General features: G+C 47.1%; 4 protein-coding genes across 4 annotated transcripts in view; 2 read left to right on the top strand and 2 right to left on the bottom strand.

The window, feature by feature from the left end:
- LOC135822731 (ras-related protein ORAB-1-like) overlaps positions 1 to 5,307 on the bottom strand; it is a 6,766-nt gene extending 1,459 nt beyond the window's left edge. Inside the window, exons 1-4 of the mRNA XM_065335557.1 lie at positions 4,994 to 5,307; positions 1,520 to 1,844; positions 952 to 1,091; positions 255 to 374 (exon numbers count right to left, since the gene is read on the bottom strand). Of these exons, the coding sequence (XP_065191629.1) occupies positions 255 to 374; positions 952 to 1,091; positions 1,520 to 1,673 (414 nt within the window). The 5' untranslated portion in view covers positions 1,674 to 1,844; positions 4,994 to 5,307. The remainder of the gene's footprint in view (positions 1 to 254; positions 375 to 951; positions 1,092 to 1,519; positions 1,845 to 4,993) is intronic.
- A 15,084-nt stretch (positions 5,308 to 20,391) lies between these two features.
- On the bottom strand, positions 20,392 to 27,398 carry LOC135822732 (eukaryotic translation initiation factor 1b-like). The gene is made up of 3 exons (XM_065335558.1): positions 27,203 to 27,398; positions 23,280 to 23,449; positions 20,392 to 21,241 (listed from the first exon to the last, which is right to left on the bottom strand). The coding sequence occupies exons 1-3, from the start codon at positions 27,234 to 27,236 to the stop codon at positions 21,095 to 21,097; spliced, it is 351 nt and encodes a 116-aa protein (XP_065191630.1). The 5' UTR covers positions 27,237 to 27,398; the 3' UTR covers positions 20,392 to 21,094.
- Positions 27,399 to 29,234: 1,836 nt separating this feature from the next.
- On the top strand, positions 29,235 to 36,616 carry LOC135822726 (chromobox protein homolog 2-like). The gene is made up of 4 exons (XM_065335553.1): positions 29,235 to 29,596; positions 32,261 to 32,382; positions 33,601 to 33,745; positions 35,094 to 36,616. Exons 1-4 carry the CDS (start codon positions 29,507 to 29,509, stop codon positions 36,006 to 36,008), a joined length of 1,272 nt encoding a protein of 423 aa, XP_065191625.1. The 5' UTR covers positions 29,235 to 29,506; the 3' UTR covers positions 36,009 to 36,616.
- Positions 36,617 to 46,849: 10,233 nt separating this feature from the next.
- LOC135822727 (uncharacterized) lies at positions 46,850 to 60,573 on the top strand. The gene is made up of 10 exons (XM_065335554.1): positions 46,850 to 47,372; positions 52,442 to 52,546; positions 53,627 to 54,072; positions 54,629 to 54,682; positions 55,078 to 55,200; positions 56,693 to 56,832; positions 57,277 to 57,346; positions 57,975 to 58,079; positions 58,635 to 58,721; positions 59,570 to 60,573. The coding sequence occupies exons 2-10, from the start codon at positions 52,474 to 52,476 to the stop codon at positions 59,579 to 59,581; spliced, it is 1,110 nt and encodes a 369-aa protein (XP_065191626.1). The 5' UTR covers positions 46,850 to 47,372; positions 52,442 to 52,473; the 3' UTR covers positions 59,582 to 60,573.
- Positions 60,574 to 60,948: the final 375 nt, after the last annotated feature.

Consider the following 60,948-nt stretch of genomic DNA (forward strand, 5'->3'; position numbering starts at 1 on the left):
CAGACCAGTTCAGATAAACAAGCACACATGATTGCGTATTGCAAATTTGGAGCTACATAGGACCAGAGTAAAAGATTCGGGAAGATTTCACAGTCTGGACTTTGAAACTTGCCCTTATTAAACCAATGGGTATATTTGTCCTAAATAAAAATTCCAGCAAATTCAAACATGAGGAATCCATTGCTCCCTAAATTTGCTGGAGTGCAACCCTCTTGATCCTTTGTGTGAGAAACTGACTCAGGCCGGCTATTTACCTCGTCGGTCCAGAATAGCAGATCCTGGAAAGTCTCGTAGTTTGTGACGTCGAACACCAGAAAGACGGCGTGTGCCACGCGATAGAAACTTGTAGTGACACGGCCAAATCTCTCCTCACCCTGAAACAAAAAATGAAAGCAGTACAAGAAACACAAAAAGATGAGCACCTAAGCCAGTATCGCAACCAAGAGAACACAAACTGTGCGGTGACTATTCCTCCTATTGGTGCTAGATAACTACAATAACTCTCCTTCTTAGCCAGGTGTTCATGTGATGATGACGGCAAGATACACATTGCTGGGGTGGTCTGGTGCAAACTGCAAAGTCTGTGTTCAGAGGTACATGAATGTCTGTGAACCTACAGCTGCAGACTACTCAAATCTCCACACAGCTACTTCAGAAGTAGCTGTTTCAACCAGTTCTGCAAAATCTGCAAATAGAGATTATCCACATAGCTAGAGTGTAGGAGTGTTTGTAGTAACACTTGGCTTCTCCATATCAGTAGAAAGGATGCTAGCTTGATCCCCTCCTTCAACCAACCACCACACACATACAATGAACGTGCACACACACACACACACACACACACACACACACACACACACACACACACACACACACACACACACACACACACATATACACACAGATACCCGCGAGCGTAACACTAGATGTATTTAGTTCGAATAATCCTACCTGTGTATCGCAAAGGTGCAGTTTGACTAGCTGATCGCCGACTTTCAGCATCCTATGTCGGTACTCCATTCCAATGGTAGAATTAACCTGCTGGAATATCCAGTCTGGATTGGACAGGCGACATGCCAAACTTGTCTTGCCTGCAACAACAACAACAACAACAATAACAACAAAGAGCGAGAACAGTGAAATATAAAGGTTAGCATTAGCACCACGTCTGGGTAAATAGGCTTTTGAGTACTGAGTGTGTTATGTGGAATTGAACACCGGCCATAGGTCACCATTCATTCTCAATGTGAAATGATGCTAGTAGTGTGTCAACATCATCAGTCCAGGTAAGTATGGAATGCAGTTGCTCTGCGGGGAGATCTGTTTCGCCAGCTCATGGAATTCTAAATTGGTGTGGATGACATACTTTGGTTTGGAGTGAGCGGCAGCACAGAGGGAATCAGATTGCCGCTGTATTGTAATGTCTTCCCCTTGGTTCTGTCTTCCCATTACGTTCTCTGCTGGACCAGGCACTTCAGTATTTTAAAAAAAGAGAAAAAAAGAAAAAGATCAGACTTACCCACACCACAGTTGCCAGTCAGTGCAATCTTGTACGGCCGGTGGGCCTGCAGCGCTGGCCTGCACTGCAGCTCCTCCACACCGCTGCTATGCTGCACACCACTACATGTGCTAGCCCTGTCCACCATTGCTGTGTTGATATCGACGGAACTCATTCTCACTGGGTAATGTCTTCCTTCCTGAAAGTCAGAACTCTTGGTGAACTCTTTGATAGCGCTTGCGTGTTAATCCAATAGACTCTGAAGTGATCAAGACTTTCTCAGTTCAATTTATACACTGTCTTCTTCTGCACGTATCTCAGCAGTCGGTCGTTATCTTGCCGAGCCCTGGAGGGTCAAAATGATATCGACAGATAATACAATTACAGAGGTTTATTATCGCAGTCTTCATGTCAGCCTCGGTGTCACAGATCTGCTTATGTAATCAAAGTACAGAGTAACGTTCCACTTTGCACAGCGGCCTGCACACCGCGTGACATACACTGGTGCACGGCTATGCAGCTGGTGAAGTGTTTTTCATGCTCGAGCGGGTCATCTGGCAGCAGAATGCGAGCACTATCACGGAAAAGAATAGATAAACACGATTACCAGCCGCATCGCGGCTACATCTTTCTTAGCAGGCCCAGAAAAGCACCTCTCCCTCCGGCAAGCAACCCTCTTCTCATCCATTCCAGTGTGCTCATTCTCAGTCCAGCCACAGAACGCACTGGCTGTCATTACAAGCAGGGAGAGGAGTTCAGCGTCTGTCATCTGTCAAGCTATCTTGATGACAGATAAATTGCATGCAACTGGACAGCTTCTAGGAGGTGTCACACAAGCTGTCAACACCAATGTCTGCTGTCGCCCGTTTTGCTGCCGCTCGCAAATCTAACACGATATCACTGGCGGTGAACTTCCAGTCCGGAGAGCCGGTCACAGCTTAGCCGTATGGTAGGTGACCTGTGAAGGTTAGAGGGTGAATGATGCATTGGTACACGGCGGAGAAGCTGAACATGTAAACATCCGTGTTGGACAGAGCCCATCCGCGCAGTTCACGAGGGGACCAACGCCATTTGATGGACCGGCTACTCTAGTCACCTCGGCATGGTTGAACAAAGTCGTTCAATTCATCCGTGTCGTCCGGGGACAACTAACATCTTGCACTCGGTTGCCGCAAGGAGTGGGTGAACTAGCACCTCTCTCACGGTCTGTGCGTGGTACGTCCTCAACACAGCTTTCTCCTCTGTGTCCGTAGAGCTACTCGTATCCCTGCTGCCTGCATTAACAATTTTTGGTGACATGGCTTTATGCGCAGAAAACCAGGCGAGCACCTAGAACCCTGTATGCTGAAACACACACACGACCAGGCACTGCTGCACATACACACACACGACCAGGCACTGCTGCACATACACACACACGACCAGGCGCTGCTGCACATACACACACGCGACCAGGCACTGCTGCACATACACACACGACCAGGCACTGCTGCACATACACACACGCGACCAGGCGCTGCTGCACGACACACTGTTACAATGTCCCCTCAAGATGTTACACGGACACTCTCTTAGTTATCATGTTTTGCTGTGAGTGGCATCAGATCCACTAAGCTAGTGGGCAGTCCGGCACACAATACACGGCACACAATCATGTTGTGATGTCACTCACAAAACCCCTATACACCCGGTTAAGATCAGGCTTTCTTTGCTGGCCCGCAATACGCATGCATGCACACGCACAAGCACACACACACACACACACAGACACACAGACACACACACACACACACACACATGCCCACCCTGGCTCGCCGATGGCGACAAATGCACCGTGTTTTGGCTTAGCGTGTCTGCCCATACAAGAGCTACGTGGTATTGAGGTATAGAGATCGATACAAATACACATTACTGTGTGGACAGTATTCAGACAGGCAGTAGCCAGCCGGGTGACGATGGTTGTTAGTTTTTAGCCAGATGGTGACGGTATTATTGTAAATCCTCATTGATCGCAGGCCATAGAGTCTCAAGTCTCATTTCGGATCGATTCAAGCCACGCAGAGTGGTGGGCGCGCAAATCCTGCAGTTCGTTACGACAGCTGCCAACTGGCTTCAAAGCTGTCCGATCAAAGACCCCCCCCCCCCCCCACACACACACACATGCACATGCACATACACGCACATGCACACAGTGTTGCGGGTGGGGAAATTCAAAATCAACGCCAACATGATAGCCTTGCGATGTTGTCTCTCTGTTAACAGTCCTATGTGCTTCTAAGCAGAGCACTCATGACCAAGTAACTGCTATTGTGCCACATGTCCAAGTCCCATGATATCCCATGGTGCAAAACATTCTCCACCACCGCACTGCAAGGCCTGACACTGAATGCAGATAGATGTCCAGCTCTCTCTCTCTGAGCGATGAGTGAATAATTTCGTTTGACAGCCAATCGCTCATTGTATTGTCGCCTTGGCCTACGCACAACTCCAATGCTCCCTCTCTCAATTCTCATTTCATGGCATAGCACAGTGCTGCGGGCAGGCTTCACACAGTGTCAAATTACAAGAAACAACCACACAAAAACTAAACAAACAACCACTGGAATGTGCCAATAGAAAGAGAACAATCGACCAGCTGAAGCTGAAGCTGATTCGTCAAGCCCCATCACCCAGAAAGAGTCAAAAATTGCTCTACTAGTTCATCCCTCCCTCCGCATGGTTCGGTTGATTTACGTTTAACTGTAAACAGAAACAATATCCTCTAAGAAGACCCTGATGATGGGCAATGCCCGAAACATGGCCCTGACTGAGAATGGCAAAACAAGTCCAATGAATGGGTGATGAGAGGATGTGAGGTCGGAGAGAGAATTTGCTGAGGAGTGATGCGCAAATGGCTGAAAGTCATTCGTGGCCAGCAGCAGCAGCAGCAGCATCGCAACTGTCCTTGCACATACACTGTGATACCCTCGCTCGGTGCTTCGTTGGAGTTACTCGTGTATAGATTGAGATTATGATGCCGTCTGAGTCTCATCAATTTGGCGAGGCGGATGTTTAGGTTGTTTAGGGACCCGCAGTGACCAACACTCACCAACATTATACTTATGTTGTACTATTTGTTGTAACAGATGATCGGTAGGGTCACCGACTGTGCATGCATTTTTGTCTGATGCATTCATGATCAGTGCATGATGCTGTGTTCAATGGAGCTTAGCTGCATATTACTTATTAGCGGCAATCATATTCGTAACTGACGTGCCGCCCACAGTGAGAGCAAGCGGAGTGCCTGATTCAGTGTCCATGGTATCCCATCGGGTTGTGCCACAAAATTGCAAAAGATGATTTGTATGACAATCAGGAGAAACTCAAAGTCAAAACTTAGGCTTCTAAGCGCACCACGTACTGCTGCTACTCAATGTGAGGACCTACACAATGTCATATACACAGATAGCGCCATTGAATCAATGAATGGCACGCTATAATTTACGGTGCCCTTACCTAAGGTCCTTGCGAGTCGGTTTTCTGCGAGCTCTCCCGGATCCCGCAAAGCTCCAACACCCCCACACGTACACGCGTTTGCACTGTAGTCACACAGATTCTGAGTAGTATTGTGGAGTCTCGCAAGTACCGATAGTTCAACGACGTTGTGTTCGTCACCACTGGTCACTGACTATCTGCTGCTCAAACTCGTTGTTCGCTCTACATACTACGCCGACTAAAAGTGAGTTCTGATCTTCCTTCGCGGAAGTATCGCTGCTTTATAGTACGGAAAGTACAAAACCAGCGGGGGCCAAAGCCTTGGATCTAGGCCAATAATGGCAATATTTCAAGAACGCTGTCCATCCTGCTCACGGTCAGGAGGTTGTCATGTGAAAGTGCATCGCCTCGTCCTCTTCGGTCGCATTATTCATCGCAGCGCATGGAGATGTATGCGGGATGTTTCCCCACTTGACCTGCCTGCACGTTCCGGCCAGTTTTACTAACCGGAAATTCCCAGCGTGGACCGCACCTGCCATGCATGTGCTATGCATAAGCATGTCTACGTGTTGTCGTTCTACTACTACTACTAGTAGATCTACTAGTACTACCAATAGACTACAGACTGTACAGTACAGGCATGTAGATTCTACTAGTTCTCTAGAAACTGTTGTCTAGATCAACCAAACAATCAGGACTGTATCATGACTGTTTGACTGTACCGATGGCGATGGGGAAAGGCACAAGTTTTTGCAAGGCTTTGGTGTGTATTTTTGGACTTCGGTGCCATGCATGGTGCCCGGTGTACGGCCTTGTCAAGAAGGTCGGGCAAGTCGATGACGTTCTCGCCAACTGTGGCATGTACCCGTCTTTCAACCAGCAAACGACGTGTCATGACTACTTTTTGCAGCCGGAATTCTTGACATCTTGTCGTTGCGTCACTGCCGTCAGTGTTGCATGGGCTTCAATCCCAGTGGATCTCGCTTTTCTCAGTTACTGTGCGCATGCTGCCTAGCTGGCTGAGTATCAATCATTGAACACCGCGTTGTTCATGAAAGGGAGTAGCTGTCGAGATGTTTTTTTTCTCGCTCGCCAAACATGATGGCGACGTCAACAGTAGCAACTTAGAAGAGTCCACAATTCACCAATTATAGCTCCAAGAGAGCCCTACTGTCACCTCCCAAGGGGAGGGTTGTGAACTCTTGGTGAACCCTAGCCCTGCGGTCAGGAATTTGCAGCACTCAGTATGTTGTCCACTGCGTTAGCTAAGGCAGCTGTACATTGTCACTACGTGCGTGTGTGTGTGTGTGCGTATGTGGATTGGTGTTTGTCTACACATTCCGTTGCTGTGACTCTGCAATGGATGAAAGTGAAGCATGGACTTTTCCTACAATACATGTACATGTATAATTAATACTAATTGCCATCATTCCGCATCAGTGATGTGGGTCTCTGAATAAACCATGACTTCTACTACAAAATATTTCTTATCACAAGACGTCATGCGAACATGAAAGTAAAGTAGTGACTTCAGTCACTTCAATTTATACTAGCATTTTTTTACGAGAAACCACGAGCCTCGAGGAGGGACCGGCGGATTCTGCTCGAAAAGGTGGCAGATTCTGCTCGAAAAGCAGTGAAATTGGCAGAACCATACAAACCTTATGGCGGGCAATTCCTCGAATTCTGCTCCATTTTTTATCCACATACCAAACATGGACGCTTTCCATAGAAGGCAACTCAGGTCACTTCTCGGCATCACATGGCCACAAAAGATTAGTAATTTGGCGTTGTATGCCCGATGTGGAGTGGAGCCGGTGTCGGACTTGATCCGAAATTCACGCTGGAGTCTATTCGGGCATGTGCTTCGCCTGGGTAAGGACACGCCAGCACGATTGAGCATGGAGCAATACTTTCAGGCACCCGAGGGGAGGTACCGCGGGAGGCCGAGAGTGACACTACCAATAAAGCTCCACACCGATCTGTCCCAGTCGAACAATGGGCACCTGCGGAGTGTTGAGGACTTGCGCCGTCTGGAGCGGATTGCTGTGGACCGTCCAGCATGGAACGCGCTGGTGAAGAGTGTTTGTGCACACCCTCGTCACGAGTAGAAACAGCCATGGCACCCTTATAAACTCATAACAACCATCCTATAATAATATTACTATTTGAATCTTTTAATAATTATCTGGCAACTCAACCTCATACGTATAATTATCTGGCCACCCATTGACCATGATGCTACATGAGGAGACAATAGTGATGACATTTTTCCAATGAGACCAATTTTATGACGCTCCATGTTACTGAAGGACTAACTTCGATCATTGGTTTTGTAGAGCCCCATTCTCTAGGAGCTGTCTACATCTGCTTTGTTTCAATGTCCAGCATAAGCGAACGTGTGGATCAAGCATAACTGCTTGGTTGACGCTGCCGCGGGAATGCGTATAATAATAATAATAATACCAAACATGCATGAAACTTACCAGAAAAAGTACCGAATTCTGCCAATTTTTCTGCGGGCAGAATCCGGCGGACCCTAGCCTCGAGAGTATACTAGTCTACCACCAAAACTAGTAAAATGACGTCATGCATGCATGTTATCCTGGTGCCCATCATTTGCTTGCACACGTCTACCCTACATTGCAAACCCCGCGCGCTGAGACCTTAAAGTCATGATCCAGCAGATCAGCAAGCCGACGCGTGCACGCCTTCATTCCCTTGCGAATAACGCATGTACATGTACATGTACAATGTACGTGTATGGCAGAGGTCTATGCACGTGGTGAGATGGGAGGCTGTTAGTACTGCCAGTACTGTACTGTTCTACAGTACTAATACTAGTGCATCATCAACCGCAGGCTCATCAGCCACCTCGTCCTCACTCTCACCGTCATCATTCTCACCATCCTCATCCACCATCTCCAAATCTCCAAATCCTGTCTCCTCCGTTTGTGACTTCTTCGTTCTCCTCGATCCACTGCCGCAGTCAACCTTCCATAATTTGCCGTCACAATTTTTGGGCGTGTGGATATCAGTTCAGTGAGCACCATCCATTCGCGAAATCCTCACCCGCGGATGCTGCGGATGCGGGTGAGGATTTCGCGAATGCAAACACCCGTGTCCGAATCATTAGACAGGTGAATTTGTTAGTTGTCCGTTATTCCTGTCTTTGTTGTCGATTCCGTTGCTGTTTTGCTTTCCGTCAATCATGTCTAGCAGTCCGGTTACCGGTCCTCGCTCGCGGACGCCATCCAGCTGATCCATCTCACCGCATACATCCTTGACAGTGTCAAGGCCCGTCCAGTCAATACGTTGCTCCAAAACATCGGAACGCTGTATACCGGACCCCGCGGGTGGTGGCGTGGAGACTAGTGCACTTCTCCGACCACCAACTATTGTGTACTGTGTGTTTAGGGACTCAACAAGTCCGTCCATACACTGACGGTGTGGGGCGCAGCTGCGGCCGCAAGGTCCCTGCTGGATTATTAGAGACCTTTGGCAATCTACCTCTCTTTTTCTTTGCTGGCGAGAAGTTTGGTGGCCGGAGAAGTGCACTGGTCTCCACGCCACCACCAGCGCGGTCGTCTTGTATACAGCGCTCCGATGTTTTGGAGCAATGTGTTGACTGGACGGGCCTTGGCACTGTCAAGGATGTGTGCTGTGAGGTGGATCAGCAGGATGCCGTCAGTGAGCGAGTTACCGGACTGCTTGACATGATTGACGGAAAGCATAACAGCAACGGAATCGACAACAAAGACAGGAATAACGGACAACTGACAAATTCACCTCTGTCTAATGGTTCAGACACGGGTGTTAGGCTGCGAGTGGGTGAGGATTTCGCGAATGGTTCCATTTCGGATGGTGCTCAACTGATATCGACACGCCCAAGACGTGCGACGGCAAATTATGGAAGGTTGACGGCGGCAGTGGATCGAGGAGAACTAAGAAGTCACAAACGGAGGAGACAGGATTTGGAGATTTGGAGATCGTTGATGAAGATGGTGAGTATGATGACGGTGAGAGTGAGGACGAGGTGGCTGATGAGTGATGAGCCTGCGGTTGACGATGAAGTATTTGTGAGTACCCATAAATCAGCTGTCTTCAGTCATTTGGTGTCCAACCCCCATTGTTTGCAGTTGAATGATGATTCGTGCTTCAGTGTGGTGTGTTATGCAAGTACATGATTGTAGTTTTCGTCTACTTTCCGTATTAGAGGCCATGTTTATTCGTACTCGCAACCCAGATTAATGCAGACAGAAGGGATTTGTTACAGCACTCACCCTCTTTACTTGACATACCAACACCCACACACTCACTCACATACAATTACGTGCATGTACTTGTAACTTTCTCATTTGCACCCGCTCTCCACTCCACACATGCTCTAACACTGCTCGCTTTGTAATCACGCCTTCTATACAAAAGTATTAATTCTACTTCAAACAAAAAGTAGGATACATGTACTCGTGTTTCTCGTATTAGTTTTAGATCCAATAATTATTCACTTGATTGTACCCTAATAGTAATACCCTAATAATACAATGTCATGTACATACATGTAGTCATGTACCTGTACTAGTAGTTGCTTTGTAGAGTAATAGGATACCAATAGGATACAACAAGAGAGGTCGGGGCATGTACCGATACTGCTATTGCATTGCATTGGTAATTTCAACTACAGTAAAACCTGGTGTAAGCGACCTCTCGTTTTAGCGACCACCTGCTCTTAACGACCATTTTTCCATGTACAGACCGTGTACCATGTACCATGCTGTATAGTATACGCCCGTCGCAAGAGAAGCACGCAAATCTGCAAATGCACTGGATGTGCACCCACAGATTTTCTCTTTATAGCAACGATAGCGAACAAGATCTGAATGAGACAGATCAAGACTTGCGCCAGATAACTGCACAGACAATTCTACACAGACACTGTGGGACCTGGTTCTAAAGACCACCTGGCTTTAACGACCGATTTTCCTTGCACAGTGGGGTGGTCGCTTAAACCTGGTATTACTGTACATGTACATGTACATGTAGTTTGTACCAGTATCCCGCAGTGTCTACATCAAGGCGTACAATGCACATGTAGCTCATGGGCACTAATATAACCTCACCTACATGTACATAATACATGTACGTTCTGGCTGTTGGGGGACCTGGTATCCCAGACTGGGGACCAGAAGATGACCAGCAAATTATCACTGGGTTACGCGTGGACTGCACTGGTCATGTACAACAGCATGCAGCAGACCTGCTTTATTAGCCCACACTTACTACTACTAGTGAAACTCGTCGACTAAAGTCCTAAAGTCTTTCACGGTTATCATCACTTGACCTGGATTCACACTCTTCCAGCACTGAAGTCCGAATCAGCAGCCAGGGAGAGAGACACGGGTCGGGGTCAAGTTAGTTTTCTGCTGGGTGCATCCGGACGCAGACCGTCACTGACCGTGGCCTACTTTTGTACTGTAGCAAGGCTGTGTTATGTCGGAGCGTGGACACAGACGCAGTGCAGGACTGCAGTATGCACACTGCACAGTGCCCTGTCATCATTCTGATGCGAGAGACGTAAATAGAACTAATGTCTTTGAGTTTGAGTTAGCAGGAATCCCAAAAGGAACGCGGAAGCAAGTACATAATTGCACACCATTCAACCCAGGTCACAAGTCAGGACCTTGTGATACCAGGAGTGTTATAGTAGCCGGAATATACCGGTATATGAGCAGTGTACTTTCAACATCAACCACGGAACAACTACAGTGTAAATATGATTGTGCACTCTCCAAAGGGTATATCCAACTCGAAAGATGCAGACGCGAGGAGACAACAGTTTTATAACCGCAATCAATAGGATCTAGGACAAGCTGAATGGACATAGAAACTTTAGTTATGCAGTGTCAAAAGTCAGCTGAAGCAGCGCTAACATGTGCAGCTAAGCTGCTACACATTGTACATGTACATGTGTAGCGTCTCTGACGTTCTCGCATCATGACATCATCATTTGTTTGCATGTACACGTCATATTTTCCTCATCATCACAAACACTGATTCACCATACTCTCGCACACATTGTAATACCTACTACACGTACTTCTCTACCATAATAATTACGTAATGTTTGGCTAGCATAGTTCCAATACACATTACGACATCTTTTGATGTTACGCACTCCTCGCCTACAACGCTATTGTAGAAAAGTAGTCTTTACTCATCTCTTGTAAGTTCTGTTTGCATCCAAACACTTCTTCCAAACAGCACACGTCAGATATCTAACAAAACAACAAACTTCATTGCACAGTCTTCTATCACAATCTCTTTCCTATATAAACCTCCTTTCTCTTCACTTTCTTCATGACATTTAGTGTTCGCCAGTCTTGTAAAGATCTTGGAAACTAACACTCGTTGCACTGTATCTAGACTACTAAATTGGTGACCCCCGACGTGAGTAAAGTGCAATATGTCCAGCGACGATGGTTCTTCCGCTTCCGCCTCTGGAGCTTCAGCTGCCGCTAGCTCCTCCGCCCCGGCCCAAAACCAACCACTCGCCCGCAACGACCAACACGACGCACCGGACCGTCCGGTGTCTGCCATCACCTTCCGACTGCCGCAGTACTGGCCCGGCGATCCGCAGCGATCTTTACGGGACTGGCGAACACTAAATGTCATCCACAGCCGTTCACAGACCCACAGCCCGCGTCAACAGCGCCATTTGTCGTACATTGCTGAGTTCACGACAGATATTCGTCATGTCAAGGGTTCTCAGAATGCTGCCGCTGATGCACTGTCACGATGCCACCTACCCGATGAGCCCGTCTCTGCCATCACTGCCATTGACACAGCTTCCTTTGCCGCCGCTCAACAAGATGATCCAGACTTGCCCAGTCCTGGTAAGGATCCATCCACTTCGCTATGCTGGCAATCTATAGCTCTGCCCATGACTGATCACTCGCTCATCTGTGACACCTCTACTGCGTCTGCCCGCCCGTATGTACCTGCCAAGCTGCGCCGTGCTGTTTTCAATTCGCTTCACGGCCTCTCCCACCCTGGTACCCGCGCTACCAGGCACCTGATTACAGCTCGCTACGTCTGGCCCGCGATGAACAAGGATATTAGTGAGTGGTGTCGTTCCTGCCACGCTTGTCAGCAGTCTAAAGTTCAGCGCCACACCACATCTCCCGTGAGTGCATTCAAGCAACCTGATGCCCGTTTCTCCCATGTCCATGTCGACATCGTAGGCCCGCTTCCATCTTCTAGTGAGTCTCGCTACCTCTTGACGATGGTAGATCGCTTTACTCGCTGGCCCGAAGCAGTACCTATTCCCGACATTACAGCCGAAACCGTCGCTCGCCAGTTTGTTGCCACCTGGGTCGCCCGATTTGGTGTTCCCACTGTGCTCACAACCGACCGAGGTGCCCAATTTGAGTCATCCCTGTGGTCATCGCTCATGTCACTACTTGGCACATCTCGCATTCGCACAACGGCTTACCACCCGGCTGCCAACGGCATGGTAGAGCGCTTTCACAGACAACTGAAAGCTGCACTCCGAGCTTCCGACAATCCACAGCGCTGGACGGAACATCTGCCACTAGTCCTGCTCGGCATTCGCTCCTCCCTGAAGGCTGACCTCAACTGCTCAGTTGCAGAAATGGTCTACGGTTGCCACCTCCGCCTGCCAAGTGATTTCCTCACTGACGAGCCTGAGCCATTTCCGGATCCGACGTCCTATGTCAGCCGCCTCAAACAAGCCATGTCCGAGCTCCGCCCTACACAACCCCGCAAGCCACCCACCCAGCATCCGTTCATTCCAGCTGACCTCTCGACATGCTCTCATGTCTTCATTCGCACAGATGCAACACGAACGCCCCTCCAACGTCCTTACACTGGTCCACACCGAGTCCTGGAACGTCATGATAAGTACTTCCGCCTCGACCTCAACGGCCGCTCCGACACAGTATCCATCGATCGACTCAAACCAGCATTCCATGACAACCAGTCTGTCGACCATTGCCATCCGACCAAGCCGACGCCATCGCTCGCATTCGACGTGCCTCCGCCACGCCAAACACGAGCTGGTCGTCAAGTCAGATTTCCCGCCTATTTCTGACACTCTCTCGCTTATCCCATTTGCTTGCTCTCACTTTATCGCGCTAGTTATCGCTCATTACTCATTCACTAGGAGGGGAGCTCTGTAGCGTCTCTGACGTTCTCGCATCATGACATCATCATTTGTTTGCATGTACACGTCATATTTTCCTCATCATCACAAACACTGATTCACCATACTCTCGCACACATTGTAATACCTACTACACGTACTTCTCTACCATAATAATTACGTAATGTTTGGCTAGCATAGTTCCAATACACATTACGACATCTTTTGATGTTACGCACTCCTCGCCTACAACGCTATTGTAGAAAAGTAGTCTTTACTCATCTCTTGTAAGTTCTGTTTGCATCCAAACACTTCTTCCAAACAGCACACGTCAGATATCTAACAAAACAACAAACTTCATTGCACAGTCTTCTATCACAATCTCTTTCCTATATAAACCTCCTTTCTCTTCACTTTCTTCATGACATTTAGTGTTCGCCAGTCTTGTAAAGATCTTGGAAACTAACACTCGTTGCACTGTATCTAGACTACTAAACATGTACATGTACATGTAGCTCGATGCGTTGTTGTTCTTTTGTCTTGTGCTTCAAACTTGGTCCTCAACTAGGCTGAAATGAAGCTTTGTCGTTCTGTGTGGCGAGAAGAATGGGTATCTGGACTGCTGGTGTACTTTGTACTTCCAGAAAGAGCCTAGGAACTGAAGAACCTAAGAGTATCGTTGCCCCCCCCCCCCCCCCCCCCCCGACACATGCCATGGTATCTCGATCCTTGGCATGAATGCATGGATGGACTGGGACTCTGGGAGGAGAGTAGATACACATGTACACGGGTCTAGTTCACCAGCTGAATTTCGCTCATCCATCAAATTATACCTAGGGTTCCCTGTAAAAAGGCGCTGACGCCTGTTGGGAATTCCCTAGTAAAAGAAGAATAAATAATAAATAATAATAATAATAATAATAATAATAATGACTGTGTGTGTGAGAGAGAGAGGGAGATTTAGAGAATGAATGTGTGCGTGTGTGTGTGTAAGAGAGAGAGAGATTTAGAGAATGTGTGGTGGACGCGCGTGTGAGTGTATGTGTATGTGAGAAAAGGGAGAGAGTGTGGGTGTATGTTTGTGTAATGGTGCGGGCATGTGTGGATTTGGCATTTATCCCCAGCTCTATTCTATATCATTCACGCCGGAACTACTGCTGCATAGCCCCAAGTCTGAAGACTTGGCAGCTTCACGCCTGCACCTGACTCTTGCGCTATGATACGCGTCGCCTATGATACCCCTCAGAATTTTCCACCTGCTCCCCCTTATGTTCTGGCTGCCCGTTTTGGATCCATCAGTTGCCTGATGATCGTAGTAATACGTGAACCTCAGAGTTGTAACAAAGCTTCCAATCTCTCTCTTGTGTAATAATACTAGCATGTACAATCATGTATGTCTAACTGTATGCAATCGCTAAGGCGACACTATAGCAAACAACCCTGCAGGCTGCACTGCCGTATGCAGGCTGGCGCCAACACGCCAAGCTACACAGGAAACGTGAAGTGCTAAAGACATCATGAACCAAAATCACAATATGAGTCCACCATTACCACACTTGAAGCAAGTGACGACAGCTAGAGAGAGCGTCCACTTGTCTTGGGCGCAGAGCCGTATACACAGCCTCATACTCATACAGAGCCGGAAGGGCCAAGGTTAGAAAGAGGTTGTAGACGGTTTCTTTACTCATCTCTGTACGTGGACGCACCAAGCGAGCACACCGCGCAGGAAACGCCCTCGCTCTGCCCGTCTGGGTCCTGAGACTGTAAAGAGTTCATGTACCTGGCAATGCATTTGTACTAATACAAGTAGGCCACGAACTTTGTGAGCAGCAACATACAGTGGTACTGATAGTGATAGACTGCACAATACACAATAGTCAATACGGACAGACATGACTCTCCGTACCCGTGTTATATGAGTACCGGTCCACTACTCGACCAGAGGTTCGCGCTTATGCCATCAAAGCATCATGGGCTGATTAAAACTGGCCACTTGCACGGTTCTGCCTGTTGTCTGATGACCACTAAGCGAGGAGCTTAGCTAAATACTTACCGGGTTAGATTCTGTCCACATGATACTAGTTGATGGTGTAGTCATTGTATGAACGGCCATGCAGTCTTGCACCCAGCAGTTCCAGCACCTTAGCTTAGGCTTTGCAGTATCCCAGCAATGGTGCATGCCTATCTAGTGCATGTACCTCCGTGAATTAATATCAAATTTTAGTGATACGAATGATTGGAATTGGCGATAATGCATGACACTTGACAGACATGGATGATTATCATCAAGAGCTGGGAAGTGCATGACGTACAAATGCATGTACTCAGTAGTACATTTGGGTAATTCGTTGTGCACTCGGAGAGTCTCTTGATGTCACCTAGCAAGGCCGGAGGAGACAGGATGAGATTAGGTTAGGTAGTGAAGGGTGCCGGTGAACTAACTAGTTACTTAGGGTTAGGCTCATACGGAACCCAGTAGCCGTACAGACTCAACCCCCCCCCCCCCGTTGAACTTTGGTTGGAAAATCTCATGTAAACGCAATCTGAACTGAGTAGTCCAGTAGAAACGTGCTACCCGCTGCCACTGCAAGCCGCCGCAGCTTTGGTATGGGACTTGCCACGGAGCAGCGGAGCAGCAGTGGAACCGGGCCTAGGCTATGGCACCTGCGTGTATTATGCACTCGCACGGCCGCAGTGATAGACAGATCTGGACGTCAACCGTTACGAGCCTGACGCACCCATTACTATTAGGCAATAGCAAACGGGGAATGAAGGTCATGTGATGCTCCACAGCAAAGTGATCCAACAGTAGGGATGTCAGCGCGGACACTGCGCAGGGCTTTGCGCATTCAATGATGTAATCGATTTTTCAACGCGGCGATGGCAGACTGAAAAAAAATGGCGATCGCCAAAAACCGGCTCAGTGAGTCGGTATTTGACGACTCCCCGATGCAGCTCGACCTAGATTTTGAAGTTTGGAACATTTTTAGAGAGAAAGAGAGGGACAGAGAGAGAGAGAGAAAGAGAGGGCTAGAAAGAAAGATTACTCAAGCTAATGCTTCAGTAGAGTCACTAGAAGTTCTGGGCACACTGATAGGCTAATATATATTATCATCTGACGATTTCCACAGCTTGTGCCGCTTGTTGCAGAGCATAAGTGAAAATGCGCCGCCAGAAGATCGGCGATCGTGAAGTCGGCTTTGGGTAGATTTGGCTTTCGCCATCCCGAGGAGTCGCTCCTGTTGCCTGTGAGAACCAAACCACGTCTCCACACGACTACTCGAACAAAACCCTGTCCACACCTGACAATCGATGTCTCTGGAACAACGGCCCATATGCACGGCGATATGTCAGAAATGCAGAAATTCACAAGAACGAACACCGTCACGTGGAGCATGAACGCTTCGGTCAAATTTCCTGCAAGCTCTCAACATCCAACATCAAGTATTTCTGCCGGGTTTACCATTGAATCCAGAGCTTTTCCCCGGTTAAATCCAGAGATTTTCAACTCGGAGATCGTGGCAACGATCGGCATGGTCGCCATTTTCCGCTCTGAAAGAACCCTGTCGTTTGGAACGAAAACGGCTTCGCGCCTTCCAACGAAAGCTAAAAATCGATTCCAGAACACATGGGCGGCCAACATACCAAACAAGATCCCATTCTGGTAAGCAGGTAGCCTGTAACCACCATCTCCTTGCAAGGAAATTTCAGCCATTTCTCCTTCGTTCAAGATCTCAATTTTCTGCAAAAAATAGCCAGTGTTTGGCAAAAATTCTGCATGCCACTTCTGATGCGCGTTTGGCTGCATGCGCGAACTGCATGCGCAGTGCACGCGCTGAGATCCCTACCAACAGGCAACATCATGCAAGTCACATGTACAACACGTGCGTAATTCTACATAATTCTATATTAAATTATGTAGTTGTTGTACTGCTTGTCAGCCTATCTTAGTATCTAGTCTCACTGCATCACGATCACTTGAGAAGTGTCGGAGCTAGCCTTCGACCTCATCAGGCTCATGCCTATCGGACCCAGAAGCGCCGCTATCTTCTTGGTGGTAGGTACGTGTAGGTAGGCTCGAAGGCCAACATAAAGATGATAATAATATTGTGCAGCTTTCACACTTACAAACACATGTAATTGTAGAAAAGAAAAAGGACCAAGGAATTACAAGTTACGCTATATTAAATGTTCACTAACACCACCACTAGTTACTAAACAATCAGCTCATGTGGTAACATTGCACGACATTGACCGACGGTACCAAGAGTACATAATTATGTACTCTTGACGCTACTTGTAGTGTAGTAGTGGAGACTTGTAGTTCCTTGGTCCATTTTTTCTTTTCTATAATTATAAACGTATCCTTGGCTCTCCATCCGAGTCCACACATGTACATGTTGAGCATGCTCTCTCTTGCCCCACCGGTGGTTTCCCGACGCTCCGCCACAATGAGGTACGGGACATCATCGCTGGCCAACTGAAGAAGGTGGCACACAGCGTAGAGAGAGTAGAGCCTCATCTCCAACCCCTCACCAGCGAGCTTTTCCGCTACCGGACGGCGTCCACCGAGGATCAGGCCCGTCTGGATGTGGCGGCGAGTGGCGTGTGGGGAGTAGGCCCAGACAGATCCTGCCGGCAATTCTTTCGGCAAAATATCGAAGAATTGAAAGAGCGGAAATTGCCGGCAAAATCGGAGCAAAATATCGAGATGTTGGGTAACATCGATGCCTGATACTTGGATTTCCTTGGTTCAGCAGGATACATTGCCCAGGACGAGATCATGTCACCGAAATATCACTGGAATTCACTGTGGATCCACATGATTTTGGAAGAACTCAGGGACACGTGCGTGGAAATCCGTGTTGAGAAACCGACCCTGCGATTTTATGAAACGTTGTACGGGATTGTAAGGGAATTGGATAAAATACACGTTTTTCCGGAGCAAAATGGAGCAAAATATCGAGATTCTTGTGCCAGGCTCGGCAAAATATCGAAGATTTCGCAGCAACATTTTGCGGCAAAATATCGAGGCGAGCGGAGCAGAATCTGTCTGGGCCTAGTGGGGAGGACGGTTTGAACGCGTTCATCTTGATATACGGGTGTTTAATACGCCACATTACGGTATATTTTAATAATAAAACCGGGAGACCATGGCCAAGATCTGGCATTTGGACATCACGCATTCTTGCAATGACTCACGTCACGAGGTCACAATGTGACATGATGTCACCACACATGTGTGATCGATCATGCTTTCGTGCTTTGAAGTTTGAGTTTGAGGGTCATTGTGGCTAATGATAGTACATGTAATGTCGTAATGAAGATGATGCAGGCGCTAGGCAGAGAGATACATGACATGTACTTGACTGTAGTTCACGCTTGGCCATGCCATGGCATTGCCCCACCCCACCCCCCGCCGCCGCCGGCCCGCGACGATTGGTGCAAAACTACAGGTGGCATGACATAATCCCAATGAAGAAAAGTACAGTACTACATGTACATGATTGTACTAACGTAACTCGTTGGTTACCTGCCGAGGCGCATAGCTCGTGCACATCTTCGTGCATCCCTTCCCTCCTCATTGGAACTTTCCGCACCTGAGCTGAGCCTTCCAAGTGGAAGGTTGTTGGTTTGCACTTCGTAGATGTGTTGGAACTACAATTGTAAGTGTTAGGTCGTCAAATGTCTCAATATCCTTGTCAGTGTTGTGCCTTGTTGTCCGACGCACTATCTGACTGAGTATTGCTCTCTTAGTATTGACTCCCATTGATTTCGCTTTATAGTGTGCCTATTAAAGCAGTCAAATATTCCTGCATATTTCACTCCTTAGTTAGGGCTATATTGACTGCTTATTATTGATTTTGACTGCTTTAATGGGTTGCGCAGTTGAACGGTGCCTAGTGCAGCATGGTCACTGTATGATACATACATGTACATGTATTAATACAGTATTATCTCGTTACCTTGGTGGGCTGTTTGTCATATTAACTAGTAACTTATAGGTCCTTTTCACATCACCACCTCTACAGGTACATGTACAAACGAAGCTCACTCATCATATTCACACACACGCACTTGATGCTAGCCAAAAGCTACACAAGCCGTTATCTCTTTGTCTGTCAAATCCTTTTTCATTATAATTATTATATATGATTTTAATTTAACCAATTTTTGGGAAAGGGTAGATCACACCTTAATTAAATACAAAGTAAATTTCTTTCTTCAAAAGTCTGCATTCTGTGTTTATCAGAAATGATGTCTGCGCAAGCTTCACCAGCACAAGGGCTTTACTTTTTCCGTAACAGACCCTCTTGTGCAAAGGTGTCCAGAATTTTCAATATCCTATTACACTGTACCAGTCTACATGTATAATTGTAGGATTTGGCCTCTTCAAAAATTGGCTTTGTACTTCCCAGTTTCCCCTGCCAATAAAACCCCTACATGTAGTTGGCAATATCCAAGCCTGTAATTATAATTATGGCCCATATGGAGCTAACAAAAACATTCTATGCATCTATGGCTATAGAAGAAGCACCTCCTAGGCTAGTACCCCAGGAGTATTCCACTATTTGTACATACTTGAACACAACTGATTTAGTAAATGCCCCATACGTGCGCATGTAGTGTCTTTAGCTCATATTGATCTGCCAGCACTTTATCGCAACGCAACTTCAATGCTAGGAACAGCCGAGGATGGTCTGATATTCATCTATTCCACTCCTAGTCTATTTCTACCACTTGTAATTCATCAGCAATAATTGCACACAGAGACCTTTCCTGGGGGTCTTAGCCATTGGGTAACCTCTATTCATTCATTTTTAAAGAAAGAGATGCATCGTAGGAAAGATCGAAATGCATCTTCAATATTAAAGTGGTACAAAACCAGGTTTGCACCAATCACTGAGGAGAAAGGGTCAAAGAGAAGAGAGGTAAGCACAACCACAATCACCAAGAATGGAACCCGCGATGGACCTCATGATTGGAAGCCAGCTGCACCAAACGGAATATACCGGTTTGGTGCGTCCATGGAGCTATGAAGCCGAGACCTCTGGTCGGCTGAGCTTAATGTGCCCCACCACCACACTCCATTGTCCACCCAGTGTCTGGAGATATGTGGATTTTGTAGAAAAAAAGAAAAAAAACGGTACCGTGCCGGTATACATGTACATGCACGCACACAGTACAATTGAAACGGACTACGGACAAATGCAACTCATGCAATCACCCAGCACAACTCCACATAGTTTGTCCATAATAAAGTGCATACCCGTGGCACGCTTTGTCGTAGCAGTATTCCTAAGCTGCAATCATGAAGACAACCAGCAAACAGTGCAACTAGTACGGTAGTAAAGCGTGCTGCCAACAGTCGAGTATTGAACAGCAAGGACAGGCACCACAGCAGCGTGCGTTGTTCACCCAATACAAAGCGGATGGACCAAACCAAGCAACAGCGTCACAACCATAAAAGTACCGAAGAAAGTTAAAGCAGTGGCAGCACGGATGAAGTGAAATATAAAAGCCCATTCCACCCTTCAAAGTACTACTGAAGTAGTCACAGCAACACAAAGCATGACCTGACAGCTGAACAATGCATTGGACTGCAGACATGACCCGCCTGCAAAGCATAGTAAAGGCATCCAGAAGCCTATTAACAGAAATAGAGGAGATTCGATGAAGCCCACGAATGTCAGAAACGCAATCTCTGGTTCTTTACCTGCTGCTAATGCTACCATGCCAGCTATGTACAGCACTGCGACGATGATGAGAACGGCGAAGAGATAGGCTGCAATATCCATGCACTCCTTCCAAACACACACGCACACAAGCACACACACACACACTCACTCACAGCTCCGACATGACAGCAGGAAGCACTGCACTTTTCAACTATGTTGTTTTCATCAGGTACTTATGGTTGTAAAAAAAAGAGCAAGGTATGCACAAAATATGGAGTAGATTTAGAAACCGTGGATTTTCAATTGTTCTTCTTTGACGAGTCCGACTGTTGTTAAAAACTGGCATACGTTGTTTCTCTGGTCTCCCTGCAGCTGGATAACCTCTCCGTACTCTGAGTGGTCTACAACGGTTCCGTTACATGCAAATTGCTGTATTTTCAGACAAGGAAAAAGGAAGAGATGAAGGACAAAGGAAGAGAGAGAGAGAGACAGAGAGAGAGAGAGAGAGAGAGAGAGAGAGAGAGAGAGAGAGAGAGAGAGAGAGAGAGAGAGAGAGAGAGAGAGAGAGATGGAGATGGGGAGAAAACAACAGAGGACCGTCACAAACAGTGAGATAAAGATAAATAACCATCAGCAAGACTGACGGTTGACAGACGGTTCATAAATGAGGAAAGCGAAAAGTGAAAAGGAGAGAAGTAGCTATACAATCTAGTGTGTTCGAAAGTATAGACCTCTAGACTTTTTCGAATAATTCAAATTCGGTTTGAGCTTTTGAGAAATTTCTTCGGAATATTGCTTTGGCAGCTCCCGCAATTTTTCTCATATTTTTTTACTATGTTCACACAGTGCTGGCAACTGAAATCACATCGCAAAGAATGTGAACCCATCGCTCAGGGGTCGGATTTCAGTTGCCAGCACTGTACATTTCTAAGCGATTGGATAACAAATGTCCAATTTTGGAAATTTTATGCACAAAGTGATCACAAATTTTATGTGCTATTGATGCTGGCCTAACAGTTTTTCGAAACCAGAGGTCTGGACTTTTGAAACGCACTATAGGGACATTGAAAAGTCATAAGACCCCACCATCTGGACTCCCCTGACCATACTGTAGGCACATCCACCCACCCGATATCCCCAAGGTGCCATGATGTGCTATGCATGCACAAATGCCAATACTGGAAGTCAACAAATATTCGGCGCATGTCTATTTTCGGCCTGGTCATGTTTGGCCGAAAGTTTGTTGCGGCCGAAATTTTGCTTTGCAAGGTTCATATTGACAGTGTATACAGGCGGCAGCAGCAGAGGGCGAAAATTTGATGCGGCCGATATGGGGAGGCCGGAATTTGAACGGGCCAAAAATTTGTCGACTTTCAGTATTCCGTGCTCACACTCTGTTTTCATGCACATATCGTTCAAGGGCGTCGGGACTCGGAAGCAGTACGACTGGTACGGCTCGAGCCGTACCACTTTTGGCTCCAGGTGGCCCACGCGGAACGTCCAAATCCGGTGTAAAAAAAATGGGGGTATCGAGTTTGTACATGACCACGCGTGATCGTGAGCCGGGATCCGTCACAGGTGCACCAGTCAGGTCACTGCATCGTGTAACGCGTGACTAGACTGTCGACTACGGAACTGCATGGCATGTATGCGTCATGATTCGTAGATCTAGTCGGTCTCTTTGTTATCCTTAATGACTTCGTACCTTTGGAGACCCTCTGAGAGGTGTATTTTGAGTGTTTTTTGAAAAAAATATCCCGGGGGAAGTTTCCCCGGACCCCCTCTGACTGTGGAGCCGTACCAATTTCTACCTCCATCCGACGACCCTGTCGTTACAATGATACATGCCCAGCATTATCATAATACTGTAGAACGGTTAATTTAGCGGGTGAAATTTTTAGCGTATTCTGAATCAGGACCAATTCACAATGAAATATTTTAGCGATCCAAGTTTCTCAGAGGTCAAAAAGAAGGTGACCAGTACTGTACATGCAAAATTTCGATTGGCGCGGCTAAACTTTAGCCAAAGGTTTTCTGTCGTCCCTGAAACGAACATTGTTCATTTCGTACCCGGAACCCTCACCTCCCTCTGAAACAAACCCAGCTTGCTATGCTGGACGACGAAAGTCGCATGCATGTACATGACATTATTATTGTACAGTGTCGGTCAGACTTGCGATTGAGGCTCGCAACCCCCCCCCCCCCCCAACGAATGGTGTTCGTTTCAGGGACGGCAAAAAACTTTTGCGATGACCCCTAAAACATAACTGGCGCTAAAATTAGCCGTTTACAGTACATGTAGTAGAAAATCGCTGCAAGTTACAACAGTGACTGGCAAACAGATGGAGTTTGGTCTTCAGCAGGCTAGGCCAAGGGGAGTTTCACTCGTGCAACAAGCTTTGGCGGGGAATACCCAGATGGCGGGTGTGCAAGAACACAATCTATCCCCGCAGTCACGGCAGCTTACCTTCTTGAGCGCTCTGACAATGCGCTTCTTGTCGTACTCATCGCTCAGACCTTGTACCGTCGTGAGAGTCTTGCGTCCGTTACGCTGCTGAATACGGATGTGCACCACTCCGCCGACTCCAGATGCGCCTGCACCAGCTTCGCCCTCTGTCTTGGCGTCCGCAAACGCATCTGCACAGAATGAAATCAGGTGACAGCGGAGCAACAGAACACAGTTGAGATTATAAAATGAACAGCAGACGTGGACGGTTCAGTTCAACCCCTTGGAGTCTATAACCTTTTTGTTTCCTCAGAATTTGTGGCGCTCACGAAAATGCGCATCCAATTTCCATCACAACTTTGGTTCTACTTTACCGATATTGACGATCTTGGGCTCGTTGGAAAGCTCTTGGTGAGAGCACAATAAGGAGCCCCCAAACTTGTCAGAGCACTACTCATTGTCCGCAACAACGCGCTCCAAAACATGAGTCCAGTTCCAGATCTGAGACGAAATCAGTCTCCTTCAGCCATTTCACTGTGCCTAGCTCGGATGTGCTCAAATTGTTTTGAGTGGAAGCTTTTCTTGTAGTGACTTCGCGTCGCGCCTGTCCTCAAGCTGGGAAGATCCATTTTTCATGCACTGTTGACTCGCAGCACGCAACGCAGAAAATGCAAAATGTTCGATCTACCGCCGCTCACTCAAACTTCATCGGAGAGACCTCGGACCTGCTCGAGGCGATAGCTGAGTTGTCTCTCAGCTATCGAACTTAGTCGCTAAAACGTCCCACATGGGTAGATCTAGACTTTGACGTTTGAGAAAGGGGATGTAGGAGCAGGCAGCACTTGCCCTTTTCGTGATAAGAGTGTTCATATTGATGAATGGGGATGAAATGGGTTAGCATCAGCATCATCATAGGTTAGAGCCCAGATAGACGCAGACCAGGACACATGCAACTTGAGCAATACGCCCGGAGGTGTGCATTTAAAGGGGAAGTTAAGGCAAAAATTAAAATTTCACCAGTTGTAGTCTTCGGGGTGCTGAGTCGAATGGTCTTGGTCCGAGAAAGCTGAGACGCTCCCTTCCTACTTGAATCCCAATCGAACTCGCGCACTTCCACCGAAACTGGGTGACTGTGCCCTACTAGTACCTTTATTCCCAATCGAACATGGCTGAAGAAGCGGTCACGTGCTCCTGGGTGCCCAAATCACCTGGTCACCACGCCAGCAGGCGACAACTTTCACACCAAGGTTCAAATCGAGTGACAGGACTGCACCCAAAAAAGGTCAAACAGGCTAGTAAGTTGTACCCTGCAGGCACGGTGACCAGGTGACTGGTGTACGCAGGAGCACGTGACCGCTTGTTCAACCATGTTCGATTGAGAATAAAGGAGGAACGCTGCATCGCAGCCTTTTCGGACCAAAACCAGTCGACTCAGCGTCCAAAAGACTACAACATATGGGCCAAACGCGGTCATCCGTGCTTTTATAAGAATGAAATGGCGCTTTTAGTGACATTTTGCATACAAATCCCCATCTAGTAGGGCGCAGTCACCCAGTTTCGGTGGAAGTACGCGAGTTCGATTGGGAATAAAGGAGGAAGGGAGCGTCTCAGCTTCCTCGGACCAAGACCATTCGACTCAGCACCCCGAAGACTACAACTGGTGAAAATTTGATTTTAGGGTATACTTCCCCTTTAAAGCACGGATGACCGCGATTGGCCCATATGTTGTAGTCTTTTGGACGCTGAGTCGACTGGTTTTGGTCTGAAAAGGCTGCGATGCAGCGTTCCTCCTTTATTCCCAATCGAACATGGTTGAACAAGTGGTCACGTGCTCCTGGGTGCCCAAATCACCTGGTCACCACGCCAGCAGGCGACAACTTTCACACCAAGGTTCAACTCGAGTTCAACTCGAGTGACAGGACTGCACCCAAAAAAGGTCAAACTGGCTAGTAAGTTGTACCCTGAAGGCACGGTGACCAGGTGACTGGTGTACGCAGGAGCACGTGACCGCTTGTTCAACCATGTTCGATTGGGAATAAAGAAGGAACGCTGCATCGCAGCCTTTTCGGACCAAAACCAGTCGACTCAGCGTCCAAAAGACTACAACATATGGGCCCATCGCGGTCATCCGTGCTTTTATAAGAACGAAATGGCGCTTTTAGTGACATTTTGCATACAAATCCCAATCTAGTAGGGCGCAGTCACCCAGTTTCGGTGGAAGTGCGCGAGTTCGATTGGGATTCAAGTAGGAAGGGAGCGTCTCAGCTTTCTCGGACCAAGACCATTCGACTCAGCACCCCGAAGACTACAACTGGTGAAATTTTAATTTTTGCCTTAACTTCCCCTTTAAACAGTTGCCTGGCTTCAGAGCCATTACAGGTCGCGTTGTGTGTCCTTTGGGGCGGTGGGTCTCTCGCTGGTACCAGAAACCGTTTTAGAGAGATGCACTATACACACTGGGGAAACAGGTGTCCAGGCTTTGTCTTTGTTGCCCAGGGAGGCTCATGATGAGCCCCACACTAGTGCAGCAAGAGCCATTTAAATTCCAAACAATCAGAGCCAGTCCATCAAAAAAAGAAAAAGAGAGGAAACAAAACAGTGTGAAACTACCACGGGAACAGTGTCACAACCCGGAAACTGTTCACTCAGCACCGTGTGGGGTTGATGTTAATTTCGTCACCCTGTTTACTGCTCCCCCCCCCCCCCCCCCCCCCCCCGTGATACTCCATCAAAAAACTGGACGAAATCAGCAGTACACCTAGAAGCTCTGAACTCCCAGCTGATACATGCATGTGCGTAGTCCAATGGTGTCAAACTAGGATTTGGTTATTTAAACCCTTTACTACCAGCACAGTATGAAGCATAATTAGAAATTTCAGTACAATTTTCATCTTCAGCAGGTCATAACTTCGGTCTCCTTCACTTGTTTTTCACAATGTTAGGCTCGTTGGAAAGCTCTCGGTGAGAGCAATGCCAATACCAGGCTCCATCAATCAGTCGCGGGAACACAGCAAACGTGTCTCCAAGTCCAATATGCAAGAAAATTGTCCCATCAAGGACATTCCGCTATCCTCCATCGCAGAACGCTCAATTTTCTTTCAAGGCGATTCACACCTCAGTCGACTATGTCATTATGATGTGCCCAGTCGCTCAAAGAGCATGCAAAAAGCCCCCCCCCCCCAAATGGCGAAGAGCATCGACCAAATATTCGAATTTTCCGAGTTAAGAATACGGCATGCGATATCTCTGGGAGTCCGGCATCTTAGCTCTTTGGCAATTGTTTTCGCTACCACGTAGACCCTTTGATTGTTGAATTTGCACAAGAAATGATGGAGTTACAAAGGTTTAAGTAATCAATCAGTCATCATCATATCATGATGGAAAGTCTGCAGGCCGGTGATGAAGGATTAATAGCAATGTCCCTGATTGAATATTCTGCTGAATGCCAAACCAAAGGACGCAAACATATTTTGCAATTGCCCACTCTGACCCTGTATCTAGGAGATAATTATTAATTTATTATACAATGACATGTACATGGTGCATGCTGAAAAGGATTATACATCGTATTATTATGTTTATTCAAGCAGTAATAGTTCTCATGCGCTCTCTGGCCCCAGCTATTTCTGTAAACTGACTACTTGAAGCAAGCTTTTTTTTAGCTCTGTTAGGCAACTGGTTCATAATCAGAGCACAACACAGAGCACTGCCTGCCTTGCATCTGACAAATGCTAAACCAACCAAATATCTCCTGACACTGCCGCAACTCCGAAAGAAGAGAATGGCTTAAACCAACCAGGCCTTTCAATTACACATGTCACTAGCAAATTCTACTAGAACCAGGCGGAGATAGGAGCAGTCAAGTTGCATACTAGCATATCGTTCACTCTGGTAGCTTTGTCTAACATTGGCAGCAAAAAAATCACTTCATTTCTTCCACTCACCGAAAAGCTTCATCGGAGGTCCTGCTCCTGCCATGATTATACTGATAGGAAATCACCACAGATAGCACTGGCGATCAACTAACTTCAACTCTCGTCGCAACTTTGAGAAGATAATCGTACGATTGAAGCTGTTAGCACTTTTGCTCACCAGGCAATTGCTTTACAAAAAGGTCTCATTCAGAACACTGGGCCATATATCCAACACACGTACACATGCATGCACAGACAGTTCGAGTTGCCATTTTTCTTTCGTCATCACATGAAATAATCAGTTGCCATGGCAAATCCGATAAAACTGGCTAAAAACTGCATGTACGTATATGTGCGCATATATGGCCCCCTACAACTGTTGTAGGCCCTACGCCGGTCGCCGGTAAGCGCCTACGCGGTACGCGCCTACGCGGTACTGAGTGCGCCCGTCATGTGACGCAACTCGCATGACATTTTCAAAAGTGGCGCATGGGCGGCATGGCCTTGAGTAAAAAATAAAGTTGATTCTCAGGTCAGGAGCCTGTGAAAATGTATGCAAAATCTGTCAGAAATTGAAAAATCATGTGAGCTCATGAGTGTGCACATGCACAGTGCATGTCCAGTCCACACACGTAGATCTACGTCACACGGCCCACATGTGGTGACGTGTGGGGGCATGCGCATAGTACAACTACAAGTCATAGATTAGTACATGCCGCCATAGCCTATGTATGGCGCTTTGTCGAAGTACAACTGTACGTGTACAAGCTCAAGACAATCGAGCTACAACGTACTACTACTACTACTAGCCGAGTAGAGTAGATACCGGGAGCTTGCTTGCTTTCATTTTCACCAGTGCACTAGCTGACCGTGCTGACTGTGCAAGCGGCGCCGGGACAAGATCTTCGTGTAAAACAATCCTACAAGTACAACAAAGGCCTTTAATAATTATTAAAATTATTTTTCAATGTACCTCCGCCCCGTGCTATAGGGGAGACGTTCCTTTATTGGAGACTGTTCCATTATTATTTCAACCTCATTTCAGAGGCATGTTGCCATGCCAAATTCATGTCAGACACACACTGCCTGTCTCGTGTCGTCAGGTTGAGCATCTACATGTATCCGTTTTTGTTTCGCTCTGTAAAGAGCACTTAGGGTTCCCTGTAACAAGACGGCAACGTCTGTAGGGCCTTCCCTATCAAAATAATAAATTCTACTACTACTACTACTACAGTCCATTCAGAAAAAAATGAACTTCTAGCTTTTGGCCATAAATGGGTCAAACATTGAGTTTTTTTAGAATTTTTTTCTGCAATCCCATATGGAATCCTCTTCCAATTATGTTTCTGAAGTTTTTTTTGTCCAAAAAGCAAGCCATAGGAAGAATAGGATTTCGGCCAGGTTTTGCCCCAAAAGCACTGAATTGGGAAAAACCATCAAAATCCAGGCCGTTTGACCCCGCCTGCAACAGTGCATTCTGCGGTTCGAACCCCAGTTCAGGCACCCTTTTTGGACCCTTTTTCAAATTTCAAAGTTCGCAGCACTGCACTGTGTACGATGAAATCACGAAAAATCGCCAAATACGGGAGCTCGCCAGAGCCAGGACCCATCTTTTTATGAATGGACTGTACACATTTCAACTTTTTTTCGCCGGTACCGCGCGTACCGCGGTACAGATACTGAATTTACACAGTGTGCTTTAAGAGACTGGGCACTTCATTTTTTTGAATGCCGCCCCAAGGTGTTCTTGGAGACGTGGAGACTGTGCTTATATAATATACCGGTAGGTACCGGTATTCGAAATAATTATTACGGTAGATCGTCTGTACTGTGTGTTGCACTTGCAGCCGTTTTCTACACTCATGATCCAGAAATCTCTAGACGTGGACGCGTAGATCTACACGTCGCCAGACGCCAGACCTGCGACTGCGTAGTCGAGTCAGTTCTGCTGTGCATGCGCGACTTGGCGCATGTTGACATACATTTTGCGCGCTGTCCTAGGCTAGTATAGGGGCAATTTATGTTGAAACCGTACCGCGCTGTGCGTGCTGAAGTTCCGCAGTCGCTGCCGTCTTTTGACCCTGACTTGAGTTTGTGACAGTGGCCACTTCTATCATTCTACTGTTGGCTGAACACAAATTTGAAGAAGAATCGCATCGTACCGCCGGTTGCTCTCACTTGTTCTGTGTGGATGTGACCAAAATTACGGAAGACTGAGTATCTCCAGGGACGAGCACGGTTGTTCGGTTCCTCTTGTTGATCGATTCCATCTTCCCATTGACCCGTGCAAGCCAGTTTGGCGGTTGTTCGGAGCGCATGGTGTGAGCAAGCATCATGGTGGTGCCTCGGAAGCGTCGCACTCAAAGCTCTGGGTCGGTGGGAGTGTTCACTGCAGAGTGCATCAGAGAGAAGAGGAAGACCAAGGTATGATAACCTTGATAACCGTGACGAGAAAAATTCTCCTGCGGTCAAAATGTCTGTGAAATGGGACGGACGTCGTTTCGAATGTTTGGTTTTGTTTTACTATTATGGGGGAACTTGCCGCGGGCGTTGGACTGGCCGTGATTGTGGCTGCAGATAGATTTTTCGAATTATCTACACGGACATGTCGTCAACGCCCCTGTGTTGGTGACAAGGTGGAGACAAAAATATTCCCAACGTTTACTCCCGTCGTCCATGTGTAATTGCATCGTGGCATTTGGCTGCACACATCGCATATCGTGTTGAGCAATGCGTACACAATTGAATACAGAATTTTGAACTGAGAATTCTCTGAATTCTCTGATTCATGATTTATGATTTCAACAATATACTGCCTTATGCCCTACAAATAGACATGTGCGGACCTTCCTGCGACTGTTGAGTTCTTGCACAACCTGCACTGTGTTGCTGCTCCTTCTTAGCTATTTAGGGGCCTAATTCTGACTCTGAGAGCACTTCAGCCGTTGCGTTTCAGCAACTGAGTTTTGTTTTACTGTAGTTTTCGAAGGTTTTTGGCGGCGGCGCTGCACCCCCGGAAGGGGTTCCCGGGCAACTTAGAAACACTGAGTCTGAGGGGTACACGCCTGCCCTATATGGCCATTTATCTGCATACTTTGAACCTCGCGAATAACGACACTTTTCTCCGGCACGATGCAGGGTCGTTGTTCGCAAGGTTGACTGTATCCTGGGCGTGCCTTAAAAGAAAATGTTTGTCATGTTTCGATAAAAATGTATGTGCGTGAAGTGTGTGGGTACAGTGAGGGCTGCGTCCCATCAGCCTGTGTAGTGTCACAGGAAGTGTGAGTTTCGAAGTCTGAAGAAAATGTTCAACGGTCTGCTGGGATGACAGCTACACCATAACTCAGTGGTTAGGGTATTGCTGGCCTCAAGCTAATGTCCCTGGTTCGAGTCCTGGAGGTGACAGCCAATTTTTTCTTTAGGGATTTCCCTTTTCCATTCCCTCGGCCTATAAATATAAATATATCCATCGTCATTAGGCTGTCCCTCCAGAAACTTGCGGAGACATTTCGGAAATATCGCGGAAAAAGTTGCGAGGTAAAATGCCACAAATTGCGGGGAATATTGCGGATTTTGTCAAATATTGCGGGATTTTTGTGGTAAAATTGCGGAAATTGCGGCCGATTTTGGTACTTGTACTGTAGTGGTGTACGATGTACGGGTCGTACAGCATAAATCATGCATGACAAAACAGAACGTACGTGTGCTGCGCTGACTGTGTTCAACTGCAAGACAGCTTTCCTCCATCCTCGGACAACACTCGACGCGAGCCTTATTTTGTGACTTGTCAGCCGCTGATTTGCCCAGAAACTTCTCCATTCTGGTGTCGATCTCACAAGCAAACTACTGATGAGCTTGAAGAACTAAACAACATCGAAGAAAGACCCGAATATCGCGGTTGCTTTTCGAAATATCGCGGTGCTTTTCAAGTATCAAGGACAGTTTTCTACAATAACGCGGATGATTTTTCAAATATCGCGGATATCACGGACTTTTGTTCAAATCGCGGAAAACAACGCGGCCGCGGAATCGCAAGTTCCTGGAGGGACAGATTAGGGTTCTAGCCAGGAAAAATTGTAGGGGCCCCTCCCTCCTCATACACACGTGCACATACACACGTACACATACACACATACACATGTGCAAACATGTATGTGTGTGTACAATGTCATGTGCATGTACGGTAGAGAATCGATTAGCCGGAGGATCAATTATCTGGGATGGCTGGGACACCCCCCCCCCCCTCCCCCAAAAAAAGAAGGGACACTTATATAATTTAACGTTGGCTCGGGGTGTGTTTGGTTGGTACGATCTATCGAACAGCTGGTGCACATGGAGCAGCCTCATGCCAACCAAACGGTACTCCAGAAACAGAGCACATTTTTGTGAAAAATATGCCAAACTTGGTGCATTCTTCAAAATGTGTATGGGTCACCATGGTCACTGTGTACGGTACGACGAGTCCAACCCAAAAGCGTATGAACGTGATCATTTGGGACCAAAATCGATGTTCCCGCCAGGTTTCACTGTGAAAAAGTGAAACTGCTCGGTCTGCTCCGGCCTCGAGGCCGGAGCAAGCAGAACATCTTCTGGCCGACCCAGAACAGGTGTAGTCCCAACCTAACACGCTGTTCTGGTGAATCCTGTTCTAGGTCGTACCAACCAAACGCACCCTCAGTATCCGAGTTTAAAAGTGGAGTATCAGTACTGTACTATGTAGTCCCGGATGAAGATTTTGCCACATCGTCTTGGTGGTGACAATCAGTTTCCGTCTGACTTTGCCATTCTTGTCTCGGTCTCTCTCTTTCTGTGTGTGTGTGTCTCTCTCTCTCTCTCTCTCTCTCTCTCTCTCTCTCTCTCTCTCTCTCTCTCTCTCTCTCTCTCTCTCTCTCTCTCTCTCTCTCTCTCTCTCTCTCTCTCTCTCTCTCTCTCTCACTCACTCTCCCTTCTCTCTCTCTCTCTCTCTCTCTCTCTCTCTCTCTCTCTCTCTCTCTCTCTCTCTCTCTCTCTCTCTCTCTCTCTCTCTCTCTCTTCTCTCTATCTCTCTATCTCTGTACCGTGTGTGTTTGGTTTCCGTTTGGGCTACAGGATAGGGTGGAATATCTTGTAAAGTGGAAAAATTATCCGGAAAAGTCCAACACATGGGAGCCCGAAGAACATCTTCTTGATCCCAATTTACTGCAGGCATTCCTGAAAAGCGAGCGGGAAAGGTATGTCGTTGGTGCCGGTGTGTTGTGGCCGGTAAACACGATAGACTTGACGGCCGTATTCATGGACTGACGCTACGCGGATTGTCTGTCTCCGTGACCATGCTCATGTGACGTGATGTGAATGTGTAGTACGGAGCGTGCTCACAGGAACTAAAATTAATAGTTTAGCCGGATATATGGGGTGTCCGATCTTCACACATTCGGACCTGGCCTTTGGGAATAATAGTAAGACATCAGCTCAATATGCTTCACGGGGTATCACATTCCGCCCCTTTGCCAACTTCCGCTGCAATTCTGCATGCCATGCGTAGAAGATTTCATGCAACAGCGCGCATGTCTTGGTCCTATTGTCACGTGAAGACAGTGGTGTATACCATGAGCAGCAGCGTGCGTAAAGGCCACTACACTACAGTCCATTCATCGGAAATAGTCCCGCTGGCTTTTGAAAGTCCGATTTGGGCCGAATTGAGGATCAAAAGCCCACTTTAAATCTCGAAAATCTGGGCTTGGGATCTGCTTCTCCATACATTTTGCCATGGCATACCTGTCCCAATTTTGTAAAACCTGGCTGAATTTCTATTTCCCTGTTGGACTTTTCTGGCCTCAAATGTGGCAAGGAGTAATTGCACGGGTCGCACAATGCAGGATGTGCTGTTGTTTTCACGATATCTACAACTATGTGTGGGAGACACCAAAATGTCAGGGTGCCAGTTTCCGATGAATGGACTGTAAATGCACATTGGGTAATGTAACAGTATGGAAAAAGCTATGGTTCAATTACTCGCATTGTTCATTTATCCGAAATGGGGCTAGTACCAACGTGTTTGGATAGTCAACCTGTGGCTGTGGTATGTGTTCTCCGTGAGTCAAGGTTTCCTTTGAAGTTGTGCATGGTAGCAAGCGTACGCAACACCAAAGAGTGTGCAGCTCAACTTTTATGATGCATTGTGTGGTGTACTAGTAACATTTATGTCCTGGACCAGTGGTGGCCAAAGCCCGATTTGATCCTGTACAGACTAGTGCAAGGAAACACTTGTGAGGCATCGACACCCGGTACAAACGCATTGCATCGTCTAAAAAAATGCCGTCCGCTTGAAAATTCTGTCTGGACAGCGCTGCATGCGGGAGTTGCACACGCTTCGCGGGTATGTACTCTTGATTGTACTCGAAACAACCATTGCAAGTGATGCCATGCGTGACTGGTGGTGTTTTTCACAGGGACCGGTCATCTCCGGATAGTGCCGCAGGTGCCGCCACAGCTGCAACCACATATTGCAGCGCTCCGCGCCTGAGCAATGCTGATGCTGCGGGTGGTGCTGCTGCAGCCTCAGGAGTTTCGCTACAGCCTCCCGCAAAGAAGAAGGTAAAAACTGGTGTTTTGAAATGGTTGTGTTTGTGGCTACTGCTTACCGAGCATTCGAGTGCCGAGTGCACCCCTGGCATACATGGCATGTGTGCTGTGTTCTCATAATAATAGTTGTACTGATTGCAAAATTAGATGTGTGTGTGTGTGTGTGCAAGTGTGTGTACATGTATGTGCAAGTGGGTGTGTGTGTGTGTGTGTGTACATGGTGTGAGTGTGTACATGGTGTGTGTGTGTGTGTGTGTGTGTACATGGTGTGTGTGTTAGGCCTAGCCCAAATTTGCCGGCAATTCTTCCAGCAAAATATCGAAATTTCCCACGAAAAGAAATTGCCAGCAAATTCCGAGCAAAATATCGAAATTTACAGAGGATCCGGGTGTGTTTTGGCAATTTTATTCTAATTTCTTTGGTTTCATTGGGCCAACGTCGTGCTGAAATAGCTCGTGCAGGTTGTCGACATGTCAGGGGTACATAAATTTGAAATCATGCTACAAAATCCGTAATACTGACACCATTTTCAGTTTTGCTTTCCTCATCAGAGTCACCATCCACTTTTACCAAAGTAGACGGTTCATTCGAAGCTATTTTTGCCACAAAGCAGGAGCAAAATGGAGCAAAATATCGGAAACGAAAGGCAATGCCAAGCAAAATATGGAAAGTGCTTGGGCAAAATTTGCCGGCAAAATATCGAAGCGCCCCGAGCAAATTTGGGCTAGGCCTAGTGTGTGTGGTGCGCATGTGTGCATGTTATGGTGAATATGGGCCTTATTTGGCAGGATGGGCCTTACTTGGCAGGCATGTGGTAGCACGTGTCTCTTCCACAAGATTGTGCCCCCCCCCCCCCCCCCCCCACTGTTCTTGCTGCATATGGAGGTCAAGTCTGGTGTATTTTCCTTATACGGATGTGTTGGGTGTCTTACTAGTAACTTGACTTATATAGCTGTAGCACATTATCTCATCCATCATGACCGCACAAGACAGCTGTGTTAGTTTTGAGTTTCCAACACCACTTGACTGCGTCTATGGGTCAAATGATGTCGGCCATGTTGGATCCTCTGTCACTTTGTGGTGGGTCTGATCTACTCACCTCCCACCGCTTTTGGAGCTGCATCTGCGCCTTTGTCCTTGAGGGTGGTGGTGTTCCCACGGACGTGGGAACCTCGGGCTGACAGGTTGTCACCCTGACCGTGAAATTATTATTGTGTTAGCTGCTTCTATACACGATGTTGGTGCGATGCACTTGTGCTTCTGGTACCTTCTTGGTTTGTTGGTGATTGTTTTACCTGTTGTGTGTGTGTGTGTGTGTGTGTTTGTGCGCGTGCGCGTGCAATATGTGTGTATGCATTAGGCTCTGGCTGTCCAGCAAAATCACCAGCAAAGAGCAATTCAGCTATCGTCGTCATCCTTATCCTTGAGCAGTAAGACAGCTGTGCTGGCGACCAGCAATGGCGGCGGTAAGCATCTACCGGCAGGTGCGCTGGCAACAAAGCTAAAGAATCATCATCACAAGCCGAAAGTTCCAACGGCGAATCATGCTAAGCCATCTCTCCCTGTTACGCTTCATACTAAAACTCCATCTGCAGCATCATTACCCGTATCATCTGCATCATCGTCATCGTCTTCAGCATCTCACCGCAAGCAGAGTGTGAAGCATGGTGGCGGCAGCTTGCCTGTGCGTGCTGGTGTGGAGAACCGGAAGACAGTTGCAGCTAACAGCTCTGAGGCCCGGCTTGCTACCAGTGGACTCAGCAGTGTGAGCAGCGACGACTGCTTTGTAGACAATGCTGCGTCAGCTGCCCCGGGCTGTGCTCCGAATCGCGGCACTAGAGAGGCACTGTTGGACCGAGGCCGCGTGCAACAACCACCGACGCCATCACTACCGCCATACCGTGGGTACGTCGACTTGCTACGTCGGCAGGAGAAGCTGCTGCCGACTCCTGACGAGAGTGCATTCCGACGTCCTCTCTGGAGTGAGGGCTGCGGTTTATCCTTGTCACGTATCGACTCTCAGCGCAAGAACAGTGTCAGCGAGGAGTGGTCTAGCGACCGTCGCAAGCGTGTCTTCCTGTTCCCGTACGCCGTTTCGAATCACTGCGACATCCCCGCTGACTGCCACTCCGTGCTGCGGCCCTCGCAGTTCGCCCCGCCTGTAATCAGCGAGGAAGTCAAACGAACACTGTCGTGCCTCTATAGTCCTGTTGAGGTCACCTATGTGACTGACGTGTCGTCTGACATAGTCGCGGAGGATGTGTGCCAGCTTTAGACGACTGGGACCTCTATCGTTTTTCCCGGTCGTCCACCACCGGCAAATCCTAAAATATTTCACCAGATCTCTATTTTTCCAGCTCGTATGGTATCCAGGGTCATGCCGCCGTTATCCAGTCAACATTATCATTTCCATTGAAAAGAACTAGACGCATTATCATATGCCGAGAAAAAGTAGCCTTAGTAATACCACAGTTGTAGTCCTTGTGATCTGCCGGAAGATTTATCAACTAGCGAATCCTCTTCTTCGCTGGCCACATTATTTAAATGTTCCTCCCCTCCCGCTCAGACTCTAGTGTCCTCATCCAAACTCAGCACTATAAAATCTTATTTGTGATGGTCCCATACTTATCGCAAGCAAAAACGCCTTACTCGCTCTTAGTATTCATTGCTACCGCAATCTCTGCATGTCATTCCTTGCCGCATTGGTTTGGTGCGCTTCTGTATCCCTTCGTTGTGTTATTCCGCTTGAGTCGAGAGCTGCAGGCAGCTTTTCCATGTTGATCATGTCCCATAGGCCAGCTTATCACAGGATCAATGATATGATACTCTTGAACATTAAATTTTGTTCTGAAATGCTGCAAAGTAACCTCTCTGAAATCCGCCTCTGCTTGTGAGCTTGTTGACAGCGTCAGTGAGTGAGTGAGAGAGAGAGAGAGAGAGAGAGAGGGGGGAGGGGGAGGGAGGGAGGGGGAGGGAGGGAGAGAGAGAGAGAGGCATGTGTGTATTTTGTGAGCATCTCATGATCACAGTATTCATCTTCCACAAGCAGCCTTTTTTCTCAGCGAATGACAATGAATAATTGATTCTGTAGTAGCTTTGTAAGTGTGTTGAGTGGCCATCCATTACTGTGATGTTTTTACTTTTAGAAAGAAAAAAGAGTTTGAAAACACCTGCATGCATGATTATTTATTGATACTTTTTAGAAGACAAAAAAGGGAGTATGAAAACAGTACAATGTCATGATACTTATAACCCCCTACACAAGTTGTAGGACCATTACCAGGAGTCCATAAACTGTTTATGCACTCTTGTCAGTCTTGATGATACAGTACTAGTCTATAGTAGTAATCAATACCAAGATTAATTTTTAGTCGCAAAAGCTAAGTACATGTAATTATGCAATGAATATAACTAAATGCGCACTCATATCACAACCATGGGCATGATGGGGACGAATCATGTATTCCAGAACGTTTTCTTGTCACAATTATCAATGGAATTCGTGACTAAAGAGAATGATGAAACTACAATAGGAGAGTTGGTTGTGATATGAGTGCGCATTTAGTTATATTCATTGCATTATTAAGATTATTGTCTCCACGTCGCCTTTTTACATGTAATTAGTTCGTAATTAATATTTTGTCACAATAAAACTGTAACTTTGACAAGGGTGCGTTCTTATATTCTCTAGCTTCTAGAAGAAGAAGAAAAGAGAAGTCGAAGAAACTGGGATTACATACTCAAGAACGGGTCTCGAAGAATTCGGAGATGTTTTGCAGATGTCAAGCAAAATGAAGCGCCAAAGGGGCCGCGATCTTGAGTGCCACGAATATTATTATTATTATTATTATTATTATTATTATTATTATTATTATTATTATTATTATTATTATTATCAAATTTTTGATAGGGCAATCCCCACACACGGCTGTCAAGAAGCGGCAACTTCAGGGCTCACGGTTGGGATGCCAAAACTCGATTACGTGGGAGGACATCTTGAAATCTGATCACCATAGAAATGAGCTCGCGTGACTCGAGCTGTGCTCGCCTACGCGGCGCGGAGCACAGCAAGGAGAGAGTTGCAGTGACCTGGTGACTGACAAGAAGCAGTAGAACTGAGGAAGACGGAGACCGCCTGGGGACTTGCGTTTCACTTTGGTTGCCGTTCACTGTCGTTGTTATTGCTTCTTTCCGAGCGAGTGTGTTGCGAGCAGTGCTGGCCTCGTAAGCCGAAGGCTTCAGACAGTTCGTTCGCACGCTGAGTCCTGCGATGAGAAGTCGCGAGTTCTGCCGCCGAGTTTTTTTAGTGAGAAAGGGATCGACATCTATGTCCTCCGCTGATGCACTGGCGCAGGTGAGGAGAGGTAGAGGACAAGAGCTCCTTGATGGAATGAAGCAAAGACTCACACCGTGTTCTAGTTCGTTATCTCTGTTCTCAGAGCGTTTTGTTAATGCACTTACACGAGTGAAAGAGCCGTGCCACGCTGCTGTGAGAAGTGACGATGGAGAGTTGTGAATTATTTGATTTGCCACTCTGTTTCGTTGCAAGAGGACGAATCAAATGGCTTCGCCGTTGTACTGGTCATGTATTTTCGGTTCGCCATAGCTGCTGAAGCACACAGCAGTAGAGCGCCGATGAGCGAGACAGCAAACGGTGAATAATATTTCAAGAGTTTGTCAGTCACGGAGGAAACATTGCAAAAAACGCCTTGCTGCTGCCTCGCTGGTGTAGTTTCCGCATCGTACAACGCATATGCACAGGCTTCCTTCCCTGTCGTCGCGCACGGGAGTTCGCGTGCGCCCCTGCCGACTTAGCTCACTTCAAAACAGTATAAGGTAGCACAATATTGGCCGATTTTGACAATCGATGGCTCAAAATCCTCAGTAGATACTAAGCTACAGTTTAACCGAAGCGATTTTTTCTAGATGAAGGGATCGCTGTAGAGCATTCACGGACTTTGTGACCATATCTTTAGTTTCCCAGGGCCAAAATCAAAAATTCCTTCGGTTGAACCCCTAGTTCACATCTTGCCTGGTTCCACCCAAATTTTCAGTGTCGTACTGTCTACCTGTGCTACCTTATTCTATTAAAGGGGAAGTATACCCTAAAATCAAATTTTCACCAGTTGTAGTCTTCTGGGTGCTGAGTCGAATGGTCTTGGTCCGAGGAAGCTGCGACGCTCCCTTCCTACTTGAATCCCAATCGAACTCGCGCACTTCCACCGAAACTGGGTGACTGCGCCCTACTAGATGGGGATTTGTATGCAAAATGTCACTAAAAGCGCCATTTCGTTCTTATAAAAGCACGGATGACCGCGATTGGCCCATATGTTGTAGTCTTTTGGACGCTGAGTCGACTGGTTTTGGTCCGAAAAGGCTGCGATGCAGCGTTCCTCCTTTATTCCCAATCGAACATGGTTGAACAAGCGGTCACGTGCTCCTGGGTGCCCAAATCACCTGGTCACCGCGCCAGCAGGTGACAACTTTCACACCAAGGTTCAACTCGAGTTCAACTCGAGTGACAGGACTGCACCCAAAAAAGGTCAAACAGGCTAGTAAGTTGTACCCTGCAGGCACGGTGACCAGGTGACTGGTGTACGCAGGAGCACGTGACCGCTTGTTCAACCATGTTCGATTGGGAATAAAGGAGGAACGCTGCATCGCAGCCTTTTCGGACCAAAACCAGTCGACTCAGCGTCCAAAAGACTACAACATATGGGCCAATCGCGGTCATCCGTGCTTTTATAAGAACGAAATGGCGCTTTTAGTGACATTTTGCATACAAATCCCCATCTAGTAGGGCGCAGTCACCCAGTTTCGGTGGAAGTGCGCGAGTTCGATTGGGATTCAAGTAGGAAGGGAGCGTCGCAGCTTCCTCGGACCAAGACCATTCGACTCAGCACCCAGAAGACTACAACTGGTGAAAATTTGATTTTAGGGTATACTTCCCCTTTAATTTTTGAAGAGGCATGTGTCGCACTGAAAATGCGCTGCGAGATGGCTAGAGTTTGTGTACAAGGGGTGGTCGAGCTGTGGTCGCGTGACAGTCGACCTGTCGTCGCGTGAGCTGGCCAGAAACAAAATGGCGCCCACGTATTTGTACACAACCGTGAGCCCTGAACTAAGAAAGATGGCGTCGGTTCGAGATGGCATGGTAACCGCGCACGTGCCGTGGTCCGTGACTTGCTCATGTATGCACGCAAATGCAAGTCACAAACTCACAAAGATCGTCTTTGCATTTGGAGAAAATATCTTCGACTCTCTTTGGAGGTTGGCGAGGTTTGCCTAATCTTTACTTGATTGCGATGCCGGTATGTCCTCTCAATAATTAGAACAAAGAGAGCTGATGATCGCTTCATTGCTGAGCAGAAGTAATAATCAACTCTCCTCATGTCCTCAGTGCCAAAGGCAGACGCCGACTGCAATTCCACAACGAGCATTTCACGATGATGGAAACAATAATCGTGTACTAGTACACACTTGGACCATTTGGTCATCCCTATTCTAGCCGCTAGTCCGTCCAGCAAGCAGATATTGACTATTACGATAAGTACAACTGAACGAGGGCTCACCCAGCAAATTCAATTCAAGACGTCACTCCAGGCAAGAATTAGGGTCTTTACTCGAGAACTTCACAAATACAGGTCAAGGCACCCCACAAAACTGATAGATGGCAAGAACGAAAGACAAATAGGCTAGACAAAGTGTCCCAAGTGATTGAAAACAGCAGATCTACCAAATAAGACAGCTACATATGCCTAAACAACGATTCCCATACAGTAGAGAGTAGTATCAGGCAGAATGAAAGCCTTGGAAGTGCACAAATACAGCCACGACCGCCACAAAAATTGGACGACCGCCACAAAAAAATTCTCATTGCTCTACCTCCTTGAAGGGTGAAAGTTACCAGTTATCCTATAGCGATGTCAGTTTATGCCTGTTGGAACCCCCCACAGCCCGCACGAAATACCTTTCAAATAATTCCAGGATGCAATCCGCGATATTCATGTTAAAACAAAATGGCGTCACGATTTATTGAAAGTGGTATAGTTGGTGGAACGAGTGTTCAAACCCATTTGAACTTCATACTGTTCGTCTTCTTTTTGACATGCTCCCTTTCCATCGTCCTTAGCTTTTATTTGTTGAGAGCTGTTTTGGCTTTCTCCTATACCTCTGGGGGATGCCAAGTGATGGTTTTGAGAGGCTGGTGATGGCTGTGAGCGAGAGTTTGCCGATCGGCGTCGTCCTCGCTATAGCGATGAAAATACTAGTTACTGCGCACCTGGCAGATATCACAACACGTCGGAGCGTCCAGGAGCAAAGGAATCTTGGGTTTTCACTGGAATCTAGTTCCTCCAGCATCGTGTAGCCCACCGTCGGTGAATGGCGGTCCAGAAAGGTCGAACCTGGTCTTCTGCAGCATCTCGCAGTCCTGCGAGGCACACTGAATACGCCTGTCATGTATTCTACAAATAAAAATCACGAAGTTGTGGACTTTACAGTGATGAGTCTATCCTGTATGCTGCAAAAGACGCAGGAAATGTGACTGGTGTCTGTACACTCAGTGACTGGACGCCAACACCCCAGTCTTCTCCTGCAGGATCTGTTTGACATTGACATTATGCAGTAGGTCGGCATTGACCTGGTTTGGCAGCTATCGTAATAGTATCTGCCTGGTTGGATGTAGCAGGTTGGTGTTTGCTCGTCGTCCAGTCCGGAATTTTCTTGTAACTCACGGTGGAGTACGCGCAGGGTTTGTGATCATCCCTGTTCACTTCAATATTATCAAACACAACGTTCCCTTTGTCACTCATCTTATCCTGAGTACTGAATTTGCTGACAATATTGCACCATACTTGTCACAACCTACCGCCACTGCTGGCGGTGGCGACTGGTTCGTCAATGGCGGTGACCAGGCTGACTGACTAGCTTCGAGACAGCGGCCTCGTTGTCAATCCCGCGGCAGCCTAAAGGTTGATTTTATTCATCCAGCCTTAGCGCCATGTTGACGATGCCCTAGTGACTGTGTGTCATGGATTGCCTTGCCATCAGCGGTCATTGCCGTCCACCTTGATGCAGCCCTCAACAACTGGCTCAGCCCATGGGAGTCTCAAGTGGACAAAATTGTTGCCAAAGTAGCTCAGAAGATTGGTGCATCGTGGTGTAGGTGAGCACATAACTAGGACTTCCCAGCGTCTATTTGTCCAGGCTGCGATACTATGTGACATGCTGTACTGCACATTCTTTTCAGCACTGCAAGGCCGGCAGCTGGACCGACTGCAGGGGCCGCGCACATGCAGGCCGCCTGTTGCCAGTGCAGCATTCTGGAACGTTCCTTCCTTCTGAGATCCGTGGAATAATAACTTTCTTTGCTTCAAAGCAAGTTGCTTACCTTTCTGTTGTGCTCCCAGTGTCCTTACAACAATAACCTATAGCAATGTTTTATTTTCCTTTCCACCAATGAATACTACGATGTCGATTCTATTTCTTCATACTTTGGTGTGTGCCCGCGCACGCACGTGTGTGTGTATACCTCACTCGCCACTCGAAGTTCTGTTCCCCATCACTGGAACACTGCCTGTTCTTTTAGGACCTGCCATCATCTGCGGATGGGCATTCAATAATTGTATTGTGTGTGTGTTTCATTCAGAATCAGATCCGCTATCATTGCTATTAGAGAAAATCTGTGGGTTCACATCCAGTGCATTTTTAGATCTGCGTGCTTTTCTCGCCACGGGCGCATACATGGGACATTGTGTGTGTGTGCTTCTGTGTGTATGGGGATATTGTCTGTATCGGCTTTTGGTACTAATGTTCAGGTCTGTGCTTGCATGTGTGAACATGAAATTGTTTGGTTCTGTGCATGCTATTGCTATGTTGTATATTATTGTATGTATGTGTGCATTTCCACGAACAGTGTAGACGAGCGTGGATAGTACATTCATCCCTCATCAACCACTTCCCCTTGGGCTTACGAGAGTTTTTTCTGCGTACCTCTCTGATACTGTATTGATGCCGGCACCTGTACCTCGATGTGTTCCTCTATCTGCAGTCGCCTTTAACCTTCGGTCAAGTTAACGTTTATTGTGCTCTATTTATCGTGCGAATCAAAATAAACAATAATAACACAAGTCGTGCTAGAGTGACGACATGTGCGTGTAGTAGGGTTGATGCGATGGGACGTTATAATTAGGTGGAACAGAACACACATTGGGCAGATTGATTGGGCATCATTGATTGTGCTCAGTCTAAACAGTGAACATAATAATTATCTCCAGTGACAGACTGTAGCGGCTAGCCTCCAGTAGGTAGCTGGCACTAGTCGCTACTGCTTGTTTGACAGGTGCCGCCAGAACCCCTGTTGTGTCATGCTATAGATGCACATGCCCTGTTCTGGGGCATACTGAGGTACTTTGATTTTGTTGACTGCATGTAGACAGCATCCAATAGTAGTACTCGTAGACCTTGGCTCTTTGTAGGTCAACCACCATCGCATGGATCGATCGGTGACTATGCACTTGGAGGTTGGAATAGCCCGCGCTGAACAGATCTTGCCATGGCCCAGGGAGTGAACTCGCTTACTCGACTATCCCGGTTTTAGTTAACCAGCATGAGTGGTGCAATTTGTCCATACCATGTTGCGAGCTCACAGTTGTTTGGGCAGGTTTTGAGCTGCACCACGAAACAAAGCGAAATAACGGCGTGACTGTAGAGCAAGGAAGCGGCGAGACCGCACTTCCAGGACGAGACAGGCAGTAGAGATGTGTTCACAGCACGAGCAACCTCTCAGACCCTGCCGGTACTCCACAGTTACAAGAAAATGTCGGACTGGACGACGCGCCAATGCAAACCTGCTACATCCACCCAGGCAGATAGCTGCCAAACCAGGCCAATGTCGACCCACTGCATACCGGTATGTCAATGTCAAACAGATCCTGCAGGAGAAGACTGGGATGATATTGGCGTCCAGTGTACGGACACCAGTCACATTTCCTGCGTCTTTTGCAGCATACAGGATAGACTCATCACTGTAAAGTCCACTACTTCGTGATTTTTATTTGTAGAATACATGACAGGCGTATTCAGTGTGCCTCGCAGGACTGCGAGATGCTGCAGAAGACCAGTTTCGACCTTTCTGGACCGCCATTCACCGACGGTGGGCTACACGATGCTGGTGGAACTAGATTCCAGTGAAAACCCAAGATTCCTTTGCTCCTGGACGCTCCGACGTGTTGTGATATCTGCCAGGTGCGCAGTAACTAGTATTTTCATCGCTATAGCGAGGACGACGCCGATCGGCAAACTCTCGCTCACAGCCATCACCAGCCTCTCAAAACCATCACTTGGCATCCCCCAGAGGTATAGGAGAAAGCCAAAACAGCTCTCAACAAACAAAAGCTAAGGACGATGGAAAGAGAGCATGTCAAAAAGAAGACGAACAGTATGAAGTTCAAATGGGTTTGAACACTCGTTCCACCAACTATACCACTTTCAATAAATCGTGACGCCATTTTGTTTTAACACGCATACGGTCCACTGCAGCTCCAGACAAGAGGAAGAAGAACACCGTGAAAAATAACGGCAACGATGCCCAAACACTCGGGAAACGGCTGAAGACGAGTGAAGTCTTCCTGAAGATGTTAACATTGAATAGCCATCGATTACCAGCGTGGTTTGGTGACTTTAGAACTGTTTTGAGACTTAGAACGAAGCGATATCTCAAATTTGATGGAATTGTTACCTGTCAAATGCGTGGGCGAGCAGGCCAGCTGACTGGTTATGCATGAACATGCATGAGCATGCATTGATTTTTCATGGTTCACGTGCAGAAAACTAAGTAATTAATATTTTAGTTGCCGCGATCCAAGTGCAGCTAACAGCCGTGCACAGGCCCATTATAGTATGCGCTGTGCGTATGCGAAAAGGGAAATGCGTACACTCAGAGTCATGATCAACACGTGGCTTTTACTGCCAGGGAGTAGTATTATTGTACTACTCCCTCGTTTCAGCCAGGGAGTAGTATATATATTGTACTACTCCCTGGTTTCAACCACCTCTGAAGCTTGGAGAGCCTCCACGAGGATATAAGAACAGCTCTCGAACTTTTCGGAGAGTCTCCAACTTTTCCGAGAGGATTGAAGAACGCACCCTAAAAAAAGCCAGAAAGAATATTCTAATTTCAGAATTTTTAGGTCACTATTTTCGGTATGACCTAGGGCAAAAGGCCAGGAAGGCGAACAGAAAGTTTAGGTACAAAGAAGCAGTTCCCTATTGGATTATGTGTGTGTAGAGTTTGTTCTGTGTAGATCTACGTATTGATTCGAGATTTTAGGTATGAAACAGACGCACCGAAAGTACCGAAAATAAAAGTACCGTACATGTACACCGAAATTAAAATTATTTGTGAAGTGTACATGTACACCGAAATTAAAATTATTTGTGAAGTGACAGACTGTGTCAGTAGTCTAGATCGAGTATACCATGGTATACTATTGTTACTACATGCACATGTACAGCTGTATTACTAATGATTTTTATGTACATGTAGTAGATCTACTACTACTTGTAGTACCGGTACTACTACCCATGTGTTGCTTTTAATTTTAATTTTGCCCGTAAGAGGCTGTTGGACATAAAATAAAATAAAAACTAGTACAGTCTTCCCTCTCTAATCCGGCACTTGTTTATCCAGTACCCTTGCAAACTGTGCATAATTCGATTTTCTAATCCAGCAGTTGTACATCGCATACTGTCAAGGAGCATTGTAACATACATAACACAATCAGTCATGTTAAACACACACTTGGGAATATCCTATGATAGTGCGTAAGATATTCCCAAGCGTATGTTATAGACATGCATTCCACAAAGTACTTGGATTCGAAGAGAATTGGTGAGCACACATGCTCATTCCCTGGGCACTGCAAATTCACAACTCATTTCATAGAATCATTTTCAACGTTTCGGCAAATTGCCATCATCAGGATACAATATGCGAAACGTTGAAAATGATTCTGTGAAATGAAATGAGTTGTGAATTGCAGTGTCCAGGGAATGAGCATGTGTGCTCACCAATTCTCGTCGAGTTCGAGTTATGAAGCTGCAGGATGCCTCACCGCTACTTCGTACTTGGATTGACACAGAAAATCGCTACGTTTTGACGTACGACACAAACATGTATGTTAAATAGGTGGGCCGGGTTGGAGGGCAGGATTTGATAATCCAGCACCCTTGTTTATCCAGCAGAAAATGACGTTGCAAAAGGTGCCGGATTAGAGAGGGACGATCTGCACTGTACTACGAGTCGTACAGTAGATCTACCCAATTGCGCGCGAGGCACATGCAGTGCTGCGAAATAATTTTCGGCCAAAATCGGACACCCTTCACCGCCAAGGCTGGCCACATGGTGCGAATTTTTCTTCTCGGCAATTTTTTTACAGTGAATTCAAAATATCGCCTAAAACACCATGAAAATTCGCTTCGTTGCCATGGTAACCCCAGAGTTGTCATGAATTTTGTAATGATGAGTGTGGCTGGTCGCACACTGACTCTGTACAGACTGTCAGCGTACATGCCATCCAGCCTGATCCAGGCATGACTGTTACTTTGCACTTCCACAGCCAAGCGCTAGCCTTTTTAGAAGCAAATGTACAGTGATTTGTGCCTTCCAGTTGCGCTGAAAAGTGAAAGTACAGGACTTCTGCATAGGAAAGTAATGATCTCCGACATTTTGGCTGCTTTTCGGACGTTTCCCTTTTCGGACCGGTTTTCGGAAAAGCCTTCAAAAATCGGACACTGTCCGAAAAATCGGACGGTTTGGCAGCACTGCACATGATCGTGACGCCGATGGTCATGTGTGCGGCTGTCAATCTGACAATCATGTCTAAAAGCCAAAAATATCGCTGATACCATGGAGTCGAGTGGCATGGTATTGCACTATTGGTAGTGATCGCACCAGGCAAATAAAACCGGGGCAGACTGTTGCCAAGTCATTAGTGTTGGGGGAAAAACACACTCGCGTACATGACAGAACTAGCCAGAAAGAGCTATCGTAGCGGACGGGTGGCGGTAGTAGAGAGCGAGAAAGCGATCTACTGTACACACATGTTGTGCTACATGTATCTCTCTCTCTCTCTCTCTTTTGCACGTCCGCGCGTTACCACCGGCGCGGCATGATACAGTTCATTTTATTCCTTGCCAGGAAAAAATCCTTTTTTACATCACGGTGTGATAACAAGCGAAAAATTGCTTGAGCGGCTCGCTGTTCGCTGCTCCACAAAAAGTTGTAGACTGTCTTTGCGGAGTTTCATGAGGAAGTAACAGCTTGTTAGTAAGTAAGGGCTGGAGGAGATCCCTACTAGTACTACTAGTGCCGTTTGCTTGTGAAGCAACTCGCAAATCAGGCAAGACCGAAGTACCGCCGCTTCTTCTGTCAACCCATTGTTCCTGACCTTGGGCTGTTGACTGGAGCATTCCCGGCCGAACGAATAGTTCCCCTAGTTTTAGCAGCGTTGGCTGTTGAAGGGTGCCGTCAGCGGATCGCAAGATTGAGTGATAGTAATCCTGTTGCAGAAGCAGCTGCTCGTTTCTAGCGGGCGACGCGACGCTACATTGGATAAAAACGACGGCGGGAGAACAGGTAAGTCTGAGGAGAAGCGACCGATACGACGATGAACTCTAAACGTGCTGCATGTCTTTTACCGGTATACGTAGGTATTATGAGATCTACCATTATTCGCGATAACCTGTGTCGTCTTGAGAGTGGGAATGATGGCGAACTAGGGGGTAAGGTCACGGGTCTACTCATACGAAACTATGTCTCTCTCTCGTGAAAACCCAGCTATTCCATGCAGCGAGCTGTCCCGGAACATTGGTGCTTCGTGGAGCTATGGCGTTACTGCCGACCGAATTTTGGCTCTGTGTTGGGCTAGGGCTGAAACAATTATACTGATAACTCGCATATCGATCGCTAAGGGTGCAATCGATAATCGTTGGTGTTCGAAACGAGTGCTAATGATTTCTTACGCATGCATACCAGCAACAGTATTCTAGCCCTTGCACTCCATCCGGTAGTGAACACGGGTGCAATCATGTACTTTCAAGCGCAGCAAAATTGATTTGTGGCTTTGAAAGAGATCAGGAGAGAAGGCTTTGTCTTTTCGGTTCATTTGTGGGAGAGGTCGGAGATGAAAGAAGTTGCCAGAGGGCGATGACAAGATTCTTCACTCTGGAAACAACATGAAATACTCTAGTTCACGTTGATAAAACCAGCCAGATGTCAACAGTGCGATGCGGCAAGTTTCTAGCGTAGCAAAGGCATTGTGGAATTTCTTCATTATCTGGTGTTCGAGGTACATGAGTAGGGCCGACAAGAATCGATAAAACCAATATATCGATCGTTAATGATATTGGTTGATCGTTAGGAGTTACTGAATGATCGTTTCAGTCCTAGTGTTAGCTGTTTGCCTGGCCCCGTCAAGTAAAGCCCCTCCGAGCTCCGTGAGTCCGGCAGCAGTGTGAAATACAGCGCAGTGACTGAGAACCGGGAGTCCCTGAGGTGTGCAAAGTAATTTAGTTGGCATTACGAACCCCGAACAGGCCAGCTAGGGCTCTGGATCTTTGTCGTGTTTATCATTGAGTTCTAATGGAGGCCCGTTCATGCAGCTCTTCTGCTGCCAGACCCGGTTAGGGCGCGTTCAGACTGGCGTGAATAGCCGCCGGAAAGCTGCAGCGTAATCCGGGAATCGCAATCACACTGCACGTGTATCCCGCTGGAATGGCCAGTACATGTGAAGCTTCGACATTTGAAAAATTTGAGTTGACTCAGTTTGAGTTGGATATCAAAATAAACTAATTCAGTCTGTTGAGATACTGGATCATTGTGCTTTTGCTTGTGCTTGTCGACGGAAAGAATACTATGTCCGGAGTGTTTGGTGCTTGGGTGGCATTCATCCGCTCCGCGATCAGAGTATGCTTCTCGTTCGCAGTAACGTTTTGCCTGCAGAGCGGCCCGCAAAAATCACCACGTACAGCTCCATGAACTCCCTCTCCATTGCTGAGTCGAACAAAGGCATGATGGGAGAAGTTGGCAGTCTAGAAGTCAAAACTCAAAAGCATGCAGTCAGACTGCAAGAGTAGAGGCTGAAATAAAACGAAAAGACGGAACATGTGCTGCAAGGATATCAAAAGCGCTCCGCGTGCCGCCGGAATCTGCATTCCACTGGCCTGCAGAGTGGTGGGAAACCTTTTCCGTGTTTACGCTGGCGGGAACGTCACGTGAGCGATTCACCTTGACAACTTTCACATTCCGCTTGTTTTTTACGCCAGTCTGAACGCGCCCTTAACAAGCCTGGGGGTAAACAGCGCCCCCCCCCCCCCCCCCCCAGCCCTTTCCCAAAGGTGCTCTTTTAATTCGCACTTAGTGCTTTTCGCGTCCCTCAAAATATGCTGAAAAAGTGCTCTTTTTTCAGTGAAGCATAGCCATGATACATGTTCAGATATGAACCCAAGCTGAGAAATGAATACGCATTCTTCCATTTATGGGTCCACGAAAGGCAAAACAGGAAGTAAAGTTTAAAAAACCGACTTTTACAGCATTGTGTACACCGGGTACAAGCTTCACCAACTAATTACTTGTTGCCCCCTAAAAAAGCGGCGTGCCAAGGCCCATCGAGCACTCGGAAACTGTGATCGCATGCATATGAGCAAAAAAATGTTAGCACTTTTTCAGCTAAAAAAGCTCAAAAAGGGCGATATTCACCAAAAAACGCAATAAAGGGCGAAAGAAACGGGCTTTTCCAAAAAGGGCGAGCACCTTTGGGAAAGGGCTACCCCCCCCCCCCCCCCCCCCATATAATTATGGCACTATTAAAGCACACCACTGATATACATTGTACAGTGTAGTCATTTTAGTGCTGAAATCACCTGAATACAGTCTGTATCGGCTATAGAGTGACCGGATATAAGAATATATCGGCTACAGTGGTATTGGTACGAATTATCAAAAGCAAAACGTATTTTATCCAGTAAAAATATCACTATAACCAATATTATCGGATGTAATGATATGTCGGATATTATGATGACAACAAAGAATCAAAACATGCATAACACACTATTATTATTATCGGCTCTAGTGATAACTTTAAAATACATGTAGCAATAATATCAAAGGCCCTATTTTTTTACTTTCTTCACGTTGCTTATTCTTATTGTGATACATGTACATAACAGAATTTTTTGTATGGACATGCGGGCACTGTCAACTATGCAGCATGCTCATTTGTCAAAACGCCATGCTGGAAGTATTTCCTTGCCTTTCATGTGTCGATCGGAAAAAAGAAAAAAATTCGATCGTATCGCATATAGTGATGCATCGGTTATAGTGATAAAATCACGGAAATCAAAAGGGTACGCTATAGCCGATACAGACTGTACTACATTTTTTAGTACAAGACATCCGACGACCTGGGGGCGCTAAAGTACAGGTTTACCGCCTGGGATTTCTGCAGTTTGGCAACTACAGCAGGGCCGGAGGAAGGACTTTGGGAGTGGTCTGGCCAACCTTTGAGGGGGGGGGGGGGGGGGTGCGGGGACCTCCCCCGGGAGAAATATTTAAAATTTACGTGAAATAGAGCGAATTTGGGCATCTCTTAAGGCTCCAGAAAATCCAGAAAATTATAGTAAATCAACACAAGCACAACTTTTTTTTATCCATATCATTAGGCCATCATTTTTTATAGCTATGTTTCGCGTCGTCCGCACGCATACGTTTTGATTTTTTTCGGGAAAAAATAAAAAATCAAACATGCACAGTGAGGGTACGATCGTGCGAGTCATCAGTGTGGACAGGTTGCATACGGCGAAGCTGGGATTCAGAAATGGCCTCTAGCCTAGGCCAGCGTTGGTAAATCGTTTGTTCGGCATATGGGAGCAATATTCTATGAGCTTACACCAGACCGCATTGATCGCCTATGCTGAGAGGATGCGTCGTTCCGGAGCTCTTTGCACCGCTGCTGAAGTCTGAGTACAATATTCCAGCGAAGCATAGGCACCATGACCAACGGTTGCCTCCTCTGTCCAAAGTGAATATTTACTCATTCTGATAACCCAGATGTTGTGCTTCGATGTACGATTTTTCTTTCGAATGTACACCATGCACGAGCTATTGTGCTATGTACAGTGCATACACCTCTGATGAGCCTTTTTTTATTATTTTGCAACTTTTTATTTTTTCCACCTCTCGCATATGATTCTGGAAGTTGAACTGACGCGAAACATAGATATAAAAAAATGATGGCCTTAAAGCCATACAGTGCCGGTCACGGAGTCCTGAGCTACTTTGAAGCACATCACACGTCGGCAGTACAGTCGAGTCATGTACCTCTGGATTTTTTTTACACCGGTTTTGCACTAATCACATCGACCATCCAGCTGGGAAAGTGGTCCGGCCATGGCCGGACCAGCCTGACTGGTTCCGCCGGCCCTGTACAGTTTGCTGTACAGTGCTCTGACGAATCTGTGAATTGAGTCATTGTGGAAATGTTAGTGAGCACAATTCCGTTCCTGCATCAGATTCGGAGGGTTTCAGCGCGGACTTGGGAGGAAAAAATGATTCACAAACCGTAAAGGACACTATCCACCGAGCGGACAATTGTAATAGAGAGGTTGCGCACAACGACAATTCGTAGCACCGTAACGAAATTATTTACCAAATAAAGCCAACGAATATTCGTAAACTTGAGGTTGCACACAACGTGCGAACTGTTTCATAGTAGGTAGACGCGGGTACGAAAAGTCAAGACAGGGAGTTGCAAAATATCAGTATTTTAGTACTCCAAGTGACGAAAAATATTTTCGTAGATCTGCTCTGCTTCGGTCGCGCTTGGACGGATCTTCGTAGCAGCTTTCGCTACTCGAACCCGGACGGTCAAGATCTTCAACCAATTTACGTTGTGCGCAACCTCTCTATTGTCTTGGACCAAGTGTTACTGGCACTATAGTATAGTATACACCGTGTGAGGCCGCACACCGCGCGCTCAGTCCACCTGGCATTTCAAGCTGTCCACTGTGCTAGATGCGCAGTCAGTCTACTTGATAGATCGTACGTTTGTCTGCGTGAAAGTAAAGCCGATTGTTTGTCCCTGCGGGAATTTGCGGAAAATTTCTCGAAAACTTGCGCAAGAAAACGCGGCAGAAAGCAACGGAAATTGCGGCGAAAAGTGCGGATGGACTACATGAACATGTGCATTTTGTATGTACGTGTACAGTAGAGTCGCGCGCTGAAGAACGTTGAGCCCAAGAAGGTCCAGCCTGAAATGCTAAGAACGCTACAGCCTAAAGCTAAGAACGGCGGTGTTGCTTTTCTGGCAGGTTGTGCGATACGTACGATCCAGTACGGATTGTTTCTAAGAACGTGCTACAAGAACGCAGCCAGATTGCGGAAAAATAGGAGCGTCCCAGGCTAAACCCTTGGAAACAATGTTGGACGCTCGACTCGACTGAAGGTAGAGTGTAGGTAGATATTGCGGAAAAGATTCGGAACTTGCCAGGAAATCGTGGATTTGGCCCAAACTCGCGAAATTTGTTTCGTCTTTGGATCATGTGAGATATCTCAATGCTGCTGTATCCACATGTGTTTTGCACTGGTATTGTACTGCATTATATATATAAAAGATTTGTTCTCATGACAATATGTGCCCCGTGTAGAGTCGTCATCTAATCAGCCATGCTCATCAGAAATGGCAAGTCATTCTAAGATGCATGCTCCTGGCAGCGGGGTAGGACGGCATTCCGACCATCGCTACCAGGGAGGTGAGTGAGGCTTCCAATGATCTGCATCATCCACTGGATTGTCATATTTTATGATACCGGGGACATGATTGTGTAACCCCTTTTCCAGAGTACTATTGTACTATTGTAGTATCCTCATGAACAGTGCTGCTTTAGCGAATGATGTCATCACACCGTACATCACAGTTGTGATGTTGTTCAGGTGTGTGTGTGTGTGTGTGTGTGTGTGTGTGTGTGTGTGTGTGTGTGTGTGTGTGCGTGTGTGTGTGTGTGTTTGGTGTGTGTGTGTGTGTGTGTGTGTGTGTGTGTGTGTGTGTGTGTGTGTGTGTGTGTGTGTGTGTGTGTGTGTGTGTGTGTGTGTGTGTGTGTGTGTGTGTGTGTGTGTGTGTGTGACGGATACCCTGATGCCGTCAATCCTTTTTCTGCACCTTGTCCTCACCCACTTACTGAGGTGTGGTGAGCCCATAAGTGGGATCATTTTCAAGTCCACCCAGAGTTTTGGGGATTTTAGGGGGTGTCGGCCGTTGGGCAGTTCAATAACCAATTGAGTCATCTTTCCAAGATTCCTTTTGAGTCTCTCTCCTCTTTCCCGGGGGGGGGGGGGGGACTCACGTGACCAGTTTTGGCAGTGAGCAACACGTACAGTGTGTATGTGTGCATGCGTGCGCGTGTGTGTGTGTGTATAGTGTGCTGTCATCGGAATGTACACAATGCCATGCTTATGTACGAGTACATGTAGGGTATGATATCATCGAAGTGTTGGGTATCATCATCATGTATGCAGCGTACTGGTCGCCCCAGTAATGCCTGCTGATTCCAATACTGTTACTTACACAGCCAAGTACACTGTAGAATTATGTAGACAAGCTCATGGTGACATCAGTTCACATGATCTCATTTTGCTTTGAGGTGTAAGCTCGTTTCACATCCTACCATGTATGTGTAATGTACGTAGAAGCTCGAAGGGGCACGGGATGACCACATTGTCGAAGGAGCTAATGTTGGAACACCGCTTGTTATCTTGCTGCATGTGTGCGACTGAGTCTATTGCTGTTCTTGTGGCTGTTCTGTGTTTCCGGTTGACATGCTGCGCTGGTGCAGGTTCACTGGCGGACTATCACTTTCCCGATGACGCCGCCAGCCACGTCACCTACATAGCCAACGAGAGGGCGAAGGCCCGGTGCAGCCTACGATCCAGCGGGAGCAGCGGCTCGCCGGATCCGAGGAGCTCTCCGCGCGGCAGTCTTCGCATGAACCGCACCGACCCGCTGCTCTCGCGCTCCGCCGTGTCCACAAAGTCCTGTGGCAGCGATGCGTGGGTGGGCAGACCGTCACGCTCACTGCCTCTAGACAGCGATGACTTTGTCGTAATCAGCGATGGTGGGAGTGGAAGCAGTGGCGCAGTTTTGGACCATCAACGCCGTACGTCGCCGATGCATAATCTCCCATCCCCGTCTGCCTCACCGACCGCACTGATCCTTGACGATGAGCCACCGCTGGTTAGCTTCACACGGGCGTACGGGAGACGCGTTGAGCCAGTACAGCCGGTAAGTACAGTGGTGGTCAAGCTTAATACAGGAGATGATCATCAACAGAATGAGGTGGTGATGTCGCCGTGCGTCTATGTATCTTTAGGCTGTATAGGTCTGCATGTGTGTATGTATATACATGTGTGGGTGTGTATGTGTGCGTTTGTGCGAGCGTGCATTGCGGTTCCAGCATACGTGATTGTACGATATTGATGTATGACAATAGTTCTCGTTCTCGTCACCACCTTTCCTTGGCGATAGCTTGTCTAAGGTCGTAGGCATGTGGACTGTTCATCTCTTCATTTGCAGAAGCCGAGCCTATAGGAATAGAGATTATGAGCATGAAGATGAAGAAGAGTGTCACACCTCAGGTACAACAGACACAATATCTCTGCCAGGCAAGACCCCAACTGCCAGCTCTGTGCATGTTCTGTGCATGCTCGGTTTGCATGTATTGTGGCTGATCTTGAGATTGTCGCCACGTGATTCAATTCTCTGCCACTTGTAGCAGTACCCTCTTGTTGTTATTCCCACTGCGGTTTTAACTCGTGGTGTGCCTCCTGTCCCCATGCAGGCATCAGTGTGCCGCAATGAGGTGTGTGTCAAGGATGGAGAGAAACTCCAAGAGGTTAGTCTGGGAATTCGAATCGTTTCTACCAACCCACTGCCAGTTAGCTCTGTTCAGTGGAGATGTGGAGAGGAGCTGGTGAATTGTCACACAGGGTAATAAGAAACCTGTCATGGGGCAGGATCCTAAGAAAAATTGTGTTTTGTGTCTGAAAGTAAATTACGCCGTTAATAACTAGAAAATAGGCATTGGCTGTTGGAAGCGACACTGCCTCACACTCTGCGACTGCATCTGGCTTTCAAGTTGAACATTTGAACACCTCATTCACGGTAAGCAGAAGTTAGACTATAGCATTGAACGCAGCAACACGTATCCGTGTACTTGCCTTTCACCCACTTGTCAGCCCATGGCCCGGCAGCTCGCTTAGATATTATCTGTTGTCTTCTTTCCCACAGGCAATGCTTGCAAATCGCACGTGGGAAAAGCATACAAACGGGCTGCAGGGCCACCTTCATCGTGCGGAGATGGAGAACGAAAGCCTCCGCAGTCGGATAAATCAGCTGGAGCAAAAATACAGCGTAAGTCATGATGAAGTCCGTGTGAGCTTTTAACCCTTTAAGAGCCGCCCCATACTTGAATGCGTCGTAAACGACGCATTCAAATGCAAAACTTCAAAAGATCGTAACTCAGTCCAATCTTGCTCAAATTCAGTGATCGAAATATCCAGGGCGAAGAGAAAACTCTCACCTGTCGGGAGAAACAATCCGCGAAGCGCTGCGAGCAACGGTTCCTGAGATACATTACTCGTAAGTTGAGCCGCGATCGCGGCAATTTCAAAAGCGCGCAGTGCGACTTTAGTATTGAGAATTTTGAGACTTTTCGTCACGCTGGTTTACTCGAATTTGCACGGGTTTCACTGTTGATATTGTCAAGAGTACACAGCGAAAAAATGGGAACTCCACGATCGAGTAAAATGAAATATCTGGAGCGGGACGCATTTGGGGCATTTTTCGTACTGTCGCTGCGATCTAGCGCTGGATAGACGGTGTGCTGGCTATCATGATCAACCTCATTCTCTTCCTCTCGCGGAGACCTTTCCAGGAAGCCCTAGATTGTGAGGATTGAGTGAGTAGAACTGAAGCTATGGTCCAAGGAACACGAAAAAATGCAGAATTTTGAAATTTTCCTGTGGCTCTTAAAGGGTTAATAAGTCTTAAGCCCAGTTCACATTCGACTTGGCGCGGCGGAACGCAACGTAAGGATCGACGGGAAGCGACGGGACGGTCTGACGGCGTCCAATGTGAACACCAGGAACGGGAACGCAACCGTACTACCGTACAGATCGAGAAGCGACGGGAAGAGTTGAATCGATTCAACTTTTCATACCGTAGACGGGCGTAGACGGGCAGTCAGCGGTGACTTTGTCGTTTAGGAAAGGTCCAAGAGGTCCTTCTGCTTTTTTGCCATAATTAAATTGGCTCACCATCCGAGTTCACCTCAGCTATATAGGTTAGATTTTTAACGTCCCTTGGAGGTCCGCTATACTGAAGTTTCATTGCATTGCTGTTACTACGAAGTCAACCGGCCGGCACCAACTGGACATAAACGTGTATGTGTAGTTTTCACCTGTCCACTGGTATCCTCGTTCAGATGATACATTGTATGTACATTAGAGCAGCCAGTTCAACTGCTACGGCTATGTCTAACACGGCGTGTGTTCGTTATCATCGCTTCAGCAATGGGCGTGAGTATGAATGTGAGGACAGCGGGGTTCCACTCTTTCTCTGCGGCAACGGGTTTAGGGGCCATCCATAAATATAGATATTACATTTAGAAACGAAAACTAGTCGTGTGTGTGTGGGGGGGGGGGGGGGGGGTTGAGCGCCTGTTTGTTTTTCGAAAGATATCGATGTACAGTTTGTATGTCTGAACACGTTTAGAAAAAAGGGAAAAATATCGATACTATGTACCATTTGTATTTTGTTTGTGTACGTTTCTCAAGGAGGGGGGGGGGGGGGGGGAGGTTCAAGAGAAATGACTTGTTTTCGTTTCTATTTGTTCTGCGCACAGGACTTACGGCAACAGGCACACGTCGCAAGGCAGACCGTTCGGGAACAGAAAGCACAGATTGAGTCGCTGACCGCCATCCCCGGTCGGAGGCAGAGCTCAGCTGACGGCCCGCTTCATTCGTCGCAGAGTGAGGACATGCGGTGAGTTTTTTGACCAGACTGGCCCTCTGCAAATGTACACAGAGAGCACATACTTCCGTCTGGCCATAGCAACCTTGCCCGCATGACTCAGGTTGTTAAACCCCCCTTGCACTGCACTCTTTATTCGTTCTTGTATTGGTGTGCCACCATGCCCAAGGACATAGTCCTTCAGTCGCAAAGCCGAGATAATAATTATTATGTTGTCTGATGATTGCCCATTTTGCCATGAAACTCCGAGTAACAACAATGCACAGTTTGCCACCACTGGGAACTTGTGTAGTCCCTCATTAATATTTAAGCACACCAGTTAAACTGTTTATATGGCAGGACTGGCCGCCGCAAAGCCTGTCTTATGACCATTTGACGATGACTAGCCCAGTGTAGATAGTTCCAAGACTCAGGATCAATGTACGTGTTCCCGGTGTCCTTTTGTGCTTGCTCCAGAGCGGAAATGCGAGCTGTTCACATGGCATCGATGGAGAAAGATGCTAAAATCGAAGCCCTTACAAAGCAGGTAAGAACTCAGACGCAAATTTACGGAAATCACAACGAGAAAAGAGCCAAGATGCTGTTTTCTACTCCGAATGGGTCGTTTTCCACCATAGGGCGTGTCGTGTGCAGTCATCAGGGCTTTAGTAACCAGCGTGTTAAAACGCAGCGGGCGATATACGGGGCAAGACGGCGGTCATTACCAAACATCTTGCTGGAGTCTTCGGAATAAATAGCTTCAGGGGTCGACAAAATTGGGCGCAACAAGCACTAACTGTGTAGAATGCATGGCTTGTGGCCATACGGAACAACAAATGGGACATTTCAAATCCATAGCTGACAGGCTGACAGGTAAGCAAACACATACAGTCAACTTTGCGTATAACGACACTCGGTGGGGCATCAGAAAAGTAACCTTATTCGCGAATTGTCCTTATACCCGAAGTCTCATTATTATGTATTACAGTTGGATGGGACTTTGCTCTGGGCATGGAAATTCTGTCGTTATTCGCGAATTGTCGTTATATCCGCAGTCGTTATTAGCGAATTGTCGTTATATCCGCAGTCGTTATTAGCCAAGTTGACTGTACGTATAGTGTATGAGTCATACATCGCTGACATTCGTCTCCCGGTGTCTGCTGTTGCTGCAACAGGTGGAAAAGGTAACGGCGGACTTCCGTAAAGAGCGCCATGATCGGAAAGTGCTGCAGAACGCCATTGTCAAGCAGCAGGAGCAGCTGTTGATCGCCAGGAACGAGGTAAGTGCCCTTTATAATATCTTAAACTAGAACCTCTATACGCTGCGGTACGATTGGGGCCTCTGTACGTTGCGGTACGACTGGGGCCTCTGTACGTTGCGGTACGACTGGGGCCTCTGTACGTTGCGGTACGACTGGGGCCTCTGTACGTTGCGGTACGACTGGGGCCTCTGTACGTAGCGGTACGACTGGGGCCTCTGTACGCTGCGGTACGACTGGGGCCTCTGTACGTTGCGGTACGACTGGGGCCTCTGTACGTTGCGGTACGACTGGGGCCTCTGTTCTATGCTTGCTCCACACCACTGCTTCTACGGATCTCATGCGTCTGCATGGTGCCTTCGAAAGAACTCACGTCTTAGTTATTTTGTGAAATGGACGTGAACTCCTTTGTGTGTGAGTGTGTGCGTACATGCATGTGTGTGTGTATGTGTACGCGTGTACTTGTGCCCTCGCGCGCATGTGTGTGTATGTGTGTGTGTGTGTGTGTGTGTGTGTGTGTGTGTGTGTGTGTGTGTGTGTGTGTGTGTGTGTGTGTGTGTGTGCGTGTGTACACAGGCTGCATCAAGTCAGAACAACCTGGTGGTTGCCACGAAAGAGAAAGACATTCTTCTGGCGCAGCTGAAGCGCATCTCACAGAGACCGGTAAGCCAACAGCGTGAATGGGCGGTATTACATGAACACTACATCAACACAATCACGTGACTACATCAACACAACATCGTGACTACATCAACACAACCCCGTGACTACATCAACACAACATCGTGACTACATCAACACAACCCCGTGACTACATCAACACAACATCGTGACTACATCAACACAACCCCGTGACTACATCAACACAACCCCATGACTAACGTTACATCAACACAACCCCGTGACTACATCAGCACAACCCCATGACTAACGCTACGTCAACACAACCCCGTGACTACATCAGCACAACCCCATGACTAACGCTACATCAACACAACCCCGTGACTACATCAGCACAACCCCATGACTAACGTTACATCAACACAACCCCGTGGCTACGGATACATGTAGCATGTCAAACCTGATTCCCACACTTTCTTGAACAGCGACATACATGTATAAGTACAATGTTTGCTGGACAAGTGAAACTCAACTTATTCTGGTGGCTTTTCAATTTTCATAACTTTTGCAGAGGAACTTTAGCGAGAAAGTTATAGGGTACTGCTCGATACGGCCAGTTTTACGTCTTCCTGAACTGACCGTGCCGAGCTGTTGATGGTTCACAGCAGCATGTTGTAACGTTCTTGCCAAAGTCATCCATACTGTTGTTGCTGTTGTTGTTTGTCTGTTGTTGTTGTTGTTGCTGCTGCTGCTGCTGCTGCTGCTGTTGTTGTTGTTTTTTGAATTCTGTATTCTCACGTTGTTGTTGTTGCTGTTGTCGTCGTTGTTGTTGTTGTTGTTTGTTGCCGCCGCTATTGTTATTGTTCTGCTACATCTCCACTCTACTACAGGCGTACAACTAGTCTCCCAACTAATCTCCAGCCTAGTTACTTGCAACTAGGCTGGACTAAAACTTCACCGCCATGAATTGGAACGTACACGACATCATCGTCTAGTTATTGACTCTACTTTATCTGTGGCACTATGACTTTTGAAGGCAATGGCACGTTTGAAGAAGCGCACCACAGCGGCCGAAGCCAAGCAGAGATCTTGACTAGTGAGGGACTCCGTCATGGTGTGTGATGTAGAGCCATCACCCATTGCTTTGCAAATATACAGTATTTTTTCTCTCTGTTCTCGTCCATTCTCTCTGGCCTCACCCCGACTAATTTCTCACAGTTTGCAATTCTTGACTCTAACAGCCTTTGAGAGTCTCTCTAAAGACTCTAGCCTTTGAGAGCCTCTCTAGAGACTCTAGCCGTTGAGAGTATTAATTTTAACTCAGTGACATTTTCATTGCCTGCTGTACATATGTATTCATGCTCATCAGTGAACATGAATGCGTAACACCTTGAGTATGTCTCCCTGAAACGCGAACACTGAATACTTGTTTCGGAATCTTTCTCAAAACAACTTATTTTTTCTTGTAGTCTAAGGCACCCAATGACAAACACTGCATTCTCTAGTTGCTTGCCCCATGTTTATCAGATTATGTTTTGTTTTCGGAGGATATGTGCAGGATCTGTGCAGGATATGTGCCTGCCGGTCACTGATGACCGTTATCTTTACAAACTGACTTCAAAATACGGTTTTCTTCTTTTTTTCTTTGCACCACTCGTTTTCGTTTGCAGATGAATGGAAGTAGCGTTCAAGCTGTCTGTGCATGCTTTTCGATCAAGCCTTCGCGTGGCTGCTCTATTTTTCTTTGACGGACTTTCCTTTGTAATACAGTACATATCATGTACATGCATGCTGGACTTGGAGTATGAGGATTTGTGTTTCCTTGTTATAATTATAAGTATATCTAGCTATTTGGACAGTGTAACTGCCTTGATACGCTGGTTTGTGCAATGGATCAGTTGCCTGGTTATGTGGCTGGATATGCGCTGTCTCCAAGAGTTGTTGTTGTTGTTGTTGTTTATTTAATTTACACCGCATGTGAAACGGTCAGTTCTGCCCAATAATTATCATGAAAGCGATGACAACCAGTAAGAAGAGTAAGAAATGAAGAGAAGAAATTAAACGATATTCTCGCATGTATGCAGCTTGTAGCGCAAATACATGTACAGTCAACTTCGCTAATAACGACTGCGGATATAACGACAATTCGCGAATACCGACCGAATTTCCATGCCCAGAGCAAAGTCCCATCTAACTGTATACATTTAGCTTCGGATATAACGACTATCTGAATAACGACAATTCGCGTATAGCGACATGCTTTTAGTGC

This window comes from Sycon ciliatum, chromosome 8, assembly GCF_964019385.1.
Source record: "Sycon ciliatum chromosome 8, ocSycCili1.1, whole genome shotgun sequence".
NCBI lineage: Eukaryota > Metazoa > Porifera > Calcarea > Leucosolenida > Sycettidae > Sycon > Sycon ciliatum.

Excerpts from the sequence above, each read along its gene's own strand:
- LOC135822732 (XM_065335558.1), bottom strand. The coding sequence starts at position 27,236 with ATGGCAGGAGCAGGACCTCCGATGAAGCTTTTCG. Across the intron at positions 23,450-27,202 it reads ACCTCCGATGAAGCTTTTCG|ATGCGTTTGCGGACGCCAAG; the intron begins GTGAGTGGAAGA and ends CATTCTGTGCAG. Across the intron at positions 21,242-23,279 it reads TTGTCAGAGCGCTCAAGAAG|CAATTTGCATGTAACGGAAC; the intron begins GTAAGCTGCCGT and ends CTGAAAATACAG.
- LOC135822727 (XM_065335554.1), top strand. The coding sequence starts at position 52,474 with ATGGCAAGTCATTCTAAGATGCATGCTCCTGGCAGCGGGGTAGGACGG. Across the intron at positions 54,073-54,628 it reads GCGTTGAGCCAGTACAGCCG|GCATCAGTGTGCCGCAATGA; the intron begins GTAAGTACAGTG and ends GTCCCCATGCAG. Across the intron at positions 54,683-55,077 it reads ATGGAGAGAAACTCCAAGAG|GCAATGCTTGCAAATCGCAC; the intron begins GTTAGTCTGGGA and ends TCTTTCCCACAG.
- LOC135822726 (XM_065335553.1), top strand. The coding sequence starts at position 29,507 with ATGGTGGTGCCTCGGAAGCGTCGCACTCAAAGCTCTGGGTCGGTGGGA. Across the intron at positions 32,383-33,600 it reads CTGAAAAGCGAGCGGGAAAG|GGACCGGTCATCTCCGGATA; the intron begins GTATGTCGTTGG and ends TGTTTTTCACAG. Across the intron at positions 33,746-35,093 it reads AGCCTCCCGCAAAGAAGAAG|GCTCTGGCTGTCCAGCAAAA; the intron begins GTAAAAACTGGT and ends TGTATGCATTAG.